Source organism: Hemicordylus capensis, chromosome 1 (assembly GCF_027244095.1).
Source record: "Hemicordylus capensis ecotype Gifberg chromosome 1, rHemCap1.1.pri, whole genome shotgun sequence".
NCBI classification, from domain to species: Eukaryota; Metazoa; Chordata; class Lepidosauria; order Squamata; family Cordylidae; genus Hemicordylus; species Hemicordylus capensis.
In genome coordinates, this window is record NC_069657.1 from 50354774 (window position 1) to 50416323 (window position 61550).

A 61550-nucleotide genomic window follows, 5' to 3' on the forward strand; every position below is an offset into this window, starting at 1 on the left:
GCCTGCTGGAAACCCCTTTTCCCTGACCTGCAGGCAGTAGCTAAATTCCGCCCTAGGTTTCGATTCTGTTATTTTTGTTTCCAAATAAAATACACCACATAGCCATACAAAATTGATTCCACTTCACATCAAGACATGTAGTTGTTTAAAGGAATGGTAGGTTAATATTTTTCAGCCATGAGCCCCTTTTGGGACAGGGAACAATCCTCTATTTTCTTTTTGGAATATAAACCACTTTGAGAACTTCTTTCTTGAAAGGTGGTATAAAATATTCTTAATAGTAATAATAATAATGCATATATATATATATATATATATATATATATATATATATATATACCTTTATGCAAGCATAAGGACCTGAAGTTTTCTCTCCTAAATATCCCTAACTCCCCCTTTTATAAGCCCAATCAATACAGTGGTTTAAGGATTTGTACCTTTTAAGAAACTGCTTCTGGTACAGAAATCTGTATTTGCCTGAAGATTTTAAGATGCTTTAGGGATTATTCTCATTTTATTCAACACTTTTGTAGTGTAAATAAACCACTGATATAGCAGAGTAATAGAATCCATGCTTTTTTTGGTCATTATATGCTGTGTTATTTCCATATTTCAGGAACCACGTGAGTCAGACCACTGGTCTATCTAGCTCAGTATTGTCTTCACAGACTGGCAGCAACTTCTCCAAGGTTGCAGCCAGGAATCTCTCTCAGCCCTATCTTGGAGAAGTCAAGAAGGGAACCTGGAAGCTTCTACTCTTCCCAGAGTGGCTCCATCCCCTGAGGGGAAAATCTCACAGTGCTCATGCTTCTAGTCTCCGATTCATATGCAACCAGGGTAGACCCTGCTTAGCTAAGGGGACAAGTTATGCTTGCTACCACAAGGAAAGGAAAGGTTGTGCTGTTGAGTCGGTGTCAACTCCTGGTGACCATAGAGCCATGTGGTTTTCTTGGTAGAGTACAGAAGTGGTTCACCATTGCCTTCCCCCGTGCAGTATGAGATGATGCTTTTCAGCACCTTCCTGTATCGCTGCTGCCCGATATAGGAGTTCCCCATATTCTGGGAAACACACCAGTGGGGATTTGAACCAACAGCTTCCTGCTATCTAGGCAGGTTGCTTTCCCGCTGTGCCATTAGGTGGCTACACTACCACGAGACCAGCATATATTTGAAGCCAAATAATATTCATGTTACCTTGGTAACATTTATGGATTATTCACAATTTAAGAGTCTGTCCTTGATCTTAAGAGTCTGTCCTTGATAAGAAAGCTATTTTATCTGAAGCTGCCCTTTTCTGAGTAAGAGCATTGGTCCATCAAGGCAAGTATTGTCTATGTCTGCACTGATTGGCAACAGCTCTCCAGAGTTTTATACAGAGGATTTTCTAGCCCTATATGGAGATGTCAGGGATTGAACCTGAGACCTTCTGCATGCAAACTCTACTACTGAGCTAGAGTCCCTTTCAGTGTTCTCTTTAAGGCATGTGTATGTGCGTGCGCACACATTTTTGTTTAATGAATGCTCAATTAATTTTAGATCTTGCTCAGGTTGAATCAGGAAGGCCCCACTCTGAATGCACATGTGCACACATGTGCCTTGATACTGCCACCCAGAACAAAATTCATTCCGCACACACATGAAAAAAAATTGGAACACTGGTCCCTTCCTTAAGCAAAACGGTGGAGAACTTGAGCCTCCTGGTGTAAATACCAGGGCATGCATCTAGTTTCCCAGAATCTAGTTGATGGATTTAAAACTATACAATCAACTTGTACCCCCAGATTAATGCAATTCTTCCTATATAGTTCATCCCCAAATCATCCACTTCATGCCTATATATATTTATTGTTAGATTTATATACTTCCTTTCATAAAATTATCCCAAGGTGGTTTACAAAAGTTCATAAATCATATTAAAAATTATTAAAATCTATTAAAACCATATGACTCCAGTCCCCTGCTGAGCAAAGAGGCACCTTTTAAAAGTGGAGATTTGCTTATCTTTAGCAGGGGGAGAATAACTGGCACTATCCAGCCCCAGCACAGCATCCATCCGTGTAAGCATCCTGCTCTGAAAGCCAAGCCTCAACATGCCTTTTACTCAGCACTTTACTGTGCTGTCTGGCCTCTTGAAATAGCGGGTTTACACCTCCAAAACTCCCCACTCTCCCAGGGGTGTAATATATTTTCTTTAGAATTTTTTCGGGCCCTGCCATGGTTCTGTTTAACACAGGTATGAACACACATATTTAAAAGAAATTTCTTTTATTGGTCCCCATCAGTACACGCACAGGAAATGCAGGACACGTTGACATCCCTGAGGTGCATGTGCTCAATCCCCCGTACCTGCACAAAAGAGGGGAATATTTTAATACTGACAGGTAAAAACACAGGCAAACAAAGCAAGGCAGATTAAATCCCCTCCAACTCACCAGCTTGTCAGTTTCCGCAATGGGGTCTGGTTCTTCAGGCTTTGTAAGCACAAGGCCGTCCATGGTTTCCTCCTCCTCACCACTTTCAGATGATGAAGTAAAGCACACAGCCCCACAGTAAGTGGCCCATGGTTTGCTGGGGCTTGGGGTCAGACAATCACAAGATGCCCAGTCTTCGCTCAACCTGCAGCACTTATACTCACAATAGGATACCCTTGGCCTGGATGAGAAGTAAGATTCGCAGCCACACTCATCTGAATAAGTATACTCTCCACATGAGCTATCACAGCAACGCTCGTCGCACCATGCAAACTGCGGTCTGCTCTTCACCCATTTTTTCTTCTTCCTATGCTGCTTTTGTTTCACAGGCCCTTCTGTTTCAGAATCTGATGAACACATGTTTCCCACTTTGGAGGCAGTAGCTGGAGGCTCTCCGTCTTCAGCTTCCATGGGGGTTACAAGGTTGGTGTTACAGCGACCGCAATCACATTCTATTATTATTATTATTATTATTATTATTATTATTATTATTATTATTAATTCAATTTCTATACTGCCCTTCCAAAAATGGCTCAGGGCGGTTTACAAAGAGAAATAATTCTAGTTTACCATCCTCATACATTGGCTCTGCTGCAAAGTTAGTTTCTGGAACCTCACCAGCAATAAGGTCAGCCGTCTGGTGGGTTGTCATACCAGTGGGGGGAAGGACAGACTCCGCAGTTGCATAGGCCTAATCTTCGTGGGTGCCTGTGGCAATGATGGGTCAGTGAGGCACGGTGGAGTCCTAGCATCAGCCATTGTCTCTGTACAGCTGTAAAATGATTTCCCTCTAAACACACCACCCCTAGTCCTGTTCGTAGAGGGATCACTTGACCCCGGTTCAGCCAATAAAGTTACACAAAATGGCCACCCGGTCATTATCACGCCTGCGCACACGGACCTTTATGGGGTCTGAAACCTGTTCCCATTGGTCCAGGGTGGCTAGGCATGTTCGTAGAGGGGTCACATGCCCACCTTCAGGACATGTCTGGACATATTCTGGGGGGTAGGAGTGGAAGGTGGAGGCCAAACTTCTGGGGTGAGGGCGTACCCCTACTTCTGACCCTTTCTGGCCATGTGGGGGTCTCCTCTGACCATTTCCGCTGACGTATTTCCGCTGACGCATATCCAGTGACGTATTTCCGGTGACGTCAGCGCATTTTGACAGCCGCACACCCTGCCCCCTGTGACATCACTATGACATCATCCTCCCACCATGTGCATTTGTTTGTAAACAAAAGCACATGGCTTTTGACAGCAGGTATGTACCTCTACTACTAACTCCATTTTGAACCTTTCCTGTCTCCCATAACAGCATACTGTCATACAGGTAACCTTGTTCAGGAAAGACCCAAATAGTGTTAAATGGCCAGGCCATCATGCAAATGGATTCCCCTCCTGTCTAAGAGTCTACCACTATCAGGGGTAGGATAAGGTCTTTGAATCTGGTCCTCAGAACCTTCAACCAACATTCCACCTTGATGTCTGCTCAAATTAGAAGGAAGATTTTAAAATATCACCTAGCTACAATCTTTCTTGTTCCAGACCAGGAAAACACTGAAATATTTCCTTATAAAAGCTGAGCAAGCTTTTTGTCTGTAGTTGAGGGTTGTTCTGAATCTCTGCTTCTAGAGCAATGACTTTAGCATTCACCTTTGTTGGGCTCTCAGATGAGTCCATGTTGCATAGCTCCAGAGAGTGTGCGGAAAGCTACTCTGCTCAGCTGGGTGGAGGAAAGCTCCATGATGCAAGCTTTTTATTTCTGAATTCCAGCATGACAGCTAAGATATTTAGCCTCCTGACTTAACAATATTCCTGGATCAGAATGAAACTGACTTGTTTGCTTCTGAAAATTTGCCTTTTTACCTCTCCTAATGCCTGGAAACTGCCTTTCTTTTATATTTACTTACATAAACTGGATTTTTAAGTGTTTTAAACTTACTCTGTGCTGGAATTACTCAGTTCAGCCTTACCCATGCCTGCTCTGAGCCACACACTACTTTAAGAGGTTTTGAGACCTTTTGATAAATTTTTGAGGTTATCCCTGTTTGGGGATAAATAGGGAAGACTTTAAGAATTTCTCCCACAAGGGAGTGGTGGCAGCACAATTGATTGGATTAAAATGGAACCTGGGGCACAGTGAGGCCAGCTAGACCCCCACAGGTCGACCTTGGCAGGTGGGGCTTGCAGCGGCTGAGTTCAACAGTGGACCCAGCAATTGCCTTGGTCATCTGGTTCCTGTTTTTGCAGACTTAAACAGAGTGCTGCTCACCTGCTGCGGACAAGGTAGGAGCTCACTTGCCCTCCAACCCTCCTGCAAATGGTTATGTGAATGATGCTACTGAGATTCTTGGCACATGAAATACTTCCTGACTACCCTAATGACTGGCATGTGGCTCGTTTTAGTTAACTGGTGGCTGCCCATTTTAAATACAGTGGGAGTGTGCTGTTTTTTCACTCCTCTCACTGAACTTCAGGGAAATCAGTAAAACAAGAATTTTGAGCTCTGCAGTGATTCTCTAATAACTTCCCGACCATATATTACAACTACTAATGGAGTTGGGATTTGACTGAGGTTAGAAAAATTGTTTTCTTTTTCCCTCTGAGGGAGATGACTTTCTTCCAGTTCTGGAAGTTTATCCTCAGAGTCTGCTGACAGAATTATTGGGACTTCAATCACCAAATCACTTAATCCAAAGTAGTCCCATTGAAACGCCTGGCTCTGATTTGGAGGATTTGGTTGAGGACTGCCATTCTAGGGAGTTGGAGTATCTTTCCATTCTGACTAATGCTGCTTACATTGGCTCAAAGAGAACATTGGACTGAGTGAAATCTAATTTCTGAGAGCTGAAGCCCAATTCCTGTGATGAGATTTCAGCTGTCTGGTAGAAAGGGTCATATGTCATTTTCTGGCCCTTTAAAATGTTGGGGCATTTCACCTGTAGGCCTGGCAGTGATTGACAACTATAAAATATGAGCACAAAGGGCTAAAATGGCAGCCTGAGATATTCCTTGGTGCTATCTGATCTATCAAAAGAAAGAGGATTAACCCCCCCATCTCCTCACCCCCACCAACTTTTAAAAACAAATGTATTTAGCACATGCTTGCACAGGTGGTTATGTACTAATCAGGAATGCTTTTTTTAGACACAAAAAGCATTTGTGATTGTTCACATAACACATTCACAGGGTCCTGCCTGTGCAAAATGATAAAGAAAACACACACACACATTTGTGAGGTGAGGAAACATTTGTGAGGTGAGGAAACAAACTGGAGCAAGTCAGATGGTGCAGACATAGGGGCTATTCTGATGATCAGCAAAAATTGGGCTAGCCTTCGCTAGCCTGATTTTTGCTGATCGTCAGAACCACTGGGCTCGCAGCCAAGCCCAGTGGTTCTGGAGCGGCTAACTCGCTCCTGTAGCTCGCCCCTTAGCCTGGGTTTGCGGAGCGAGTGCTCCGCAAACCCGGGCTATCTGCTTGTGAGTAGCCATGCCGCGGCTCCGCGCCATGGCTACTCACGAGTAGACCCCTGACTGGGAGGTGAAAAGCCACCTCCCGGATCCGGGGGTCTCCCCCGTATGCCCTGCACGCTTGTGCAGGGCATACTGGGGCTTCCGAGCTCCCCAGCCCCCACCAGCTCCGACTCGGAGCTGGCAATTGTGTGGGCGGCCGATCTGACTGCCCAGGGCTCCCTCCCCGCTCATGAGCGGGGAGAGCGGACTTAGCCCGCTCTTCCCACTCACAGCCCCAAACCGGGTCTCACGGATCGTGAGACCCAGTCCATAGGCTGCATTCTCAAAATCATGGCAATCCTGGTTAAGGAGTTAACCAGGATTTTCAGCAGAGCTGGTTGTGAGAACAAGGATTTCCCAGGCAATCCTGGTCAAAGTGCTGTGGTTAAACTGCATTTAACCAGGACAGACAACCAGGTTATGGCTCCATTCTCACAATCACAACAATTCTGGTTAAAGCTAATAAACAACAACAACAATAATAAACTTCATTTGTTAGCCACCCCATAACAAATTGCTGCCCCCATAACAGGATTGCTGAGTCCCATGAAGCTGGTTGTAAGAATGAAGATTTCCCAGGCAATCCTGGTCAAACTGCTGTGGTTTAACCACATTTAACCAGGATCTTCGTTATGAGTGGTTTTGATCACAGTGGTTTGAACAGGATTGCCTGGAAAATCTGTATGCTCACAACAAGATCTGCAGGGCTCAGGCTCCTGGTTAACTCTTTAGCCATGATTGCTTTGATGGTGAGAATGCAGCCATAGTAGTAATGCAGGTGAGAACAAATCATTTTGGGCAAGTGTGAGGCAGCTAAGAACAAAGGAGGAGTGGCTGGGCTCACACAGTCATCAAAAGCAGGGTAGGAGGCAGGCTACCCTGGTTTAAATTATTGTGTGAACTCACAAAAATACCTCTAGTCCTCCAGCCCAGCTCAAAGGTGGTAACCCAGCTTTTTTTACCCTGATCTTAACCAAGGTAGGAGGAGAAGAGAGCTCTCCTACCTTGATTCTCTTATTGTGTGAACCTACTCACCTCTTCTACCCAGCCACAGAGAGACCCAGCAGACCCTCCCTTGCATGGAAACAGAACTGTGGCTACCGGGGCTGCCATCCATGTGTCATTCTGCAAAACACACATTGGGGCTATTCTCACGATCAGCAAAAATCAGGCTAGGAGAGCCTAGCCCGATTTTTGCTGATCATGTAAACCACCGGGCTCGCAGGCAAGCCCGGTGGCTTACAAGTGGCTTGCCCACTTTTGTAGCCCTCCCATAGTCCGGGTTTGCGGAGTGAGCACTCTGCAAACCCGGACTTCCCGATCGTGAGTAGCAGTGGTTACTCGCGAGTAGACCCCCGAAGGGGAGGTGAAAAGCTGTCTTTTGGCTCCGAGGGTCTCCCTAGTATACTCTGCGCACTTGCACAGGGCATACTGGAGCTTCTGGGGGCTGCATGGCCTGAGATGCTCCCCAGCCCTCGCCTGCTCCATCATGGAGCCAGCAATCATGTGGGCGGCCGATCCGTCCGCCCAGGGCTCCCTCCCTGCTTGTGTGTGGGGAGAACAGGCTTAGCCCGCTCTCCCCGCACACTCTCAAGAACTGGGTCTTACTGATCGTGAGACCCAGCTCTTTATTTATGTATTTCTATATTTATGTATGTATGTATTTATTTGATTTATATACTGCCCCTCCAAAATGGCTCAGGGTGGTTAACAACAAATAAAAACAATTAAAATCAATTAACAGTTAAAATCAAAACTAAATCAATTGAACAATTAAAATAATGTAAACATTAAAAATAGCATTAAAATAATTTAAAACCAGCATTAAAAATTTAAACCATAAATCTAATTAAAAGCCTGGGTGAATAAATGTGTTTTCAGCACCTTTAAAAAAGTTGCCAGAGATGGGGAGACTCTTATTTCAACAGGGCGCACATTCCAAGGTTCAGGGGCAACAACAGAGAAGGTCCATTCACAAGTAGCCGCCAGATGAGTTGGCGGCAACTGCAGGCAAACCTCTCTAGATGATCTCAACAGGCGGTGGTGCTCATAGTGAAGAAGACAATGGGCCGGGTCTCACGATCAATGAGACCCGGTTTTGTCTGGTGAGTGGGAAGAGCGGGCTAAGCCTGTTCTCCCCGCTCACAAGCGGGCAGGGAGCCCTGGGCAGCTGGATCGGCCGCCCACACAATGGCCGACTCTGAAACGGAGCTGGCGGGGGGTGGGGGGAGCGGGGACCCATGCGGCCCCCGCACGCCCCAGTATGCCCTGCACAAGCACACAGGGCATACTGGGGAGACTCCCGAGCTGGGAGGCTGCTTTTAAGCCTCCCGGCCGGGGGTCTACTCATGAGTAGGCACTGCGTGAAGGCGCGCCGCGGCTACTCACGATCGCAAAAAGCAGGTTTGCAGGAGTGCTTGCTCCGCAGTGAGCTTTTGCCAGGAGTTCTCGAGTGGGTTAGCTGCTCCAGAACCACCGGGCTCGGCTGCGAGCCCAATGGTTCTGATGACCAACAAAAATCGGGCTAGCCTCTGCTAGCCCAATTTTTGTTGGTCGTGAGAATAGCCCCATTCTCTTAAATTCCCACAGCCTAAGCTGTTTAGGGCTTTATAGGTAATAACTAACACCTTGTATTTTGCCTGGAAAGGTATCAGCAGCCAGTGTAATTCTTTCAACACAGGAGTAATATGGTCTCTCCTAGATGATCCAGAGACCAACCTGGCTGCCGCATTCTGGATCAACTGCAGTTTCTGGACTATGTACAAATGCAGCCCCACATAGAGCGCATTGCAGTAATCCAGCCTAGATGTTACCACCACTGTTTTGAGATTGTTCGTCTCAAGAAATGATAAAAAGCACCTCTGGCCACCGCCTCAACCTGGGACACCAAGGAGAGGTTTGGATCCAGAAGCACCCTCGGACTGCATACCTGTTACTTCTGGGGGAGTGTGACCCCATCCAGAACTAGCATATCAATATTGTCTCCTAAGTTCCGACCATGCACAATATGTACCTCAGTCTTATCGGGATTCAGCCTCAGTATGTTATCCTTCATCCAGCCCATTACTTCCTCCAGGCAGGCATTTAGAGAGGTTATGCCTTCTCCCAATGAAGTTGACATGGAGAAGTAGATCTGGGTGTCATCAGCATACTGATAACATCCTGCACCAAATCTCCTGATGATCTTTCTCAGCGGTTTCATGTAGATGTTAAACAACATTAGAGACAATATGAAGTACTGAGGGACACCATAGGAAATTTAAGATTTCGAAGAACAACCATCTGGAATCTGCCCTTGAATAGGAGCGGAACCACTGCAAAGCAGTGCCTCCCACTCCCACCCCCCCTCAGATGCTCCAGAAGCATACTATAGTCGATAGTATCGAAAGCCGCCGAGAGATCCAAAAGAACCAACAGAGTCACATTCCCTCTGTCAATTCCCAATTGGAGATCATCCATCAGGCCGACCACGGCAGTCTCCACCCTATAGCCCGCCCAAAAGCCAGTTTGAAATGGGTCTATATAATGAGTTTCCTCCAAGACTGCCTGGAGCTGGGAGGCCACCACCTTCTCAATTACCTTGCCCAGCCATGGAAGGTTGGAAACAGACCTGTAATGGCTTAACTCTGAGGGATTAACTCTAAGATCCTGTAGCTGGAGCCGCTTCAGCAGGACTGGGTCCACCTCCTGCTCTTTCATGGCCAATCAGAGGGTAACTGCAGATGTCATGATGTTTTCCAGTCTGCAGGCACAACAAGGCCTGCTGGGAAGCCATTCCAGGCTTCAGAGGCTTACAGCTTCGGATTTCAACAATAGGCACTGTGCCTGGCTTACTTGTCGGGCTGACTTTGAAAACAGTCCAGAAACTGCAGCTGGTACAAAATAGGGTTGCAAATTATTAACTGGGACTGGACATTTTGAGCAGATTATGCCAGTGCTTCATCAGCTGCACTGGCTCCCAGTCCGTTTCCAGGACCAATTCAAGATGCTGGTTTTAACCTTTAAAGCCCAAAATGGCTGAGAGTGCACCTTGTCCCATATGTCCCAACCAGGACCTTAAGATCTTCTCCAGGGGCCCTCCTCCAGGTGCCCCTGCCAAATGAGGAGAAGCTGGTCACTTCTCCTCTGGAGAAGAGGGCCTTTTTGGTGATTGCACCCTGTTTATGGAATAGCCTCCCCAGTGAAATTCATCTGGCTTCATCACTTTGTTCTTTTAGACGCCAGGTAAAGACCTTTTTGTTCACTCAGGCCTTTTAAATTTTGATTTGATTTTAATTGATTTTAACAGAAATGTCTTTTAAATTGTTTTGTATTGCATTTTGTATTTTCTCCCCCACCCTTTTTGTTTGTTTGTTTGTTATGAATGAATGAGGCTATTCACACAATGGGGCAATATCGGGCTAGCCTCCGCTAGCCCGATTTCGCCCCATCATGTGAATCACTGGGCTCGGCTGCAAGCTCAGTGGTTCCTAGGTGGATAAGCTGCCTAAGTACCCCTGCCTAAGTACCCCTGCCTAAGTACCCCTAAAACCAGGTTTGCGGAACGAGCGCTCTGCAAACCTGGTTTTACAGATTGTGAGTAGCCACGGTATGACTCCGTGCCATGGTTACTCATGAGTAGACCCCCAGAAGGGAGGCGAAAAGCTGCCTCCCGGCTCCGGGGGTCTCCCCCGTGTGCCCTGCGTGCTCTCGGAGGGCATACTGGAGCTTCTGGGGGCCGCACAGCTTCCGAGCTCCCCAACTCCTGCTGGCTCCGTCACGGAGCCGGGAATCGTGTGGGCGGGCGATCTGGCTGCCCAGGGCTCCCTCCCTGCTTGTGCGCGGGGAGCCCGCTCTTCCCATGCACCCTCCAAAACCAGGTCTCACTAATTGTGAGACCCGGCTCAATGTGTTGTGTTGTGTGTGTTTTTAATCTCAAGTTGTGTTGTAAGACACCCAGAGAATGATTTGTTATGGAGAGGCTAACAGATAAACCTGTTGTTGTTGTTGATGATGATGATCATTTCCGGGGTTTGCTGACTATAACAGAGGTTCTGACCATGTGCTGCTAATGGAGTAGGAACTCTCTAACCCTTTAACCCACCCCCAAATGACTGTGTGAACAGGCCTAGTTGTCCACATGGGCCTAGGTGTTCACAGGAGCACCACTCAAGTGCTCCTCATCGCACATGGTTTCTTTGTGGGTCAGCCACTCATGATTTGGACTCCCCATTGATTGTTTCTCTTTGTCCATCCTCTTTCACTTTTCTCAGGATCCCTTGCACATTGCCTAGTGTTTATTTGTCTCCGTACAAATAAACTGAATCTAGATTTCTAACACACTCTGATTCTTGATCAGTAGATGCAGACCAACCAAGGCAATATTAGAAAGGGAATGTTCGTTCCATCTGCTGCTGCAGCAATAATGCTTCTCCTGCAAATTGCCACCCTGGATAGCTATACAAAGGGGTTTTGCAAACAGTTATCTGAGCAGTAAATGCATATTTTGATCTCATTTGTTATGCATTGTCCTCATTATTTCTCTTCTGTTCTCTTCTGCCCTTCCGCTGCAGGGATATTGCAAATTCTTTGCACTAAGCGGCAATATTTTGTATATAAGCAAATGTGACTTGCATAGGTCTCTCTGTTCATTTCACCTGGATCTCTTGAAGATCCAGAAATGGAAAACGTGGCTTTTAAAAAACCAAACAATTCTGTTTAGATCTGTGTTACTGGTGGTTCTGTTGCTAAAAGAAAACATGGCATGGCGAAGGCACAAATGTTTTGTAGAATGTAGATCATTAGGTAAAGCAGTGAAAAATGCATACTATAGTTATCTTCTGGAGCCATCCCTACAAATGATGGTTAGAAGCCCCCAAACATGTAACTGGTTCAGGGCCGGCCAGACCCTGCCATGAAGCAGGATGAAGCTGGTCATTTCCGATAGCCAAATTGTGGGTTAGTTCTCAAGAGTGACACAGCAGCCCAGCCAGCACCCATGCCATGGAGAGCCTGCAGAGAAAGAAAGGTGAAATGCTGGGAGGGAAGGAGGGACTCCTGCTAACTGAGCAAAAAGGCACCTTTCAAAGTGGTGATTCTCTTCCATTTAGCAGGGGGAGAGCAACTGGCCCTCTCCAACCCCAGCACAGCATCCCTTCAGTGGCTGTTGTTGGTATCTACCTTGTGTGGCTTTTTTAGATTGTGAGCCTTTTTGGACAGGGAATCATCTTATTCATTATTTATTCATCTTTCTATGTAAACAGCAATGCACACTTTTGTTGAAAAGTGGTATATAAATATTGGTAGTGGTAGTGGAGTGATTTTATCAGGAAAAAAGGAGAAAGGGAAGAAAAGGGCAGGGGCACAGCAAGATTGGCGGCAACCCCAGGACAGGATGTGATGGCAGGTCTTCCCTCCCCTGCTGCCATTGGGCCAACAGCCATGTCCCTCCCACCTGTGTCAGCACACCAATGCAGGGGGTGTTGCAGGCGCCAGGCACAGACGTGTGGCCTGTTGTACACTCCCGGCTGCTGAGGGTAAAGGAAGCACCCAATCAGTGAGTAAAGCTCCCACCTTCACTGACTGGAGTAGTGGGACAGACTGCATATCTATGCCTGGCGCCTACAATGCCCCTTGGATTGGGGGTGCTGACACAGGTAGAAGTGACATGGATGGTGTGGGATAACATGGCCAGCAGTGCACAGTGGCCTTGGCAGTAGGGGGGCAGTGAGGGGGCATCCTGGCAGCCCCTGGAACATCCCCCCCACCGCTGCAGTCCAGGGACATTTCTTGCACTGTTGGCAGCACCACGGTGAAAGGGAGGAGGAACCATTTAGTGCTCGACTTCAGGCAGCAAAATGTCATGGGTTGGCCCTGAATTAGTCTGTAAGATATTTCGATCAGGTGCAGAATTGATTTTTTTTTTTAAGGGATGCAAATGACAAATGAAAATAAATTATTCTTGTTCACAAAGTGTTAGCATTTCTGGGCTGGGGAGGATCCTCCTTTGCAACAAAAGAGTTTGTTTTTGTCAGATTTTGCCTTGCTTGGCTCCCTGAAATACAGCACTCCCCATCCTGCTACTATTGTTGTCTCCAGGCTAGTGAGAGTTTAGAGGCATGTTTACGGCGGCTTTGTCAGTTTGACAGTAGTGTTTTTGTGATGGCCTGTCAGCTCCTGATAACAGAAGCATCCTCACGCTTTGGAGCACAAGCCCCAGCATAATAAATCCCAAGCTGTTGTCTAAGGTTGACTGGTGAAGAGAGATGAAATCAGTACCATGCTGCTGTGGGTTTCCAGGTGAACCAAGGAAGGCAGTCTGCAGAAAGTTGGTGGCTTGTGAAATCTCGATCCCTCTGCTTAATCCAGCTGTGCAGATTTACTGTAGCATTTCTGGCCTTCTGGGACTGAAGACCGGCTGGGGAGGAAAAGAGAACGGAAAAGATGGGAAATAATTCCCTAACAGGGGCACAAGATAACCATAGTCAGAAATTTTACCCTAAGATCACAGTTGTGCACCAGATTAATTGTTATGATGCGCTGAACCAAACTGGGATTCCTGCTAAGGATGTGCAAAATGTTTTTTATTCGAAATGGGCCATTTTGAGCTTGAAACAAAATGCCCTTTAAATAAAGGGCCTGTTTTGAGCTCAGAACAAAACAACCCCATTTCGAGTTGAAATGTTTCGACATTTTAAGCGCCATTTTGGAGGCCTTTTCTCCCCTTGCTGAATGATTTTCTGGCATTGGCTTCTGATTGGCTTGCAATCTCCCTGCTATTTGTTTGGCTTGTTATCATACAAATCAAGTGTTGTAATGGGCAACTGTGCCCCCATTGGCTGGGGGAGGGAGGGGCCCCAAATGGAAGGAATTTCCAAATATATTCAAACTGGGAGGCAGAGTGAGCCCTTATAATGTGTTCTCTCTAGCAGAAGGATACATCAGGACAGGAGAGGAGGAAGGAAGGTTTGATTTTGTGGTTTTCTTTTCTTAGCACAGTATTATATGTTGTGCTGTTGCTGCTATAACTATATGGTTTTGCTGGATCTCAGATTGACAAAGGCAGAACTTGGTGCCTTCCTTTCTTGAACTGTGGCTTGTTTTGTTTGTGAGATAGTGTTGTGGCGAGAAATGGACAGTGGCAGCTCTGTGTGTGTGCATGCGTGTGAGATATTTATTTATTTATTTATTTGGTGGTGGTGGTTGCTGGGATGAGCTCCATGTCTAGCATTGAGACTAACTTGTGCTTCACTCATTGCTCTGGTCTGCTCTGCAATCTATATTGCAAGGTGTACTCAGTCAAAATGTGGCTGAAGTTGCTTTAGCTGAGCTTATGGCTATGCTTGTTCCTAAGAGTGCTGCTGTGGCAGCAATTGCAATGCTATGATGTAAGAAGTCATAATTGTGTGAGAGAGAGCAACTTGTGCCAGTGATGTTACTGCAGCGCAGTAGTGGATCCTGGGTCAGTGATACTTTTTTGGCCATTTTTAGACTATGTTTGAAATGTGTGTGCTGTGTTGGGAAAGACAGATTCCCTTTTACTGTGTGCTTCTGCAGTGTTTTTCGAGGCAGGGTTGCAAAATGCATTGCAAATTGCAATGCAAAACTTTTGTGTGCAGCTTGTTCTAGCCATAAGGAACAATGGGAAAACCGGAAGCACCCCATTGTTCCCTATGGTTAGCTCCTAGGGACACCAACGAGGTTTGGGTGTTAGGGCATGGTGGTACCTTCTACCAGCACATCTATTCCGAACACATTCCTAATTCCTTCTATGGTTTATTGATGATCCGAGAGTTTAACAAGTTGAAGCATGCTCTTCTTTCTCCAGTGTTTCCTGCTTTATCTGCAGCTCAGGATATGGTGGCCAGATGCTCTTTTACCACAAGACAAGAGCAGCAGCCATGTTTATTCCTAGAGAGAAACTGCTTGAATATTTATAATCTGCCAGTTCAAGGACCAGAAGATTCTCTCTAGAGCACAAGATTTCATTCAAAGATGGGATAAGTTGGGCAGAATGAGAGGGAAGCTGCATTTGTCTGTGCACACATGCTGGCAGATGAGAACATTTGGTTTCTAGCTCAGGAATGTTTGATTGCTGAAAATGGGTCAGTTTAGACTCTCCCAAGTCTGTTATTGCAGCCCTGATCCAAGGAAAGACTAATGCTGTTAAAGGCAGAGAAGAGTGCAACAGCTGTGGGAAGAGAAAGACTTCTTTTCTTAGCAGCCAAATCTGCTGTGAGCAGAGGCAGAGGGCAATAATGGATGGATGGATGGATGGTGCATGAGAACGGGCGTAGCTGGGGAAAGGGGGCCGTGTTCACCTCTCTCCCCAGCAGCCCCTCAGAGTGAGGGAGATAATGAAGAAAATAGGGAGGGGTGGAGCTGAGGGGCCCTCAGGAGCTGGGGGCCTGGATTCTTTGAACCCATCCACTCAATTATAGCTACACCCCTGTGCATGAGACAGAGATTGAACCAGCCCTAACCCCTTGCTTAGGACTGTAATTCTTGAGTTTGTCTTGTGGGCCTTCATGGAAAGCTGCAAGTAAAGTGCTTGAGAACAGAAGAGTAGGGATGTGCATGGAACCGGGTGGGGGTTGCTCGAAGGGGTGGGAGGGTAGAACTTTAAGGGCAGGAGAGAGTGCACTTACCCCTCCCCCCACTTTCCCCCCTGCCGGCACTGGAGTTGTGTAAAATCCCTCGGGGCGGTAGCATACCTCCGTGCCGCCCCTTCTGCTTCTTTGGCCAGAAGTGGTTGGAAGTACCGAGCACACGTGCACACACTGGGCGCACGCTCGTGCACTTCAGACAGGCTCGCACACAATCACAGTGTGCGTGCACACCCGGCATGCACACGCGTGCCCGGTACTTCTGGCCACTTCCGGCCAAAGAAGCAGAAGAGAGGTACTCTGCCGCCTCGGGGGATTTTACACAACTCCAACACCGGTGTGTGGGGGTAGGGGGAGTGGGGAGGTGCACCTCCCCCTGCCCTTAAAGTGCACATCCCTACAGAAGAACTGGATCAAGCCAAGCTTGATCCCGGTTGGACAGTTTTACTTTACCCCTGCTAACTGGGCAAGAGGCACCTTTTTAATGTGGTGATTCTTTTTATTGAGCAGGGGGAGAGCAACTGGGCCCTATCCATCCCCAGTACAGCATCCCTCCAGTGGCTGTTGCTGGTGTCTATCTTACGGGTTTTTTTTTAGATTGTGAGCCCTTTGGGGACAGGGCTCACATAACTGTCCAACCTCCCATCTTATAGTATTTATTTATCTATTATTTTTCTCTGTAAACTGCTTTGGAAACTTTTGTTGAAAAAGTGGTATATAAATATTTGTTGTTGTTGTTGTTGTTGTTTCCTTCTTCCCAAAGTAGATTGGATCAGATGAACATTGGACTTTTTAAAGACAAAAGCTGGGAATGGGGCAGACGTGTGAAAACTGCTAAGGTAAATGTTTCTGTTAAGGAATATTTGCATGAATATACTTATCACTTATTTTACCTTTAATGCTCCCTTGCAAATTCCATTGCTGTTTGGGCCCTTCAGAACCCACATGTTACAGGCACTCTTTTGCAAGAAGGCAACTATTTCGGTGCTGCGTTCCCCACATTCTGGAAGTGCTCTGTTACAGGATAAATATGTCTCTGATCCCTCAGGGACATGTTTCTGCTGTAACAGTGCACTTCCAGACATTTGGCTGGGATGGGGTGGGGTGGGGGGAGGTTGCAATCCTATACCCAACTACCTGGAGTTAGCCCTATTGAATTCAATGGAACTGGCTCAGTCGTGTCGGGGTGTGTGTGTGTGTGTGTGTGTGTGTGTGTGTGTGTGTGTGACTCCCTCCTCGTGTCTCCCCTCTAGACACCCATGCTTCTGGAGTGCAGAGAAATCTCCAAAAATAGTTGTGGGTTTGAACAAGAGTGCCTACACTGTGGAAGTGGGGGACTAGGGTGGGGCTAGGAGTGCATGTGTGCTGTAATTTGAAGCCCACAGGCAGCATTAGGGTATCAACCAGTATGTCAGAGTCTTTTCAAGGATGCTGAGTAACGATGCTAGCAAGAACGACACTGAATAGAAATGGACACATGACACATGCTCTTACTTGTATTCAAACTATAACTTGGCAAACAGAGACATCGTCTCCTGCTAGCCATTCGGGTAATTAGCATGAGGAACTTTCTCAGTATGATTAGTGTTGCCAGCTCTCCCAGGAAGAAGCCTCCAGTCATTGCCCATTTACATATATTAATTAATTTAAGAAATTTAGTTTAATTTGTATGCAAATTCTAGATTGGACATTGCCTATTACTGAGGTTAAGAAAAAGAGGCCAGGAGGCAAACAAAATACACTTCAAATCAGACATATTGGTTTTAAAGTGTCCACATGGCAAGCCCAACTAAGATAGGGACAAATGTCTACATGGCTGGTGGGTGTGTGTGTGTGTGCACTTTTTCTCCGGCACCCATAAAGGAGTCACTGGCCAAGGCAGAAGGCTGGGAAGGACTTGCAAGCCCAGTCAGAGATGGACTACAGGGTTTGAGAGACAGGCAGGTCAGTTAATGGAGTGACATGGAGTGGAGGTCCAAAACCAGCCCCTCAGCCAGGGAATTGTGGGAGTCAGAGACAAGACTACATTGGCCAGCAGGGCCTGGACTTAGGAGTCAGTAACCTGGAGTATTGCTCCCCTCCCGGCATGGAACCTGCTGAGGTTCCATAGTTTATGGCTTGGAACAGGGGTACCTGAATGAATGGCTTCTCCCATATGAGCCTGCCAGCCAATGTTCCCTCTAATAGGGATTCCCAGATGTTGTGGACTAAGTAAAGTGAAGTGTAGAATACAGGAGGGGTTTACCATTTCCTCCTCCCGTGCAGTATGAGATGATGCCTTTCAGCATCTTTCTATATCTCTGCTGCCCGATATAGTTCCAGCGGGGATTTGAACCGGCAATCTTCTGCTTGTTAGTCAAGCATTTCCTTCTGCGCCACTTAAGGTGACTACAACTCCCATAATCCCCAAGCAAAAGCCATTGCAGCTGGGGATTCTGGGAGTTGTAGTCCGCAACATCTGAGAATCCCTGTTAGAGGGAATACTGCTGCCAGCTTATCTATTAAGATGTTCAGCGAAGGCCAAGAAAAGTTTAGTTGGGACATGGTGCGGGCCTTTTTGGTGGCCATGCCTCTGTGATGGAATTCCATATCAAAGGAGGTCCACCACGCTCCTTCTCTGTTGGCATTCTACCAGGCAAAAACTTCGCTTTGTAAACAGGCCTTTGCCACATAGACCTTTTGGTTTCTCCTTGTTAAAGGCGATTTCATAATGGAATGTTTGATCATTCTTTATCTGCTGACCTTCTCGGCTGCCTTTTATCTGCCCTTGCCCTGGTTTGGATATTCTTAATATTGTTTTATTATTTTAACTGCCTGTGTTTTTGTAAGCTACCCTGAGCATCTATTAAATGGAAAGATGAAATATACATTTCAAAAGCAATAATAGCACACATCCTAGGCCCTGCCTCCATAGAGGAGCCTGTTTCCAATTACACTCTGTTCCTGAGACAGGCACCCCGGTGGGGCTGTTATTTCTCCTGCTACCTCTGGCTTGGTGGTAAATGCAGGATCTCAAGAGCTGAATTGCTGGGGATATGTCATTGGTGTCTGGGAATTTTTATGCATTTTTTTGTTTGTTTCATATATTCTGCCTTTTGCCCATCAGGGAGCTCAAGTCGGTTCCCAGGCAATCAACCATCCAGGCAATGACCAGACCCAGATGTGCTTAGCTTTAACAAGATGGCTGCACCATGTACTCTCAGGCCATTGGCTCACATACTATGCAGAAAGGCACCTACACACACGACAGGTGTGCTTGCTGCTTCTGCAGCACTTTAAAGCCCATTGAGGCACCTTGTGAAGATGGAAAGGCTCCGTGTCTATTAAGGAGTGCATCCCTTCGCTGCTACTCCCATTGGGAATAATGAGAGTCTGCTGCTTAAGCAGCAGCTCACTGCATGGTATGTCAACCACCGTAATCATATATAACCATATAAAGCTGCCTTATATCATCAGACCAGTCTTCATAGGAACATAGGAAACTGCCATATACTGAGTCAGACCATTGGTCTATCTAGCTCAGTATTGTCTTCACAGACTGGCATTGGCTTCTCCAAGGTTGCAGGCAGGAATCTCTCTCAGCCCTATCTTGGAGAAGCCAGGGAGGGAACTTGGAACCTTCTGCTCTTCCCAGAGCGACTCCATCCCCTGAGGGGAATACCTTGCAGTGCTCACACATCAAGTCTCCCATTCAGATGCAACCAGGGCGGACCCTGCTTAGCTATGGGGACAAGTCATGCTTGCTACCACAAGATCAGCTCTCCTCTCCTTCCATCCAGCTCAGGATGGTCTGTACTGACTGGATCTCCAGGATTCTATTGACTCTCACCTTCTATATGTGAAGCATGTGGCCTACCACTGAACTATGGCCCAGTCCCCAAATGATGTCTCCCTCAGAGCAAACTCTTGCTGGCCCTGGAAACAACAGCAGAAGCAAGGCAAGGAGTGTCTTACTTCAGGGAACCAAACAAGGCAAGGATCTGAAGAACACAATCGCAGTGAGGTCATTCACACAGTCAAAAACTGGGTTCTACCTGGGTTTGAGAGGTATGTGTGCTCCCAATTTTCAATTGTGTGGAAGCAAGATAAGAGGAAAACCTGGGTAGAAATGATTGTGTGGAAGCAAGGTAGGAGGAGAAGTTACTCAGGTTTTCCTCCTACCTTGCTTCCACACAATCACTCCTACCCAGGTTTTCCTCCTACCTTGCTTCCACACAACAAAGTGATCCTCACGATCGCTGCAGGAGGCTACTCCCTTCTGTGGGGAGGAAGCCTGAAAGTGCTTACCTTCCCGCAGACAATCACTGCCTCCTCTCTAGATGGCTAGATCGGCCACCCACAGGACTACCGACTCCATCACAGATCAGGTAGGGGCAGTAGGGATTGGGGGCCACCTGGCCCCCAGAAGTCCCAGGATGCCTCACACAAGTGTGTGGGGCATTCTGGGGAGACCCCCGAGGCCAGGAGGCTGGTTGTAGCCTCCCGGTTGGGGTTCTACTCACTTGTCGTCACGGCGCAGGGACATAGCATAGCAGCACATGATCAACAAAACAAGGTTAATGGAGGGGGTTAAGGGGAGGGGTTGGTAGGCAGGCTAGCTGCCGGGGCACAATGGAGGGGAAATGAGCTGTACTTCCTTAGGCCAGTTTCCCCCCATCGTGAGAATAGCCTCAACCAAAAATTGGGAGCACATACAGCTCTCAAACCTGGGTAGAACACAGTTTTTGATTGTGTGACTAAGCTCAGTATGTACCAAGCAATTCTCCCTTACCCCAGTCGTACAATGATAACATTTTGAGAAAGAGAAAAATCACAGATGTCCCATATCTTGGTGGCAATTTTTAATTGTCTCTCCCCATTTGAGCCCACTCACTGTTTGCATTCTGTGGTGTGGTCTCTACTCCATGTGCCCATGCTGCATGAGGTGAGGACATCTGTGGCATTTGTGTTCTGCAGTTGCTCTGAGACCATGGAATAAACTTCCTGATGAGGTTCACAACTGCTCTGTTCTTATAGCATTTTTAAAGAGGACACAAAACATGCCTCTTCCAAAAGGCCCACAGCTGCTGAGTGGGGACTTTGGCCTTATCTTGCTGTTGCTAATGATTGCATTCTATTTGATTATGGGTTTATTTATTTATTTTTATTCTTCTAGTTTTATTGTTCATTTTCTGTTGGAAGCAACCTTGATTCTTGGAGGGATGAGGGTATAAATGTTTTACATAAATTAACATAATGGAGGTTAACGTGGGAGACATTATAGAAATGGTGGCTAGCACACATTGCAGCATTGTTTGTTGATGGCTGATACGACATGCAGCATCAGATCAAAGACTGAAGCAGATTTCATTACAGGAAGAGTTCTATTATGTCAATTTCTCATAATAGAACTCCTGCTATAACTAAATCTGCTTGGATCTTTGATCTGATACCACACGTCCTATCAATCAGCCTTCAAGGCTGATATTGCCTGTCTTGATGTAAATCCCCACAGGAGGTGGGAGCCATTTTCTGCAGGGGCTTATCTGCATGAATTCTCTGGAAAGCCTCACTGGTGTGAGAATAAATCAGTGATTAAATAAATCTCATTGTTGGGTGATTTCCTATAGATGTGGTATGAAAGATTTTCAGGAGATATGTGAATGATGAGAAGGCAATCACCTTCTGGACCAGTTGAGAGCTACTTTTCCTGAATGCACTAGCTGGAAGAGGTGGTACACAATGTTCATCTGTCATGTTTCACCAGAGCCGCTAGTAAGTGACAACAAGCCTCAGTTTGTCTCTCTTGAGTTTAAAACTTTTATGAAGATGAATGGTGCGCGTCACATCAAATCAGCACCATCACAGCCAGCAACAGCTTAGGTGAAAGATTTGTTCAAACAATGAAACGAGCCCTGCTTTTCTCAGAGGGAAGAGCATCTGTTCATAAACACTTGGCTAATTTCTCATTATCTTATTGAAACAGCTCATGCCATCGCAAGAGGAGTCCCCGGCATGGCTAATGCTCCGTTGACAGTTGGGAACCTGTTTTGATTTACTGAGATCATGGAGTGTGATGCACATAGTGTTCAAATTTGTCCAGGTACATCAACAGGGGAGATAGATGAAAAATAGTGAAATACAATAACTGCAGGCAGTATTGCTTGCAATTGGACTACTGGGGCCAAATGGGTACCTGCCAAAAAAGGCAGCAATATACTTCCCCCTCTGGAAACATCAAAAAGTCTTGCATGCTGGAGATCTGTTGATGAACTTTCATCAGGACTGCAGCTCCTTCATTAAATGAACAATAATCATCTGTTACCTCTGGGCTTGTTTGGATCAGAGCTTTGCCCTCCCCAGCCCTCACAACATGCTTTGGAGCTAAGCAAATGCCGGAGAGGCAGCATTACACATGGAAAAGAAAAGGAATGAAGTGGGAAAATGGAATGTACCACTTCAGATTTCAGGTGGGGAATACCATTTCTGAACTTCCCCCACATAAAAAGTCCCCATAAGCAGAAACTTTGCATATCAAGGAGAAAGGCCATTGCTAGAAAGGCTAAAATCTGTGTAAGGGATAATTGTAGCCTATTGTTTTACTGAAGCTGTCAATGAAAGTGAATCATTTGTAAAGGAAAAAGGTGCTCTAAACTGAATAAGAGAATAAGGAGAACATTTAAAAAAATATGGATGTAGATTAGTGGTTGGGGGAATAAATGAAGGGGTAAGAGGGAATAGTGACCTGCACTATAGAGACGTGTGGCGTGTTGGAAAGAAAAGGTAACAAATGGAAGGAGAGATCCATTCTAAATTAGATGAACAGGCAGATGCTCACTGAGACGCCTCAGAATTATTGATGGATTATTGATCTGGAGAATGTAGCAAAACTGGATCGAGTGAAACACTACTTTTCTCAAGAATAACAGCAATTTCAGTGCAACAAAATGCTGTTGATATGATCAAAGAACCGAGGAGAATGAGACAGACCTCTGGATACCATGAAATTCTGGATAACTGCATGTCAAAGATTAATATTGTGGGCATAGAATAGCTCATGTCCAGATAGTTAGCATTAGACTGGAATTCAGTTTTTACATATCTGGTGAATCTCCAAGGATAAACAAGAATCAAAAGCTTAGTAGAAGCAATATCATAGATCTTCTGATAAAATGCTGGAACAAGGACTTTAATCAGCCAACTAAAACAGAACCTGCTGAAGCCTGAATAATACATATTTTGAGCAAAAATTGCTTATTATTGACTAGACCTTAGTATAAAAGGGCATAGATGTTTACACAGCTTTCAGGGAGGAGACTAAAGTGACAGTGCTGGAATTAAAGAGAACTAAAAATTGCAGTGCAGGAACCTGTTATTTGGATTCACATTTGTGTGATGAATGGTGGAGTATTGATGGTTGGGACTCACCTTTGAGTCTAACCTGAGAGTGTTTTATCCCAGCATTTTTCATTTTGCTTTCTTATTCCAGCATGGGTACATTTTGTTGCTGCTGTGGCAGCCTCTCTCGGAAACTTTGAACCGCCCATGGCTTCTGAGAAAATGACACTTTGCAGGATTCACCTGAAAATCCTTCCATTTCCTTCTCACTTTTTTAATCCTCTGACTCACTTTCTGTTTTCAGCAAATCTGCAGCATTTTTATCCCAACTGATAGCGTCAGTGATGCACACAGTGGGTTTCGTAGGCAGCTGGCTGCCTAGTTGCCGAGAGAACATGCTGTGTCTGGAAGCAGGTAACTGCAAGGCTTTGGGGGATATTTCAATGTGGTGGTTCCTTAATAGGAGAGGAGATGCTGGCCAGTGGGTGACAGCCTAGAAGCAGGATCATCTCTGCAATAGAAGCAACACAAATGGTGCACCAGAATTCAAGGGATGCAATCTGAGGCGGTGGGGCTCTGTGAGGGGGGGGGTCCATTTACCTGACCAATAACTAGTGAGAGGAAATTGCTTGGACAACTCTACTAATACCTTGGTCTCTATGGCTGGGTGCCACACCACAGTCAAATCACTGTTGATGGCCTCCATTGGAGGACCGAGAGCAGTGGTGTAGTGCTGCAGGGACGGGCAGGGATGCAGTCTTGGTACTTTTTCCCCTCCAGGGTCTCTGCAGGGATGCAAAGCCCTTGGCTTTCTACATGCAAATAATGTGCTGCTCTTGCTATCCCAGCAGTTTATTACCATCCTTCCTGTCTTAGGAACATAGGAAGCTGCCTTATACTGAGTCGGAGCATTGGTTCATCTAGCTCAGTATCGTCCGGCAGCAGTTCTCCATGATTTCAGGCAGGAATCTCTTCCACCTGGAGATGCTGCCAGGAATTGAACTGGGGACTGTCAGCGTGCAAGTCCCACAGTGGGCTAATGTCAGAACATTCTAAAACAAATGACAGGGAATGTCTAATGGCCATTCGGAAATTCCATGCATTCCTATGGCCATTTGGAAGGAACCCGTGCATTTCAGTGGGCACACCTTGTCATTCATCCTAGTCCATGCCCTAGAGTCTACATGATCCTTGACTTCATTTAACAGAACCCCCACCCAATTATTGCATCTGTCTAAATGAGGGGTGTGGCTATCAGGCTGGGTGTGGCTATGGGGGCTGTCAAGGAGAGTGCCTGCACTTCTGAATTAGGGACTACATCACTGGGTGAGAGACAGCAGCAGCCACAGATGATTAAAGAAGCTAGGGACAGGAGTGACAAGGGTGGCTGTCCATCGGGAGTCGGAAGGTGGGTCTGATGTGAACATCATCACCACTGGATATTATCCCTGCCCTAACAGATGAAGCAGGAAGCTGGTAAGGCCAAGTCCCACCCCTCTCTACTCCCTGCCTTGCCTTGAAGTGAGGATTTTCTTCATCTGAACAGCGAATGGTGACATGGAGTTACAGTAGAATTTGCAGCTTCGGTTTCATACTTGAGCCAGGCTGCAAATGACCCTAGCAGTGGTAAGGGGGATTGGAACCATTCAGAATCATGCCTTGGAGCCTCAGCTTGGTTGGACTGATTGCTTCCCTTTCCCTGACTGTGTGCATGGAGGGAGGGCTATATGCACGAGAGCTGCATTTTGTGACCTGTCTGTGTGCCATTGTATGTATAGGATATATAGGCTGTTATGTATCTTGGGTGCATGCTGTCTGTTGTCTGTTGTAAAAGGGGACTCTTCATGAAAGGAGTGTTTTCTGTCACCCATGCACTGCCTGGACTAGTCTCAGATGTGTACAGTTCTCCATATCTTTAAAATGGTAAACACATGTGTAATCGATGACCATATGCTAGGAGTGTGCGTGTTTATTATCTTGTGGCCTGTGGCCTGTGGCTTGGCACATTCCTTGGAGCTGTGTGCTCTGCATATAGGTCATTTCCTATTTTCTGATTGTTGCATAGTTGTACTTTGGATTATGTGGGTGAACTAATCTGCCGTCATATACCTAGAGATTATGCCATATGACAACATGCAGGGAGGGGGAAGAATTGTCATTTTTTAAACCTTGCATAGGGTGACGAAATACCTGTAACTGTCATAATAGGGTAAGCAGTGAGGTTTCCGAGAAGATTAGCAGCACTTAGTATACAGTATTCAACCTGAAATGAAGGACAATAACTCTCTAAGGCCTGATTCACACAAACAGTCACATGAGTCATATGGAGACTGCTTGAAATCCAAACCCCTTGGAAGGTGCTTCATGTGGAGAGCAATTCTATACATAGTCGCCACACAAATGATCTGACAATTTCACTATGCCTCTTCAAACCAACAAAGCAAATTGTTTGCAGTGTCGTAGAGGCACTGGCATATATCCACAAGGCAAACAGCTAGGCGCAAATGACTAACCTAATGGCCACCAAACAGCTTCTTGCTCATGCAGAGGCATTGTTAGACCATAGAAACATCTGCATTTTATCAGAAGCACTATACTACCATTGGCCCTGATCCAGTACGCATTATAATGAATGGAGACTGGACTAGGCTGGGTGCTGCTTAAAAATAGCCATGGGGCAGGGGATACTCCAGTACTGGAGAGAAATGCAAAATCTTAAAAAAAAAAGTAAATGTTATTCATAAAAAGGACATTAAAATGAGAGTTGAATTTGAGTGGGGACAAGATAGTAGTTTTGCAGGTGTTTGCTGCATGTTTTCTTGTTTCCTTTTTAAAAGGATGCATGAGTTCTCCTGCACTTCAGAGTTACTCCTCAGAGAACTCACTCTAAAAGTAAGTACAAAAATGAATTAAAATTAAAGTTAAAGTTTACATGGGTGGGTGGCATGATTGCAGCATGCTGGTGGATGGTGATTGGTTGTATTACTTTGTATTAATAAATACACGATGGGGGTGGACGTTGTATTACAAAATGACATTGTAATACAATGCAATAGGTGCTAATCACTAGGTGTACATCTGTTTAGCAAAACATCCCTGCGGGGATATTACATTTTTTCAGTGAGAAGATGTTGCTGTTTGAGTAGTGAGAAAATGTGATCAACCTGCAACAGAAGCACTAGACTGTGAAAAGATTTCTGGATCTGAGGAGCATCTGTGCCTCTATCTTAAGCAACAAAGCTTGAAACATGGCTACAGGACCATTTTCAATATACAAAAAAAAGAAAAAGAAAGAATTGTGGATCTTTGACATACTATGGGGATCAATATTCCTTCTAACAGGGTTTCCCAGATATGGTTCATTACAACTCCCTGTATCCCCAGCTGCAGTGGCCTTTAGCTGGAGATTATGGGAGTTCTAGTCCACCACATCTGGGAATTCCCGTTAGAGGGAACACTGATGGGGATCTTTGGAAAAACTATGAGTTTGTTAGAGTGCCTGTTTCATGGAGTTTTCTGGGACTTGGTGTATGTGTGTGTACACACACACACAAGCCTATTATTTCCAGTGGGCTGGAAATAATATATACATCATTCTCTCATATATATATATATATATATATATATATATATATATATATATATATATATAATTTATATACTATATATATCTATATCTATATGTATATGTGTGTGTGTATATATACAGTGGTCCCTCTACTTACAAAATTAATCCGTTCCGAATGCACATTTGTAAGTCGAAAAGTTCGTAAGTCGAAAAGCGGTTTCCCATAGGAATGCATTGGGAACGGATTAATGCGTTCCGGAGCCTAGAAAAAAGACCCAGACCCCCAGTAAGGCTTGCAAACTGCACAGGAACATTTCTTTTCAAGAATAAACAGGCAGTAAACAGGCAGGCAAGTCAAGGAAACCGCATGTAAAATTCGTAAGTCGAGGAAACCCCATCTAAAAATTTGTAAGTCGAAAAAACCGCATCTAAAACCGGATCTAAAACTGCCGTTTGTAACTCGAAAAATACTTATGTCGAGTAGTTCGTAAGTCGAGGGACCACTGTATATATATATATATATATAGAGAGAGAGAGAGAGAGAGAGAGAGAGAGAGAGAGATGCTTGAGCCTTTAAAAGGGTCTTAGACAAATTCATGGAAGACAGGTCTATCAATGGCTACTAGTCTGGTTGCTGTAGGACGATCTCAGAGGCACGATGGGCCACCTCAGAGACGTGATGGGCCACCTCAAAGGCACGATGCCTCTCTATACCAGTTGCAGGGGAGCAGTAGCAGGAGAGAGGGCATGATGTGCAATGTACCAGCAATGGTGTGAATTGGGCTGGGTTGCTGTTGACACACAAGGCAGCCCCTGACCCTGCCCCTGCCCCTGCCCCTATAAGTAGGGCCTTCTGGCTGCTTAGCAACACCCAATTATGGAACTCCCTGCTTTGGGAGGCTTGTCTTGCACCGTGTGGCTGACATACTGTGCAACAGTACGCCAGCCTACTAACATGGTGTGCAGGCAAGTTGGGCAAGTGTGCAAATCGAGCAAATGCAATAATTGTGTGAAATGTGTTACACAAGAATAAGCCCACTGGAAATAATGGGCTTACTCCTGTGTCACACAATTTGTATGATTCTTGTATTTGCACTGTGTGCACAGTTGTGCAGCTTGCATGCACACCACATTACTAGGCTGGTGTACCCTTGCACAGTATATCAGCCACAGTTCCCTGCTTCCAGTGATGTGAAAATCCATCTCTTTAAGGTGGTTTTAATTTGTTGTAATGTATTTATGCCGTGCCATTTTAGTGGATGATGTTTTCTCTTTCTTGTTTTAAGTTTAATTTCTGACTTTTTTCCCATCGTTGTAAGCCGCCTTGTATGTGTGGTTTTTTTTTTTTTTTTTAAAGGCAGGATATAAATATTTTCAATAAATAATAAGTAGCAGTTGCCTTGCCTGAAGTTGCCTTGCCTCCGCAGCAACAAGTCGACTCAGCCCCAGATTCTCTAGGGTCTGTCAGAAATCTCAACATTCTTTGCTTTGTGATGGATGGAGAGTGCAGCAAGTATGCCTGCTCTGAAGTTTCTCCGCTAGACTTTCCATGTTATATGCCATTGTGTTTGTTACACACAGTTCCCCTGAGTGTGGTACTTCATCCACTTGAATAGGCACCACTGACCCAGTATAGATGGAGGTTGGTAGAAATGCAACATACTCATTACCACTGTGAACTTCCTTCTGACTCAGGTCTGCCCTGGATCAGCGGGCTACAATGAAGTAAGTGTGCTTGTTAAGGCATTCAGGGGAACGCAAGACTGCCATGAGTTTCCTCTCTCTCTCTCTCTTCATGTCAGCTTGGAGCATGGTTTAACTTGGCTCGCATTACAAGTAGATGTATAAAAGCACCTTCTGTTATCCTCTGATGTATGCGTCCCCTTCAGGCTAGCTTTCACTACCACCGCCCTCAACATGGCAAGAATCAGGGAGCAGGACTGCAATATGTGTTGTAGCTCTAATACAAATATGAATACATTTGTATACCACTTTGCAACCCAAGTTCCCAAAGTGGTTTACATATAAATAATTAAATTAAATTAAATTAAATTAAATTAAATGGTTCCCCGTCCCCAAGGGGCTCACAATCTAAAAATTAAACATAAGATAGACACCAGCAGCAGTCACTGGAGGGATGCTGTGCTGGGGATGGATAGGGCCAATTGCTCTCCCCCTGCTAAATAAAGAGAATCACCACTTTTAAAAGGTGCTTCTTTGTTCAGTTAAGCAGGGGAAAAGTTGCAAATTTTGACCCTGCCCACAAATATTGTTAATGGTATGTGTAGCCTTTTCTAGTTGCTTATCGTTGCAAGGCAGAGAATAAAGGTAACAAATGGCATTGCATTAGCTTAAACTGAAGATTAATTTGTGACTTTCACCATGTACAGCCAGTTCCAATTTACTTTGCCCATATTACCTTGTGCTTCAAGATTCATGGTATTTTCTCAGATCAATTTTCCATCTTTCACAGTTGTGTAAGGCTTGGACTGTACTCTGATAACTGTCTGCCTTCTTCCTCCTGTTGTAAAATTCCCATTTGAATAGCAAAATTTGATCTTGCCTGCCACAGCAGAACAGGGAATTTGCAGCTATGTTGTCTGGGATCATATAATAGATGACATTGCTGTTTAAAAGTGTTGCAGGCCCAAGAGAAGGTAAAATGATTATTTCTATTTTTAAAAATGAGGAGGAATCATCAGAAATTGTGGTGATGGGAAATAAAGAGATGCAGTCTTAAGCAGACATTGTTAGAGGTGACACAACAAGAATGTGGATCAATCACCTCTCAGTCCAGCTCCTTAAATACAGAACCAGTGAAAGCTGACCAGTTAACCTACTGGGAGTGCATCAAAGTGAATGCATCCTAAAAGATGTAGATTAGCTGATCCCGACTCTGACGTCTTAGTAAGTACATAGTTATGCTTGCACAGCCTCTGTAAAAACATAAGAAGGGTGCTGCTGGATCAGACTACATCTCCATCTAACCAATAATAATGTTTTCCACAGCAGCTAACCAGATAAGAACATAAGAACAGCCCTGCTGGATCAGGCCCATCTAGTCCAGCATCCTGTTTCATACAGTGGCCCACCAGATGCCTCTGGGGAGCCAACAGGCAAGAGGTATGTGCATGCCCTCTCTCCTGCTGCTGCTTCCCTGCAACTGGTATTGAGAGGCATCATGCCTCTTAGGCTGGAGATGGCCCACAGTCACCAGACTGGCAGCCATTGATAGACCTGTCCACCATGAATCTGTCTAAGCCCCTTTTAAAGCCATCCAAGCTGGTGGACATCACCACATCCCATGGCAAAGAATTCCATAGATTAATTATGTGCTGTGTGAAAAAGTACTTCCTCTTGTTGGTCCTACACTTCCCGCCCTTCGGTTACATGGGGTGACCCCTGGTTCTAGTCTTGTGAGAGAGGGAGAGAAATTTATCTCTGTCCACCCTCTCCACTCCATGCATACTTTTATACACCTTGATCATATTTCCCCTTAGTTGCCTCTTTTCCAAGGTAAAGAGCCCCAGATGCTGTAGCCTAGCCTCATAAGGAAGGTGCTCCTGGTCCCTTATAATTTTGATTGCCCTCTTCTGCACCTTTTCTAGTTCTACATTATCCTCCTTAAGATATGGTGACCAAAGCTGTATGCGATACTCCAGATGTGGCCACACCATAGATTTGTATAAGGTCATTATAATATTAGCATTTTTATTTCCAACCCCCCTCCTAATGATTCCTAGCATAGAATTAGCCTTTATCACAGCTGCCATGCACTGACGACACTTTCAATGAGCTGTCCTCCATTACCTCAAAATCTCTCTCCTGGTCAGTCACTGACAGCTCAGATCTGATCGTCACAGTATATGTGAAGTTTCTGTTTTTTGCCCCAATGTGCATCACTTTACACTTGCTTACAATGAACCACATTTGTCATTTTGTCACCCACTCACCCAGTTTGGAAAGATCTTTTTGGAGTTCTTCACAATCCATTGTGGATTTCACTACGCTAAATAGATTAGTGTCATCTGCAAATTTGGCCACTTCGCTGGTCATCCCAACTTCTAGATAGTTTATGAACAAGTTAAAGAGCACTGATCCCAGTACCGATCCCTGGGGGACCCCACTTCCTACCTCTCTCCATTGTGAAAACTGTCCATTTATTCCTGCTCTCTGTTTCCTGTCCTTCAACCAGGTACTGATCCACACATGAATCTGTCCCCTTATCCCATGACTGCTAAGTTTACTCAAGAGCCTTTGGTGGGGAGCTTTGTCAAAAGCTTTTTAGAAGTCCAAGTATACTATGTCAACTAGATCACCTTTATCCATATACCTGTTGACACTCTCCAAGAACTCCAAAAGGTTAGTGAGGCAAGACTTTCCCTTGCAGAAGCCATGCTGGTTCTCTTTCAATAAGGCCTGTTCTTCTATATGCTTTTGTCCTTAAGTATGCTTTCCATCAATTTACCCGGCACCAAAGTTAAGCTGACCAGGCTGTAATTTCCCGCATGCCCCCTAGATCCCTTTTTGAAAATCAGAGTCACATTGGCTACTTTCCAGTCCTCTGGTACAGAGTCTGATTGTAGGGACAAGTTTTATATTTTTGCTAGGAGATCAGCAATTTCACATTTGAGTTCCTTCAGAACTTTTGGGTGGATGCCATCTGGCCCTGATGATTTGTTAATTTTTAGCTTTTCGAGACAGTTTAGAACATCTTTCCTTGTCACCTCAAATTGGCCCAGTTCCTCAGCTGCTAAACCTAAAAAGCTCCATTCTGGAGAGGGTATATGGTCAGTATCCTCCGCTGAGAAGACAGATGCAAAGAACTCATTCATCTTCTCTGCAATCTCCTTATTCTTCTTAATAATCCCTTTCACACTCTAATTGTCTAAGGGTCCAACCACCTCCCTGGCAGACTTTCTACTTCTGATATATTTAAAGAAGTTTTTGTTATTTCCTATGCTCCTCAAACTCTCTTTTTGCATTCCTTATTGTCTTCTTGGATTTCCTTTGCCAGAGTTTATGTTCCTTTCTGTTCTCTTCATTTGGGCAAGACTTCCATTTTCTGAAGGAAGTTTTCTTCCCTTTTATAGCTTCCCTGACTCTACTTGTTAGCCACACTGGTGACCTCCTGAACTTGGAGTTACCTTTCCTCCTTCTTGGTATACATTCCAACTGTGCTTCTAGTATTGCAGTTTTAAATAAATTCCATGCTTTTTTCCAGATATCACTGGAAATCCCAGAAGTGGGACATGTAGACCAACAGCCCTCTTCCACTGTTGCTTCCCAGAAACTGGTATTCAGCATACTGCTACTGAATATGGAGTTTCTAAAAGGTTGCAAAAAGTAAATATAGTATTCATATGCCAGATTAGATATAACACTATGTAGGGGCAATGCAAGACAGTTTGCTGCCTGAGGCAAAGGTAATTATGACACTCGCCATCTGACACTCCTCCATCTGCTGGATGGTCAGCATTCTCAGGCCATGCTGCTGAAGCTGTAGCAGCAGCAACATGCAAGCAGACTCAAACTATGCCATCAAGCCAGGCAGTGGTAGCAGAGGTATTCCTAGCTTGCACTGGTGGGGGGGGCGCAAAAAGACCCACCCCAGGGGATGAGGAGAGGGAAATGAACAGCCTACCCAAGTGGGGTGTGGATGACTCTTGGCAGTGAGCAACAGGGTGGCCTATGGCAGGGATTCTCAACCCTAACCAAAGGCCACTGGGGCTGGGAATTATGGGAACTGAAGTCCAATAATATCTAGGGACCCAACATTGAGAATCCCTGGCCTACGGGGTGGAACATGTGGTGACCACTGTTCCCTGTAGCAGGGACCTCCAGATGTCATTAACTACAACTCCCACAATTCCCTGCTGCAGTGACCTTTGGTCTACCTTGGTCAGCCTGATGGATGACCTGTATCAGAGAATCGACAGAGGGAGTGTGACTCTGCTGGTTCTTTTGGTTCTCTCAGCGGTGTTCAGTACCATCGAACATGGTATCCTTCTGGATCACCTGGAGGAGTTGGGGATAGGAGGCACTGCTTTGCATTGGTTCCATTCCTATCTCTCAGGCAGATTCCAGATGGTGGGACTTGGTGATGGCTGCTCTTCAAAATGGGGGCTATTATATGGAGTCCCTCAGGGCTCCATTCTGTCATCAATGCTTTTTAACATCTACATGAAACTGCTGGGTGAGGTCATCAGATTTGGTGCAGGGTGTTATCAGCATGGTGATGACACTCAAATCTATTTCTCCTTATCATCATCATCAGGAAATGGCATTTACTCCCTAATGGGCTGGATGAGGGATAACAAATTGAAGCTGAATCCAAGCAAGATGGAGGTGTTCATTGTGGGGGATTGGAATTTGAGGGATGAATTAGATATTCCTGTGCTGGATGGAGTTACACTCCCCCAGAAGGAACAGGTATGCAGCTTTGGAGTGCTCTTGGATCCAGGCCTCACCATGATATCTCAGGTGGAGGCTATGGCCAGGAGCGCTTTCCATCAGCTTCTGCTGATTCAACATCTGTGTTCATTCCTTGAAGAGAACGATCTCAAAACAGTGGTGCATCAGCTGGTAACCTCCAGGCTTGACTATTGCAATGCACTCTACGTGGGACAGCCTTTGTATGTAGTTCGGAAACTTCAGTTAGTCCAAGATGCGGTGGCCAGATTGGTCTCTGGGACAGCCCAGAGAGACCATATTATGCCTGTTTTAAAACAATTGTACTGGCTGCCGGTATGTTTCTGAGCAAAATACAAAGTGCTGGTTATTGCCTTTAAAGCCCTGAATGGCTTGAGCCCTGGCTACCTTAGAGAGCGCCTTCTTCAGTATGATCCCCATTGCACATTGAGGTCATCTGGAGAGGTCCAGTTACCACCAGTACGTCTCCAGTTACCACCAGTACGTCTGGTGGTGACTCGGAACTGGGCCTTCTCTGTAGCTGTTCCTGGCCTATGGAATGCACTCCCGACAGATATCTGCAGTTTAGGCTCACTGTTGGCCCTTAAGAGAGCCCTAAAGACTTACTTGTTTGGCCTGGCCTTCCAAGGTTTTTCAATTGTTTTAAAGTATTTTTAATTTGCTTTAAATTGTGTTAAAATTGTTTTCATATTGTTTTAAGTAACGTGTTTTAAATGGTGTTTGTTTTTATGGGGTTTTTTAACTAGTTGTGCTCTGCCCAGAGCCTCTGGACAGGGCAGTTTATAAATGTAATAAATAAATAAATGAGTAAGATAAGCGGTTTTGGACAGTGTATACATCTAATTACATAGAACATACTAACACAGTATGTATCCACAGCTCTCTTTTTATTTTATATGCATGCACTTTTTTATTTAATACAGATCAATATCTTTTTTTAAAAAAGTATAATTTGCAGGAGGTAGTTTAAATAAATGCAGTCTCTTTTTCCTGGACATTGATTTGCTTTTTCAGCATACTCTGAAATTTGATACCTGTGAACAGAAGTGAAGATTTTGGTTATTTTCTTTGCTCAGATGTTTGAGCCACTTTCTGTGACAAGGGAGGCAATTCTTATCATTTAAACTGGCATCCTCTAGGCATATGACCCCTGCTAACTGGGCAAAGAGGCACCTTTTACCATGGAGATTCTCTTTATTTAGCAGGGGGAGAGTAACTGGCCCTATCCACCCCCAGCACAGTACCTCCAGTGACTGTTGCTGGTGTCTATCTTGTGTTGTGTGTTTTTTAAGAATGTGAGCTCTTCGGGGACAGGGAGCCATCTTATTTATTTATTATCTCTCTGTGTAAACCGCCCTGAGCCACTTTTGGAATGGCGGTATAGAAATCGAATTAATAATAATAATAATAATAATAATAATAATACGAAGAAGAAGAAGAAGTGTAGGAAGGGGTATTTCTTCTCGCCAGCCTGAGCTCCCCGCTGCTTCCCGCTACCACCATTCCCTTTCACCTGTTAACAACTATACATTGGTTCCACAGGTTCCTTTCTACCACCATTTCTCCTTCTAAGCTACCTTTCAGTATGTAGCTAATGAACAGCAGGAAACAGTTCGACAAGGGCAGCCATAAAATTAGTGATGTGGCAAAGTTCACAGCTCTGCTCATAAATTTCATTTTCAAAGACACGAAGCGTGAGATGAGAGGCCATAAAACTGAAGAGCCAAAGCTAGTGTCTGATTGAAGCTCCGTCTCTGTGTAGAATTGCAGGCCGACTCTGTCCACTTGCCAGTTGCCATGGGGACATAGCAACAACAGGGACTGGAAATTGTTTTCGTCCCCACATTGGCCTAACAGGTGAGTGTGATGCTTCTGTCCAGGGAACTCTTAGGTCTGTCCATCACCGGCAGATACAGAAGCCCAGGGTTTTGTTTTATTGATTCATTCACATCAATGATATAAAGAATTGAAAAGTTCCCATCTGGAGCAAATGCTGCCTTGGGCTGTTAGTTAGAAACACAATCAATACCCACTAATAGTTCTAGCACTATTGCAAGAGATACCTGGTTGAGGCAATTAATAGAAGACAACATTTTTGCACTGAAACGCTGGGCTCTTTCATTACTAGTCAGAGGACTCACTAACAATGGGGAGTTTATAGGCCTAAAACTGCCACTGAACTTCTGGGGGACAACTGTATTTGTTGTCCACCTTAAAATAATTTTGCATTATGCTAACCTTCTTATGCCCAAAGAAAATAGTATTGCAGGACTATTAGTTTTTCCTCCGCTTTGTTCTTAAAGAAGTGGGTAGAAGTTGTTCATAATCGTGAAATATCTGCTAACTGAGCAAAGAGCACTTTTTAAAGTGGTAATTCTCTTATGTTTAGCAGGGGGAGAGCGAGTCTTCCTGTCCAACCTCAGCACAGCATCCCTCCAGTGGTTGCTGCTGGGCGTCTACCTTATGCTTCTGTTTTTGATTGTGGGCCTTTTGGGGACAGGGAACCATATTAATTATTTATTTTTCTATATACAGCGGAGCTTCCATTGTTTGTATGTAGTTTAGAAACTTCAGTAGGTCCAAAATGTGGTGGCTAGATTGGTCTCTGGAGTTTCTTGGAGAGAGGCCGGTCTTAAAACAACTGCATTGGCTGCCAATATGTTTCCGCGGAAAATACAAAGTGCTGGTAATTACCTTCAAAGCCCTAAATATCTTAGGACCGACCTACCTGTGCCTTCTTCTGCATGATCCCCACCACACATTAAAGTCATCAAGAGAGGTCTGTCTCCGGATGGTTACCCTCCGGCAGGGTAAACTCACCTTCCCCCAAATGAGTGATTTTTTTGCTTGGGAAGCGCGGACTGTGCTCCCAGATGAGCAGCGCTATGTGGTGCAGTGCACAGCTCTGGAGGCCGAGAATCCCACAATGCACCGCGCGACATGCGCAATGCATTGGGGAATTCCTCTCGGGCTCTAGGCACCTGTCTCTGTGTGTGGGAGGGCTGGAAGCAGCCTGTGGTTGCACACAAGCAGGTAGTCTGGGCTTGCGGAGCACTCACTCCCTTAACTTTGGCTAACAGTCCAGCTAAAAAGCTGGACTAGGCAGTACTGCCCTGCCAGGATTGGTCCCAATACCTGTGGTTCCAACACTCAGCCTAACCCAGGCTGGACTTCCCTAGCCTGAGTCAGGCTGCACGTGAGAACAGCCTCTATGAGTATCTGAGTGGTATTTTTTCATCTCTAGGCATGTTGATTTCTTGGTGTGCAAGGCTGAAAGATTCAGTAGGGCAAAGTAATATCTTTTATGATATCAGTCTCTGTTGGTGAAATCATATTCAGGCTTTTAAGCTGCACTGAACTCTTCATCTACCCTGTAGAGTTTGTGTAACTTGAAAGCTTGCACACTCACTTAGGCAAAGGCAGGTTCAGTAAAAAGTATAGCTTTATCCATGTTGTATTTTTATGAGTGTTTTATTGTTCAGAGAAAGTCTTTTTTCAGAGTTGCTCTGCTTATAGTTTTGAACTTGGAGGCAGAATATTTTTGCTTGCCTGCAATAGCAGTTTGCAGCATGATTTATGCCATAGTATTTGCAGCTTAAGAGGCTGATTGGATAGGAGGTTTTAATTCTGAGTTCCAGGAGATGCCTTATTTAGGTTGATCAGTTGCAGGATCACCCTCTCGTTTTGGCCTGCTTAATAACAACTCATTTTCTGCAGGTCACTGTTTCCTTCCTTACTACAGAACGCAGCCATTAATTTCAGTGGTCCCAGAAACAGCCTGAATGAAAGCGCGCCTTTTTGAACCTGACATACATCTGCTGGACCCGATACCTCCTATTTTATTCGATCTCAACTTGTCAACATTCCAGAGGACCCAAACTACAGGTCTTTTCTGCTGTTCCACTATCATTAAGAGCCATTTGTGAGATGGTATAAATTATTTGGCTTGACAAAGGATATCTGGAGAATTTCCAGCAAAACCCTTTATCCCGCCCCACATGAAACAAAACAATTTGCAGAAATAGAGAATTACTAGTCAAGAGATCCCCCCCGCCCCATTGGTGTGACTTGACATTATAATTGTAACAAAAATGCCCATTCAGGTTCTGATTGGAACATTTTATCGGCTTATTACATCTATATCCTCTATGGAGCCCAAAGGAGCATGCATCAGTCTCCCAGATCCTGTCTCACCCAGGCACTAATTATACCCAGCTTAGCTGAGCTTTGAGAAGGTTACTGCTTGCAAGGCTGTCCTTTGGGTGGGGTGAACTGGGCAACCCCCAGCCCTGCACTTGGACAGGTCCTACGCTCGCCACACTGGTTGAGCAGCCTGCCCTCTCTTTCTCCTCTCCAGTGGAACCAGCAGCTCCACATTGTGCACGCACACACACACACACGACAGCCATATCAGCATCGAGCCACAGTGGCAAGGGAGGACGAGAGTGAGAGAGGAGGCGGGCCACTCAGCAGCAGCAGGAGAGAGCAGAGCAGGCAACAGGTTGTCGAGGGAGCTGAGGGAGTGGGTTGTCATTAGCTGGTGAGCTGGAGTGCCTGTGCCCATCTCGGAGCATGCAAAGGGGGAACTGGGCTCATTACTCGTGGCCCAGCCTGCGGGAGGAGGGTTTGTAAGGTGCCTGTGTCAGAGCAGAGGGGCTGGGCAGGAGCACAGGGGGAACTGGGAAGCAAGCAAGCCTGCGCTCATGCGCACACGCGCACACACACACAGAGCTGAAGAAAAAAGAACAAACACGTAGGAGCCCGCTTTGCATACAGCAGGCAGATGTGTAGAAGAGAGATGCTTAACATGCTGCGTTCTTCCTCCACCCTTCCCCACACACATGCTGGGAAGGTTCTACACATGATTAAAGTGCCTAAAGCATGCATTACTTTTATAATACTAACAGTGTTCCTGAGAGCCAGCCTGATCTAGTATCTTGCAGGGTGGGTTGGATGTGGAACAATCAGATTCAAATCCTTCTTTGCCGCTAAGGTCTACTTTCCCTTGGAGTTCTTTGGCACGTTACTCTCTTAACCTATCCTTCCTCACAGGGTTGTTGTGAACTAGAATAAAATTAACTAGCGCTCCAGAAATCAATCAGGACTCAATTGGAGAAAAGTGGGGCCAACATGTGACATTTATTTGTCTTCCTAAAACGTTTAGATGCATGTCCCTTTCACTCCCCAGACACCAAACAGATTCTGCGGTTAGGCGAGAATAATATTAGTGAATCCCTTCCCTGTGCATCTGAACATAAGATAATCACATACATCTGCATTGCTTCTTAAACAGAAATGTGTTGTATGAAGAAGTTGTGTAAGTTAAGCAGTCTCTAACAGGATACCAGACAAACACATAATTGGTTTTAACTGACTATGAAGCTATTCCCACAATCAGTAGAAAGCGGGCTAAGGGAGCCTAGCACACTTTCTACTGATCGTGGGAACCACCGGATTGGCCCCCTCCCCTTAAATCAGAGCGAGTGCTCCATTGACCTCATTTTCTTTTGCTCGTGTGCTGCTGTGGCAAAACATAAGTAGACCCCCGACCTGGAGGCTGCAGCCAGCCTCCTGGCCTCGGGGATCTCTCCAGAATGCCCCACGTGCTTGCGTGGGGCATCCTGGAACTTCCGCAGGCCAGGTGCCCCCTGATCCCCGCAGCCCCCACCGGCTCCATGATGGAGCTGGTAGTCATGTGGGTGGCCGATCCAGATGCCCAGGATTTAGAGGCTGCTCGTGTATGGCGAGAGCGGGTTAAGCCCACTCTCCCCACACAAACCCTCCCGGTGCTTTACACGTGTTGTGTGAAGCGCCTCTATGGGGCTATTCTTACGACCAACAAAAATCGGGCTAGCAGAGGCTAGCCCAATTTTTGTTGGTTGTCAGAACCACCGGGCTCGCAGCCAAGCCCGGTGGTTCTGGAGCAGCTAACCCACTTGAGAACCCCTGGCAAAAAACAGGTTTGCGGAGCGAGCGTTCCTGCAAAGCTGCTTTTTGCGATCGTGAGTAGCTGCAGCGCGCCTTCACTTCCAATTCCATCATTCCATTTATGGGCTGTGAAATTTGAGGAAGAGTTTTTGGCATTTTTCAGGGGAGCCAAACCTACTTCACAGGTGGGTCCTGGGTCTGAAAAAGCTGAAGATGACTCTTCTTCCATCTTCTTCTGGGTTTTTTATTTAGTTTTTATTTCCCTGCCACACTCAACAGGATTGGGTGGCTTTGTGCAGATTGGTTTGTGTGTTTTCTCTGAATTCTCCCACCCACTGAGAAATGGCAGGTGGGTATGTAGGACGGGATCTTTTCGGTTGTGGCACCATAGTTGTGAAATGCCCTCCTGAAAGAGATCCATTTGTCCAGTCACTGAGCACTTCCTGCCACATTTTTTGATTGATTGATTGATTAATTGATTGTTAAATTTATATACCGCCTTTCATTAAAACAATCCCACGGCGGTGAAGAGACAGTTCTTCCACACAGCACTCAGCAGGGACCCTGCAGGGTGATGGAACTAACTGTATCTCGACTGCTAATTTCTGTTGTTAGCAACTCTGGATATATTTTGTTGTTAAGCTTTTACCAAGATGTATTAGTCCTCTTGGGGGGTCTCTTCTAGGGAAGGAAAAGTGGGGTATAGATGTCTTGTATTTATAAGGTTAAGAAACATAAACAAGGGCCCAGTGAATAGTCTGAGGGCACATGAGAATATTAAATCAAGCTAAATTAAATCTAGATTATTACCAAGATGTATTAGTCATCTTGGGGGTCAGAAACATAAATAAATGTATAAGCAAGGGCCATGAGTAGCTGCACCTACTCATGAGTAGACCCCTGGCCGGGAGGCTTAAAAGCAGCCTCCTGGCTTGGGGGTCTCCCCAGTATGCCCTGCACGCACAGGGCATACTGGGGCTTGCGGGGGCCGCGCGGCCCCCACTCCCCCCACCCCCCGCCAGCTCCGTCTCAGAGCCGGCCATCGTGTGGGCAGCCGATCCAGCCGCCCAGGGCTCCCTGCCTGCTCATGAGCGGGGAGAGCGGGTTTAGCCCGCTCAGCGCCCTAAACCGGGTCTCACTGATCGTGAGACCCGGTCCTATATCTTTGTTTTGTTGTTGTGAACCAGACCACCAAGAACTGATAGATGGGGTGGCATAGAAATATAATAGATTGTGTGGGTTGGAAATATGTTAACTTACATATTGAGATGTTTCTGCTAATGCACATCTGCATAAATATACTTGTTACTGTAGAATCCAAAGGAAAGAGTTGTGGTATGCAAGGACAAGGCAGTGGAGTGGAATCAGGAATATTAATAGTTTAATGAAATAGATAGTATGTACAGAGAGGCGCAGCAGGGAAGCAACCTACCCAGAGAGCAAGAGGCTGTTGGTTCGAATCCCCGCTGGTGTGTTTCCCAGAATATGGGAAACTCCTATATTGGGCAGCAGTGATAGAGGAAGGTGCTGAAAGGCATCGTCTCATATTGCATGGGAGAAGGCAATGGTAAATCATTCCTGTATTCTACCAAGAAAACCACATGGCTCTGTGGTCTCCAAGTGTCAACACTGACTCCACAGTACAATCTTTCCTTTCTTTACAGAGAGGCAAGTGCAAACTGCTTTGCTGTGTTCTTGCTGCTGGCTGCTTGTGTTAGTCTTGCCTCTACTCCAGGACTGGAATACAAAGCCCCTTCAAAAGCTGGCCTGGATCAAGGAATGGGTTAACCAAAAACACTAGTTATGTCATCACATTCTTGTTTGTTCAGTTGCTGTTTGGGCCCTCAAGGGTCCAATACTTGACGGTTAAATACTGTGTGTGTCATGATATGTGTGTGCGTAGGAGGATGATACTTTTTGGAAGGAGAGTTATGCAAATGTGTATGTTTGTTTGTGTGTTTTACATATCATGTATATTGTATTGAAAAGTTAAGGAGGTCCTACAAGTGCTGATTCACCCCCAGACCTGTCCCCCCCCCCGCCCAAGTAGGGTCAGCCCTGACTGCTTGCCTACTTCAAAGTTCTTGTTTCCTGTTTGTCAAGCACATCATGGCTTGAGCAACATAGAGGAATATGTTCTCTCTCAGAGAAAAAGAGAAATAATTGGCTTTAATAAATATCTGGTTAATATTGCCCATCTATTAGTACTGAGAATAGAATAGAATAGAATAGAATAGAATAGAATAGAATAGAATAGAATAGAATAGAATAGAATATGTGGACCAGAAAGCAAAACTAAGACTAGTTTTGAAATTACCTAGGTAGCAACTTCAGAATGTTTCTGATGCAGTAAGCTGGTCAGATGCAAAGAAAGAAATCTATGCCTTGCACAGTTGTGTAAAATAGGGAACTTCAGTAAGATAGAACAACATTTCCTACCTTTGTAGCACAAGCTGTATCTGCAAAAATCTCCATTCTTTATTGCATCTGGTCAGTCTATCCATGGTCTACTGGGTCTACTGTGATATGCCTGACGGCAAGGTTGAGAAGGCAGAAAAGCACTAAGGACTCTGGAAGCACTCCACAGAACAAGTCAGAGGAAGTGAGGCATTCTTGTGAGTCATTGATGTAAATGTGGATGATTAACAAAACCATATGGAATACTCGGTGTGAAAAGGGATAAGGAAAGGGCTTGTGTGGTTGCTATAGGTCGTAAGAGAGGGGAGAAGGGAATAAACTTTTTTCCAGACAGAACATCCTGTACTGTTTTTTCGGGTTGTTAGTTTTCACGAGCAAGGGGCAGTCTCCTGAAAACTAACAACCCGAAAAAACAGCAACTTTTTAATGCCAGATTTATTTGTTTGTTTGTTTGTTTGTTTGTTTAATCAAACTTCTTTACCGCCCAAACTTTCATCTCTGGGCAATTAACATAAAACAATTAAAACACATATAAAAATTTAAAACAATTCAACAATTTGAAATCAACCATAAAATTAAAACAGACAATTTTAAAAACCTGGGAAAGCTCGGGTGAAAAGATGGGTTTTCAGATGTTTTTTTAAAGATTGCCAGAGATGGGGAGGATCGTATCTCAACAGGGAGCGCATTCCACAATCTCGAGGCAGTAACCGAGAAGGCCCCTCTCTGTGTAGCTACCAGACAAGTTGGTGGTAACTGGAGACAGACCTCCTCAAGTGACCTCAGTGGGCAGTGTGGCTCATAGTGAAGAAGACGCTCTCTTAGATACCCATGGTCTAAGCCGTTTAGGGCTTATATGACGTTATAGCACTATATCGCAGTGATTAAATCCAAAACAAAGCACTGGAAATGTGAACGGCAGCCTGCTGTCAGTGTAGGGAATGTGGTGTCACAACACAGGAAGTGCGGAAGCACACTTCAGAGATAGGTTGTGACCCCGTTGCAGGGTGTAATCTGGAAAGCGCCATTCACTTATAAAAGACACAGGGCCCCCCCAATCTAGATAATAGTCATGTGCAATAATTAATGCCTGTGGTAATAACTATGTATAACATGCCTTGAGAGCAAATTACCCTGCTAACTGAGCTAAGGGGCACCTTTAAGTGGTGATTCTCTTATATTTAGCAGGGCAACTGAATAGGAGAACTGTCTCTGCCTGGCCCCAGCACAGCATCTCTCCAGCGGTTGTTGCTAGTGTCTGCCATTTCCTTTTGAACGTTCTTTTGGGAAAGAGAGCCATCTTATTCATTCTTTCTTTCTTTTTCTATGTCAACCACTTTGAACAATTTTGTTGAAAGAAGTAGTAGCTGAAGCAGTAGTAGTAGTAGTATATGGGGATTGTCAGCGTCTGTCAGGAGTCAAACTCCAAGAAGTCAGTTTTCTGTGTCCCAGGAGTTCCATCTTAGTGTAGGGGCCAGGGGCAGATCCAGGGGAGGCATGGGTTAAGTTCTAAAAACAGTGATGATGAAGGATCAGAAGCAGAATCCAAGGCAGGTGCTTACAAAGGCATGTTATACAAAGGTATAAAAAGAGGGTGCAGGAGCCTATCATGGAAGGATTATCTCATGACAAGACATACTGTTCAGGCTAAAGGCTGTTTACATTAATGGACTGGTGGAGTTGGATTGGTCCTTGGGTTTTCTGCAAGGTGGGAGGGCTTGTATTGCAGCCTAGGTGGTACCCAGGAGAAACACCATCCTGGTGGTGAGGCAGATGCAGTGGCCACATTCACACATAATGTGGAACTGCGAGTCCGATAGACCTGCGGTTCCACTCCCCAACCCACCCCCACTCTTCTGTACAAATTCAGGCATAATGGAGAGCAGGAAGCCTGCAGTCAGCGAGTCAGCAATAGTGCAGTTAGCTAGACTGCTTCCTTCTTGCATGAAGGACAGCCCGCACAACCACTCATGGCCAGAGAGAAGGAGGAGCTTCCTCCCTCAACTCCGGTTGAAGGGAACAGAGCCTGTGGTTCTGAATTTGGATGCAATGCAGGCTGCATTGGACAGTTTATACTGTCCCATCCAAAAATAAACACCATTTAAAACAAATGGCTTAAAACGGGTTGAAGTGACTAACTCACTACAACCCGTGGGTTCAAATTCGGGTTCCAAAGAGAAAACCTTGGGTTTCTTGCATCGCAGAACCAGAGTTGCACTCATTCAGATGTAGGTTTGGCAACCTCTGGCCCCTTGAACTCTGGTTCCGCGTTATGTGCGAATGTGGCCAGTGAGGAGTTGTCATCGAGGCATGGCTGGCATTGCTCCTCAACACCTTTAATTTGACCCTCCTTTGTGATGGGACTGATTCCTCTGTGCTGGAGTGCAGATGATCCAGCAAGTACCTATGATGGTGTGGCTAGAAATCAACCCCAGCCTGTGCTAAACAGCAGTTGCAGGTAGATCAGTCTCTTGGGAGTGTCAAATGTTTGTTGTCAGCCCAGCACCTAGCACAGTGTGAAAGCCAGGGAGGGACAACAAGCATGTCAAGGTTATTGTGTACCTTGAGGGAACATGTGTTTGTGGTTCCACCTTCCTTTTTTCTTTTTAAAGCACACGCCTACACGCTCTTTATATATTGTGCTGTAGGAGTGAATTTGGAAGCGTGATCAGAGTGAGGAGTGAAAAGCAGCTTGACAAGTGGATTTTGAAAGGGCATTCCTATCAGGATCTGGCTGCTGCACTCCCAAATCTTGAGTGCAGCCAAGTCTTGCATGGCGAAGGGCTTTTAAGAATGGCAGGGTCAGCTTAGTCAATCCAACACTTTCTAGGCAGTTGAAGTGAGGCTAATATGATCAGTGTAGCACAAGCTGGAGAGTGAACATGCTGCTTGTTTCGGAACGAACTGAGAGTGATGGAAGAACCTGCTGAGTGAAATTACAATAATCGAGCCAAGCCTTGTGGCCACGTGGGCTTATGTTGCTCTTACAAGGTCACTGCAATATGCTGTCAATAAGGGCAAAGCCTATGCAAACTGTACTACAGGAGGGAAACCAAACAGACTCATACTTTGTCCTCCGAATGCCCGAGGCTGGGCATTTAATAGGCACAAACCATTAACAGAATGATTAAGGGAGCATCTTTCAACTCCTCTTCCAAAGAACCTAAGGCAAATTCCTGCTTAACACAACAGAAGTATTTGCCACTTGTACCTGGAGATTTGCTATAAGGAATACCTGAAGTGTGTGAAATGGAGATACATTTCTGTAACCATCTGGTGGATATGCATCAGGGAGCTCTGGCCAATTGCATGTCTCCCTGCTTGGATCCATGTGGTTATAGGCATCCATCTTCCTTTCACATCCCACAGTGTTCAACAGGAGACAAACAGTGTCCATGTTGCCAATATGTATTTGTCATTGTGTGTGTGTGTGTGTGTGTGTGTGTGTGTGTGTGTGTGTGTGTATATATATATATATATATATATATATATATATATATATATATATATAAACTATTTCTGTTCCTTGGTGTACATTCCTTCATACACATATGGTTGAGAACCTCGATTCATCATGTGGAAAAATTACATGGTATAGATATAAAATGCTTTATGAATACACCTTAAACATAAATAATTGCAATTGGGAAATTGCAAGGAATTGTGGGAGGAATGTAAAGGAAGCAAATGAATCTTTTCAGAGCTTTGCCTCCTTTCCTTTATTCTAATGATCTCTGCAGTGAGAGACTGGGTTCAGAGGAGGACACTTCTTCTGATCCTCGTCCCCGCTCCTGCGGTTGCTCTAGTAGGGGCTCTCTGAATCTTGGGTCCCCTGATGTTGTGAGCTACAGTTTCCAAGCCACAATGGCCTTCAACAGACCCAAAGTTGAGAATCCCTGGCTTAGGGGATAGAGGGATGAAGGAAAGAAACTGGAGAGAAGGGAAGGGAAGAAAATTGGATGGAAGAAAGGAAATTGGAAGCCCTTTGGCCTGTGGGCTTCCCAGAGGCATCTGGTGGGTCACTGTGTGAAACAGGATGCTGGACTAGATAAGCCTTGGGCTGTTCTTATGTTCTTAACATGGGTGCAGAGCCTAAGTCCTCCACAAGAATGCACTAAGGGGGAGCTCAATTTCCCTTCACTTTTAAGCAAATGCAGATAGAGAGGGAAGCTATTCTTTGTATAGACTGAGCAGCAGGAATTAAGCTGTGCTCATTTCCTGCTCAGGCAACAGAATTCCTTTGCCCTGGTAGGCCCAGGGCTTATGCCTCTATACTGCCTTATGTTGCTAAGGATATTCCTTGGGGGCAAGAAGCAAGTGTGAATGTACAATCCTTTCCTGGGACTGGTTTTGAGGGTTTGGAAAGAGATGGGAAGTTGCTCCAGCCCATTTCTATTTTTCTGTGAGAGTAGGGGGTATCTACTATTGGTATCTGCTACTGGACACCCTTTCCTACTCTGCATCCTTCCATTTAGGCCCCTGGCATGTCTGGATGCAGACATCCTATCACAAATATAGGGTGTGAAGTGATGTGTGAAGCAACCTTTATGATAGAGTCTGGGAAGTTTCTCCTATCTGGAGTTCCAATGCCTTTGCTAACAAAGAAACTGCTTCTTTACAACACTGCACTATGTTATATCTATAATTCTAACTAGATATTATAGATATTAATACTATCTAGATCTAATTTCTGTAACTAAATATTTGTATCTATAACTAGAGTTACACACATTGTGTTTGATTGAGTTGCCATCCAGGGTTCTTCCAGACGGTGACTGACATACAGAGCAAGGATGCTCAGATGCAGCCAGAGAGCAGCCTAACAGAACTTCCCAACTAATTGCACTGGTACACCAGCAATTCTTTTGACAACCTCCTCTTTCCCAAGAAGCCCTCTGTGCCATCCAAAAATATGTCATTGAGGGTTGTACAGCCCTCAGGGACATATTTTTGAGTGGCGCAGAGGGCTTCCTGAGAATTAAAAAATTCCACTTCCCTGCTGCACTTCCACTTCCAATTCCACTTCCCTGCTGCACTTCACTGCACTGAAATTCCACTTCCCCAGTGCAGTTAGTTGGGAAGTGCTCTCAGGCTGCTCTTTATGTCAGTCAGTGATAACAGAGTCTTTCTAATGACTACAGTTGAAGGAAGTAGGAACATAGGAAGCTGCCATATACTGAGTCAGACCATTGGTCCATCTAGCTCAGTATTGTCTACACAGACTGGCAGCGGCTTCTCCAAGGTTGCAGGCAGGAATCTCTCTCAGCCCTATCTTGGAGAAGCCAGGGAGGGAACTTGAAACCTTCTGCTCTTCCCAGAGCGGCTCTATCCCCTGAGGGGAATATCTTACACTGCTCACACATCAAGTCTCCCATTCATATGCAACCAGGGCAGACCCTGCTTAGCTAAGGGGACAAGTCATGCTTGCAGAGGCGTAACTAGGGAAAACGGAGCCCGGGGCAAGCACTGAAATTGCGCCCCCCCCGTCGCACCCCCCCGCTGCCCCCCCAACATACATCTGACTGACACACATGTGTTTTTTCCTCACAACAACCCTGTGAAGTTGGCCTGTATCTCAAACATCAGAATTATGATGCAATAATGATACATACTACATTATACTTAGGTTTTTCCTCACAACAACCCTGTGAAGTTGGCCTGTATCTCAAACATCAGAATTATGATGCAATGATGATACATACTACATTAGGTTTTTCCTCACAACAACCCTGTGGAGTTGGCTTGTATCTCAAACATCAGAATTATGATGCAATGATGATGATGATGATGATTATGATGCCCCTCCCTCACGCCCTGGTTCTGTTCCTGACTTTCCCTTGTGAGTGACTGTATTTTAACAAACCGAAAACCAAGGACTCCAGAGTAATTCAAGGGACTAGGGTGATAGTGCTAAAGACTCCTTATTCATGCCATCCTTTTTAATCCACTTTTTGCCACTTTTTGAGCCACTTTTTGGCGCCCCCCCACGTGACCCGCTGGGGTGGCACCCGGGGCACATGCCCCCCCTGCCCCCTATAGTTACACCCCTGCATGCTTGCTACCACAAGACCAGCTCTCCCATCTCTCGACACACCTTGGTGCTGCTTCTATCTTGGTAGAGATTCAGTCACTTTTAGCTCAGGTGACTGGTAGAACATCTGTTGAACATATCCTGGGACCCCTTCTTGCAAGGCTAGCCAATCATGCAGTGTGTCCCAATTAGGCCATCTCCCCAGGGACAAGGATGATTTTTCACACCAACTGCTCTTCCAGATGGTGATACATTCCTATTCAGTGCAAATTATGACAACAAATAAAACGAGAAATCCACACTATGTACAAGAATGTCGTGTAATATTCTTAGCACCATATGCTGGCAACCCGTGAATAAAATGTGTTACCCACCCCTTCAATTAGAATAAAAGGGTTTTGAAAAGAAACAGTTTATTCACAGATTGCCAGCAGATGGCACTAAGAACATAAGAATAGCCCTGCTGGATCAGGCCCAAGGCCCATCTAGTCCAGCATCCTGTTTCACACATTGGCCCACCAGATGCCGCTGGAAGCCTACAGGCAGGAGCTGAGGGCATGCCCTCTCTCCTGCTGTTACTCCCCTGCAACTGTTACTCAGAGGCATCCTGCCTCTGAGATTGGAGGTGGCCTATAGCCTAGTAACAGTTTATAGACCTCTCCTCCATGAAGGTATCCAAACCCCTCTTAAAGCCATCCAGGTTGTTGGCTGTCACCACACCTTGTGGCAGAGAATTCCACAAGTTGATTATGCATTGTGTGAAAAAGCACTTCCATTGAAAAAGTACATTCCATGAAAGTACATGAAAGTACATTCTATGAAGTACATGAAAAAGTACATTCCAGAGCCAGCATGGTATAGTGGTTAGAGTGCTGGACTAGGCCCGGGGAGACCAGAGTTCAGATCCCCATTCAGCCTTGAAACTAGCTGGGTGACTCTGGGCCAGTCACTTCTCTCTCAGCCTAACCTACTTCACAGGGTTGTTGTGAAAGAGAAACTCAAGTATGTAGTATACCGCTCTGGGCTCCTTGGAGGAAGAGAGGGATATAAATGTAGTAATAATAATAATAATAATAATAATAATAATAAATAATTTGCTGGTCCTAAATTTCCTGGCAATCAATTTCGTGGGATGATCCTTGGTTCTAGTGTTATGTGACAGAGAGAAGAATTTCTCTCTATCCACTTTCTCCACACCATGCATGATTGTATAGACCTCTATCATGTCTCCCCACAGTCGTCTTTTTTCTAAACTAAAAAGCCCCAGGTGTTGTAGCCTTGCCTCATAAGAAAGGTGTTCTAGGCCCCTGATCATCTTGGTTGCCCTCTTCTGCACCTTTCCCAGTTCTACAATGTCCTTTTTTAGATGTGGTGACCACAGTTGTACGTAGTACTCCAGGTGTGGCCAAACCATAGTTTAGAATAAGGGCATTATAATATTAGCAGTTTTATTTTCAATTCCCTTCCTGTTGATCCCTAGCATGGAATTGGCCTTTTCCACAGCTGCCACACATTGAGTCAACACTTTCAATGAGCTGTCCACAGTGACCCCAAGATCCCTCTCCTGGTCAGTCACCGACAGCTCAGATCCCATCAACATATACTTGAAGTTGGGGTTTTTCATCCCAATGTGCATCACTTTACACTTGCTAACAATGAACCGCATTTGCCATTTTGTTGCCCACTCACCCAGTTTGGACAGATCTTTTTGGAGCTCCTCACAATCAGTTTTGGATTTCACTACCTGAAAGCATTTGGTGTCATCTGCATACCTGGCCACCTCACTGCTTACCCCTACTTCTAGATCATTTATGAATTCATTTTAAAGCACTGGTCCCAGTAAAGATCCCTGAGGGACCCACCTTCTTACTTCCCTCCATTGTGAAAACGCTTCATTTATATCTATCCTCTGTTCCCTGTCCAGTAGCAGAGCCAGACTATGAGCAGCCTGTTCCTGCCTGCCATCGCAACCCCGCTCACCCAGCCCCCGCCTGTGACATCAGATGCGGGGGGCGTGGTCTGGCTCCTGAACAGGGCCGTGCGGCCCCATTCGAGAGTTAGAGCCAGGCCGGTGCTGCGTTTGCAGCGTGGCCAGGAGAGGCTCTTCCCTGCCTTAAAGGCAGGGGAGAGCCGCTTCTGGCCATGCTGTGAATGCAGTGTTGGCCATCCAACTCCCAAACGGGGCTGCATGGCCCTGCTTGGGAACTAAACCAGTACCCAGCATCTAATGTCAGGAGCGGGGGGCGTGTAGGGGCTGCAGCCCGGGTTCTTTGAACCTGTTCTCCCAATGGTGGCTCCTCCAGTGTCCCTGTCCTTCAACCAGTGTCCCTGTCCTTCAACCCTGTCCTTCAACCAGTGTCCCTGTCCTTCAACCAGTCCATACATGTACCTGTCTCCTTATCCCATGACTGCTAAGTTTTCTCAGGAGTCTTTGATGAGGAATTTTGTTGAAAGCTTTTTGGAAATCCGGGTATACTATGTCAACTGGATCACCTTTATCCACACACCTGTTGACACTCTCAAAGAACTCCAAAAGCTTAGTGAAGCAAGATTTACCTTTGCAGAGGCGATGCTGGTTCTCCCCCAGCAGGGCCTGTTCTTCTATGTGCTTAACAATTTTATCCTTCAGGAGGCTTTCAATCAATTTGCCTGGAACAGACTTAAGCTAACCGGCCCATTGTGTAATAAGAATATTACACAATGTCTTTGTACATAGCATGGATTTCTCATTTTACTTATCATAATTTGCACTGAATTTGGAATGTATCACCATCTGGAAGAGCAGCTGGTGTGAAAAATCACCCTTGTTCCTGGGGAGATGCATTGTTCTATGGCCTCATTGGGACACACTGCATAACTGTCTATCCCTGCAAGAAGAGTCCCAGGATCTATCGTTCCACAGATGAAGGGGGAGGCAGTCCTGCCCCCACTGCTTCACTCACCCGTGCACCCCATCACTCACAGTTACAAGGAGGCTTGTCTGAAGAGGGAAGAGTCCTCCTCATGATGGCAGGCACATCTGTGATTGTGAGGGTGAGTTGATCCACTCTCACAATCATGGATGTGTCCACCATCATGGGGAGGCTTTTCCCTCTTCAGACAAGCCCTATTAAAATTGTGAATAGCGGGGCATGTGGGTGATTGACGTGGTTGGGGAAAAACTACCTCTCCTTTCACCCCACTGTACAGTGGGGCTTTCAGATAATGCCTGAAGGAGGCTACTGAATCCTTACCAACTGCAGTAACAGCACCAAGGTGTGCCACTTCCTTTAACTACTGCAGTCATTCGTAAGGTTCTGTTTGAGTAGTACCTGGGGACATCTAACATCCTGGCCAGCAGGGGGCAATGGTGACATAGATATAATTGCTGGTATATTTTATCAGGTAGCCTAATTCCCTCACTGATCAGATTTGCACCAGTCACTAGGGACCAGCTGAAATGATTTACTGTACTCTGTGGTCATCTTTCATTCTACACCCTATGGCTATAGTTCCTCAGCAGATATTGCCTGCTAGTAGGTTATTTTACTTTCTTGCTTGTTTATGGATTAATCTGAATAGCTAAATGCACTCCCTAATTGCAGTTTACAGATTGTAAAGAAACTACATTTCTGTTCTCCAAATGAGGCTGGCAAGAAGGGCTAGCTGACCTAGATAATAAAATAAGCCCATTCTTTTTGTAATTAATATGTTTTGGAAAACTCATTTTGATGCTATGGAAGACAATGCTTTGCTTCATTCACTGGTGTTACATTTCTGGTTATTTAAAGGCTTATTACTGTTTATTTGTTCTGATCTATATGTAAAGTGGAAGAGACATTAGGCTGAATACTCGCTCCCGAATCCCACATTACATTGTTTTGTGGTCAGTTTGAGATAAGAGGGTTCTTTAGTGTTATTAATTAGTGCTTTGTGGAGTGCATTATGTCAGAAGTAAGACAAATAATAGATTAATAAAATGCAGATAGTCATCTGAATACAGTGTTCAAGGCTAATCATGCTATCTCTAAAAACGATTTACTGGAAAACAAAAGAGAGATGCCAGACCTGGGAGATGAGAGTGAATATTTCTGTATGCAGAGAAAGTACACTGTGGAGCAGGGGAGGGGAATGAGATTGTTTATGGAAGATATGAGTAAATTGGACATGAGAGAGAATATACAAAATGAAAAATGGAATGGTAAAGAGAAAGTAAATTAGTCTCGCCAATAATAACAGAACAAGGGAACATTCAGTACATTTGAAAGACAATGTTTAAAACAGATGAAAGAACCTTTCATGCATTGCATCATCAAAGATCTTTGCATCAGGCTTGGGTCAAATTCTGTCACTCGAGCTTTTTGTGCAGCGCTCCCGCTAGATAAATAATATCATTACCGAATTATGTGGAACCAGAGATGCCTTCTGTCCGGCCGCTACTGAATTGAATACACGGTCCAAGGTATTTTATGCTTTCTCAACAATCTTGATGTTCAGCACTCTGCAGTATCTTGAACTGAAAATTCAGTTGGTTATACTACTGTGAAAGTTCAGTAATTGCAAGACTGCTCAGATGCTGCCATATGACTAAGGACTGCTTCACATATGACAAGTTCCTTGCACAGATTTCCCTTCCAGTTCATGCTCCTCACATCCCCACATATGAAGTGCTGTGTACCCTTTATGTACACCACAGTTTGGGAGGTGTTCATGGTTTATTTTATAGTATCCACCACAAAGGCTTGACATGAATCCATACTTCCACCCAGGGGCGGAGCTATAATTGGGCGAACAGGTTCAAAGAACCCGGGCCGTGCCCAATCAGGAGCCGCCATTCGCGGCCCTGACATGCCCCCCGTGTCTGACGTCAGACGCGGGGGCGGGAGTTTAGCTCCCGAGCGGGGGCCGCGCGACCCCTTCGGGAGCTAAACAAAGGCTGGCACTGTGTTCGCAGCACCAGCCTAACTAGCTCCTGAAGGGGCCGCGCGGCCCCTTCAGGAGCTAAGACTGGTGCTGCGTTCGCAACGTAGCCCAGAAGCGGCTCTTCCCTGCAGGGAAGAGCCGCTCCTGGGCTGCGCTGCGAACGCAGCACCAGCCTTCGTCTAACTGCCGAAGGGGCCACGTGGCCCCTTCAACAGTTAAGCTGCTTTTCCTGAACAGAGCCTCAAGGCTCCGTTCAGGAGCCAGACCATGCCCCCCGCATCTGATGTCAGATGTGGGGGTGTGGCTATCGGGGCGCCTGCCACGGCTGCACACAGGCCACCGGCGGGCTAGCTATGCCCCTGCTTCCACCCAGAGGATCTCTTACCCCTGGACTTTGGGGCTAAAGTCCAGAGCCTCCACAGCCCTTGGGGCCCCCCAAAATTTTCTTTAGTCTGTCCTGGGTGGTGTCTAGTGATGTGCACGGTCCGGAGAAGTCCGGAACGGCACCGAAGGGGGGCCTTGTTTTTAGGGCGGGGAGGGCTTGCTTAGCCCTCCCACCTCCTTGCCCCCGCCAGCGCCCGTATTTCCTAGTATAGGGGCGCTGGAAACCAGCCACCCCCCCCCGCCGCCGCCACGGCGGCGGCGAAAGAACTCCCCAAGCCAGCCCTCCCTCCCAGCTAGCTGGCCGCCCGCCCGCCCTCCCGCCGGCTCGCTCACCGTTCACCGTATAGAAAACGACAGGAGCTCCGGCACAGAGCTCCTCTTGTTTAGAAGGCCTCCCGCAGAATGGTGTTTTGCGCGCGCGCGCATGCGCGCACCGCAAAGCACACCGTTCGCCGGAGGCCCAGTCTACCCGCCGGGAAAGGGCCGGGTAGACCGGGCCTCCGATCGCTGGGTAGACCGGGCCTCCGATCGCCGGAGGCCCGGTCTACCCAGCGATCGGAGGCCCGGTCTACCCGGCCCTTTCCCGGCGGGTAGACCGGGCCTCCGATCGCTGGGTAGACCGGGCCTCCGGCGATCGGAGGCCCGGTCTACCCAGTGATCGGAGGCCCGGTCTACCCGGCCCGTTCCAGGCAGGTAGACCGGGCCTCCGGCGAACGGCGTGCTTAAGGGCATACCCCCCACCCGGACCCGAACCAGGCAGGGCCGGACCGGTCTGGCAGTTCGGCCATTCTTTGGAATGGCCGCCGGACCGGTTCGGGCACACCACTAGTGGTGTCGTTGCCTGGCGGAGCATGATGGTGCTTAATTTGCAGGGGAGAGGCGGCCTCCAAAGGCCTTTAGGTCCAGGCTCCACAATTACCCAAGTGCACCTCTGCTTCCACCATGTGCACCTGCAGTAAAAAACACAGTGCCACCTTAAGTGGCACAGTGGGGAAATCCTTGACTAGCAAGCAGAAGGTTGCTGGTTTGAATCCCCGCTGGTACTATATCGGGCAGCAGCGATATAGGAAGATGCTGAAAGGCATCATCTCATAGGAACATAGGAAACTGCCATATACTGAGTCAGACCATTGGTCTATCTAGCTCAGTATTGTCTTCACAGACTGGCAGCGGCTTCTCCAAGGTTGCAGGCAGGAATCTCTCTCAGCCCTATCTTGGAGAAGCCAGGGAGGGAACTTGAAACCTTCTGCTCTTCCCAGAGCAGCTTCATCCCCTGAGGGGAATATCTTGCAGAGCTCACACATCAAGTCTCCCATTCATATGCAACCAGGGCAGACCCTGCTTAGCTATGGGGATAAGTCATGCTTGCTACCACAAGACCAGCTCTCATACTGCGCCAGAGATGGCAATAGTAAACCCCTCCTGTATTCTACCAAAGAAAACCACAGGGCTCTGTGGGTACCAGGAGTCGAAATCGACTTGATGGCACACTCTACCTTTACCACAAAGGCTTGTCATGAATCCATACTTCCACCATGTGCACCTGCAGTAAAAGACACAGTTGTGCGTTCATCACAAGTGACGGTGTGAGGTACACACAGTTTCCTACATGGAAATCATACCTCTCCAAGAAGATTGTCATGTGTGATGTACCTTTTATTATTTAGGATTAAAGCCCTTTCCAGACAGTAGAGCCTCTTCCATAATGACAATAGTGCTTTTCTTTTGTACTATACTGGTGCTAGTAATTTCCAGTGCCATTCCTGTTGGCATGTAGGAAGGAGGGGAAGGAGAGCTGGTCTTGTGGTAGCAAGCATGAATTGTCTGCTTTGCTAAGCAGGGTCCACCCTAGTTTGGATTTGAATGGGAACCTACATGTGAGCACTGATCCCCCGAGGGGATGGGGCCACTCTGAGAAGAGTACCTGCATACTTGCAAGCAGAAAGTTCTAAGTTCCCTTGCTGGCATCTCCAAGATAGGGCTGAGAGAGATTCTTGCCTGCACCTTGGAGAAGCCACTGCCAGTCTGTGTAGACAATACTGAGCTAGATGGACCAATGGTCTGACTCGGTATAAGGCAGCTTCCTATGTTCAAATGTTCCTATGAGGCAAGCTTAACTTTGCTTCTGAAAGGAAAACTTCATTTAAGGAGACCACGTTTTAAAACAAGTTGTTCTAGTAAGACCTAATCTGCCGACTTTCCTTTCACTATCCCTACAACTGGACTAAATTTTGTCCGAATCAGTTAGAAGGTTCACAAGTTAACCCACTTGCACCTCAAATATTCACGCATCTGCCATCTTGAACTGGGGTGGATGACCACCACAAACTATGCCATTGAAGTGTCCTATGCATCCCTACTACTGTACCCAATTTGGTTCATATTGGTCTAGGCATTGCGAAGTTGATGGGGTGGACACATGTATGGACACACACACACACGGAATGCTGGGTCATCTCATAAGCCTACTGGAAAGAAGGTTAAAAATGATTAAAGTAAGAGAAGTGCATGAAGTGATGAGTAATTTTTATTTTATGCATGACGTGGATGAAGACATTGTGATAATAGACCTCAGACCTGTGCAAGAAAGACGTTCCTTCTAATGCTTTTAGAAGTGTATCAGTTTTTAAAGACATCAAGCTAGAACAGCAAAACTTGCCACACTAATAATAAAATATAAATAAATTAAATTAAATTAAATTAAATATGCATTTACTGCCTTTCAATTTTAAAAGTTCTCAAAGCAATTCACACAGGAGAAAGAATGAGTAAATGGTTCCCTATCAGCAAAAGGCTCATAGTCTAAGAAGAAACACAAGAGAACAGCAGCAGTGCAAGCCCTGGAAGGGACATTATGCTGAGATGAACAGGGGCAGTCACTCTCCCTCTGCTCAAAATACTTAAAATATTTAGATATTCTGCCTGTTGGCTCCTAAACACAATCAGGTGCAATCCACATCCTAATATAGTCAAGGAGGGGAATTGCATTGATGAATAGATCTATATTATACCCAGTATCATGGGCTTACTGAAGACCAAACTAGACATAGCATACTTGCACATCTCATTGCCCCAATGCTTTGTTGTTGTTTTGTGAGCCCCTGGTGGCGCAGTGGTAAAACTGCCACCCTGTAACCAGAAGGTTACAAGTTTGATCCTGACCAGGGGCTCAAGGTTGACTCAGCCTTCCATCCTTCCGAGGTCGGTAAAATGAGTACTCAGAATGTTGGGGGCAATATGCTAAATCATTGTAAACCGCTTAGAGAGCTCTGGCTATAAAGCGGTATATAAATGTAAGTGCTAAGTGCTATTGCTATTAATGAAAAGCAGCCTTGGTAGTCTGCTATCAGAAGAAGAGCAGCAAAGGAGCTGTTGAACCCCTCCCCTTCCTGCCATTTGTCTGCTCAAAATCACCTACTCTCATCAGCTGCTTTCCTTCCCATGGGGAAAAACGTAGGCATGCCCATCCATATCTTTTCCCCTGCAGGAAGGAAAACAACCTGGGGTGGTGGATTTTGAGCAAACAAACGGGAGGAAGGGAAAGGGTTAGGCAACCCCCACTCCATTGTTCCACCCAGTTTCACAATAAAGTGATATCAGAAGTCCCTGGAACTAGAACTGGGAATCCTTGTGTTTAGCCATCAGGCTGGCTGCAGTCTGAAATGTCTCTGAAGGCAATAAGAGTCCCCAAGTTCTGGCTTCACTCCACCCACACAGGTAGACATTGGGCCCTTCTAAACAGGAAGGCCTATAAAGGCTTCCTGTTTGGGCTGGGTCCTGGCTTGGTCAACTGTTGTCTCCTAGGTCTGGCTTCTGACTTGTCCTCTGGCTCTCCTTTCACTGCTGCCCAGTGGCCCCGCCCTACCACTGGAGGCTGCTTTTCATTTCATTTTACAGCAACAAATAAACATGCAGCTTCCTGATCCTGAGTATTTTGAAACCGAAAGTATTTCTCCACTTTTAAAAAATGTGAGATAGATATATATATTCTCTGAAGTTGAGCCAACGAACAATAACGCTTAAATTATAGCCAGAAGAATAGATGGAAATTTCAAACAGTTTAATAGGCTTCATGGTTGGCTTGCTGTGGCTGCTGAATATCTGAAGGGAAACCAATCCCCTGGCAGATTCTCCTTAGAATAACCTCTTCGCAATCGCTTCAGCTTACCTCTCTGTTACTCTGAAAGAAGCTGTTACCCAACTGGTCCCAGGTGCTGTGTAATTGGCACCTTTCCAGCCCCAAGACAAGTCCAGAGTGTCACAGAAAAACCCAGAATGGCCAATTTGTCATCTATTAATGTGACTCTCATTCCTCTCTGTATCCCAGAGCTATTGTATTGATACCAATTTGTCCCTAGGGCATCTTGTCTCCCAAGTCTTTCAAGTACATTTCTTCTCTTAATCTAGCCCCCTCGAGGTGTATTTGTGAATGAAGTGTGCCAGAAGACAGCTGGCTTTAGATTTCTCCCTGTACTTTGGTGCTATCAGTGACAGCCCTGGCTCCTTTTGTCATGTTCATTATGCTGTAGTTGCCAGTCATTCCTGTTCTGGTTCTCAGTGGCTTATCACTTCTAGGAGGAATACTTGCTTAAATGCCACAATTTATCCTGTACCGCAAGGGTGATGCTTTTGTGGTAATAGTTCATATAGGTTTATGGACATCCTGTTCTAGAGATTAAAATGGGTGAAAGTGTTTCAGATGTGGTTCAGAATGCGGCAGCCAGGCTGGTCTCTGGGTCATCTCGGAGAGACCACATTACTCCTCTGCTGATGGAGCTTCACTGGCTGCCAATAGGTTTCTGGGGAAAATACAAAGTGCTAGTTATAACTACACAGAAACGGGCTTTCTTGGTCGCTGCCCCGAGATTGTGGAATGCGCTCCCTGATGAGACAAGATCCTCCCCATCTCTAGCAATTTTTAAAAAACACCTGAGAACCCTTTTTTCACCCAAGCTTTCTCAGCTTTTAAAAACTCTCTGTTTTTAATTTTATGGCTGTTTTTAAACTGTTGCATTGTTTTAACTTTTATATGTGTTTTAATTGTTTTTAAAAATGTTAACTGCCCAGAGACGAATGTTTGGACGGTATAGAAGTTTAATAAACAAACAAATAAATAAATAAATGGATGGCAGATTCCCCTCCCACTATTACTTTCTTCACATTTGGCGAATGTATTGTGAACACTGAGGGAAATATTTTTGCCCTAATATGGTAGCAAGTTTGGGTCATAACAACTTAAAAAGTTCTGGTTTGGGTGATACATCCAAACTTCCATCCCACCATGATACCATATTAAAATGACTATTTAATTTTAGATCATGTGTGGAGGTGTGGCTCAGAAACCTCCCCATGCAATTAGGGGAAGGAGAATGACACTCTTGGAGGAAGAGGGAGACATGGTCATATACATACTGTCTGAACTGGCCCCAAAATATCTGAGAAGAATATTCAAAGCATGTCCAGAATGCTAATTCCCTTACCAGGCTGTGGTGTGTCCTAAGAATGAGATACCCTAGAATGTCAGGTCAGGGAATCCCAAGATAGTGGTGGATGTTACTGAGATGTCAATCATGTAGTCGCTAAGAGAGGGTGAAAACTGCACTGTCTTGAGCTGGAGAAAGAAAATATTTTTTCCCCCTGAAGGTGATTTGAAAAGGGGATTGATGCTCGTAGTATGAACACTCACCTCAGTTTTATCTCTAGTAAACAGGTATCGTAGGTTTTTATATTTGAAAATGTTTTGTCTCCAAGGAAATTTTTTACATTAGTGGAATTCTTAAATTGAATTTCCATTAAGGATTACATCAATAAAGCATAATCATGTGAGCATTTTGCTTAAGATTTTGTTTCACACAATCATCATAATCAGAGTAGGAAGCATTCTACCTTGGTTGGCATGATTGTGTAACTCATGAAAATCCCTACAACCCAGGTTGCTCAAAGCAGGGTAGTCCAACTTTTGTACCCAGTTCTTAATCAAGGTAGGAGGAGGAGAGAGCTGTCTTACCTTGCTTTTCTTGTCATGTGGATCCACTTCTATCCAGCCACTGGGATCCAACAGGCCTTGAAATAATAGAACACTGCAGCTACAGGGGCTGCCGTCCATGGATGTGCCACTCTAGAAAGCATACTCTATGGTCCTGTAGCTGGAGCAGCTTCAGCAGAGCTGGGTCGGCCTCCTGCTCCTTCATGGGCATGGCCAATCAGAGGGCAGCTGCTGATGTAATGAGGCTTTCCAGTCTACTGGAAGTGCAAGTTATGCTGGGAAGCCATGGAAACCTTGGAGGACTATCAGTTCCTGATTTCACTGCCAGGTGCTGCTTAATCATGTGTTTCCTGGGTTTGCTGGCCCAAACAGTGATTCTGCTTCTGTACTGCTAATGGAGTAGGAGCTCTCTAACCCTTTAACCCACCCCCAAATGGTTGTGTGAACAGGCCTAATGTCTCCCTATCTCATCTCATCCTATTTCCCATTCCTTCTTTCCTTGCCATAGTATTAAAGGCTCAGGTGAACCTTAGCCAATTCCTTATATTTGAAAACATTCTAGAAAGGAGACCCTTGATAACTTCATGTTGCTCTGTGCAATCTTATTTTTAATAGATTTTGTCCTCTTAGGGGCAATATTTGCCCCTCAAATATCCAGAGGGGCAGGTTGAGGCAGTGGCCAGAAGTGCCTTCTATCAACTTTGACTGATACGCCAGCTGCATCTTTCTCTTGAGATGAACTACCTCAGAACAGTGGTACATATGCTGGTAACCTTCAGACCAGATTACTGCAATGTGCTCTATATGAGCTGCCCTTGTATGTAGTCCAGAAACTACAGTTGGTCCAGAATGTGGCAGCTAGGTTGGTCTCTTGGTTATCTCGAAGATACCATGTTACGAAAGAGCTACACTGGCTGCTGATAAGTTTCCGGGCAAAATACAAGGTGCTGGTTATCCTCTATAATAAAGAGCCAGGTGTCTGTCCGTGTCTCCCTCGCCTGGCGTGTGTCTGTGTCTCCCTCGGCTGTTCTGGGCATGCGCAGAGCGCATGCCCAGAACACGCCGAGGCAGACACAACCGCCAGCACCAGGCGGACATGTTTGGACCGCTGGAAGCGGCGGTGAAGCAGCAACAGGAAGCAGCGGCGAATGGGTCTGATGCCGGCCGCGGCGGGCTGACAGGGCCCGGTGGTGGCGGCTGCTGCGATGGGGGGGGCAATGGCGGTGGCGATTGGGGCCCATGGCAGCCGTGGCAGAGCTGCCGCCGCGGCCGCCAGACAGGGTGTGGAGGCAGCGGGGGAAGCCAGACGGGGTGAGGAGGAGACCGGCGGCAGCACGGAGGCCGATGGCGAAGGGCCTGGCCCGGCCGCGGAGGGCGGCGGCGGCCCGGCTGGAGACTGGGTCGCGGGGGGACAGAGGCGGCGGCGGGCCCGGCCCGGCCCCGCTGCAGAGTCCACAGGAAAGGTAGAGGTAGAGTCCACAGGAAGAGTCCACAGGAAAGGTAGTCCACAGGAAAGGCAGAGTCCACAGGAAAGGTAAGGCCGGCGGTGGCGGGGGGGGCCTTGCCCAGCTGGGGAGACTGGCTGCGGCATGGAGGCTGGAGGCGGCGGGAGGGGGAATGGTGGCGGGGGGCCTGCAGCGCACAACTCTCCTAGCGCCTGTTAATTTAACGGGCCTAAAATAACTAGTAACCTATAAAGCCCTAAATGGCTTAGTCCCTGGGTATTTAAGAGAACGTCTAGTTCATCATGAACTCCACCGCCCATTGAGATCATCAGGAGAGGTCCGTCTGCAGTTGCCACTGGCTCGTCTGGTGGCTACTCGGGGACTGGCTTTCTCTGCTGCTGCCCCGAAGCTTTGGAACGCACTCCCTGCCGAAATAAGAGCCTCCTCATTTCTGCCAACTTTTAAAAAGTCTTTAAAGATGCATCTGTACCCAGGCTTTTAATTAAATATTGTTTTAATAGTTTTAACATTGTTCTAAAATATTGTTTTAAAAATTTAAATTGTTTTAATGTTTTAACTTTTTTGTTGTCATTTATTTTGTTTTAACTAATGTTTTAACCTTTTCTGTTGTCATTTATTTTGCTTTATTGTAAACCGCCCAGAGATGTAAGTTTTGGGCAGTATAAAAATATGTTACATACATACATACATACATACATACATACATACATACATACATACGTGGTATCTCTTTTGTCTGTTGGATAAATAGGTGGCATCTCTTTTGTCTGTTCTTAAGTTCTACTGAACTTAACAAAAGTAAGGATACTGGCCTGTCTGCTTTGCTGGCCCTGTGGCTCCCCACAGGCAAGTCTGGCACATGCATACTGTGGAACTGCAGAATGATGCTCCAATCTGGGAAAAGGTGATAAGGCATTTAAATCTGGTGTTCTAGCCAGTGCAATGTTACCTTTATTCATATAGTACCAGATCATTCGCTTACTCAGCTGTAGTTTCTTGACTAGAAGATCAGGATTGCCTGATGAACGTATGAAGTTGCCGTATACCAGATCAGCCCATTGGCCCATCCATCTTTGTATCATCTACTGGCAGTGGCTCTCTAGGACCTCAGATAATAGTCCCAGCCCTATCTGAAGACATGGAACATAAGAACAGCCCTGTTGGATCAGGCCCAAGGGGCTTCTCTAGTCCAGCATCCTGTTCACACAGTGGCCCACCAGATGCCTCTACATCTGGTGGAGATGCCTCCACCAGTGGCCCACCAGAGCCCACAAGCAAGAGGTATGTGCATGCCCTCTCTCCTGCTGTGGTTCCCCTGCAACTGGTATTGAGAGGCATCATGCCTCTGAGGCTGGAGGTGGCCCATGTCTTCAGATAGGGCTGAAGCAGCACTTCCACTGCTGCCACTGCCACTGCTGCCACCACAGGGCCGCTCCAAACGTGGGGCCCAAGGCGATCGCACCAGTCACCCCATCCTAAAGATGGGCCTGTCCACTGCTGCCGCAAGGCTTCCCGGCCCAAGCGAGGCTCTGCCTGGGGCACTGACTG

At 45.9% G+C, this 61550-nt stretch overlaps 2 long non-coding RNA genes across 2 annotated transcripts; one reads left to right on the forward strand and one right to left on the reverse strand.

The window, feature by feature from the left end:
* Positions 1-16347: 16347 nt before the first annotated feature.
* Positions 16348-26390, forward strand: LOC128339273 (uncharacterized). Its single transcript, XR_008312940.1, has 4 exons — positions 16348-16409; positions 23192-23301; positions 25725-25779; positions 26009-26390. It is a non-coding gene; the product is annotated as an uncharacterized LOC128339273 (long non-coding RNA).
* Positions 26391-33757: 7367 nt separating this feature from the next.
* Positions 33758-34657, reverse strand: LOC128339272 (uncharacterized). The gene is made up of 2 exons (XR_008312939.1): positions 34465-34657; positions 33758-33921 (listed from the first exon to the last, which is right to left on the reverse strand). It is a non-coding gene; the product is annotated as an uncharacterized LOC128339272 (long non-coding RNA).
* Positions 34658-61550: the final 26893 nt, after the last annotated feature.